Source organism: Enhydra lutris, unplaced genomic scaffold (assembly GCF_002288905.1).
Source record: "Enhydra lutris kenyoni isolate GAN:26980312 unplaced genomic scaffold, ASM228890v2 scaffoldscaffold124, whole genome shotgun sequence".
Classification (NCBI taxonomy): Eukaryota; Metazoa; Chordata; class Mammalia; order Carnivora; family Mustelidae; genus Enhydra; species Enhydra lutris.
The window spans coordinates 574,973-647,061 of NW_019154208.1; the positions used below are offsets into that span (position 1 = coordinate 574,973).

At 39.0% G+C, this 72,089-nt stretch overlaps 1 protein-coding gene and 1 pseudogene across 2 annotated transcripts; both read left to right on the forward strand.

Moving 5' to 3' along the window:
* Window positions 1-2,085: 2,085 nt before the first annotated feature.
* Window positions 2,086-4,646, forward strand: LOC111139915 (annotated as a pseudogene).
* A 5,007-nt stretch (window positions 4,647-9,653) lies between these two features.
* On the forward strand, window positions 9,654-36,425 carry LOC111139922 (zinc finger protein 280B-like). 2 transcript variants are annotated; one of them, XM_022492333.1, is made up of 3 exons: window positions 9,654-9,896; window positions 10,553-10,613; window positions 34,613-36,425. In XM_022492333.1, the coding sequence occupies exon 3, from the start codon at window positions 34,688-34,690 to the stop codon at window positions 36,356-36,358; it is 1,671 nt and encodes a 556-aa protein (XP_022348041.1). In that variant the 5' UTR covers window positions 9,654-9,896; window positions 10,553-10,613; window positions 34,613-34,687; the 3' UTR covers window positions 36,359-36,425. The 2 variants fall into 2 exon arrangements, with proteins under 2 accessions (XP_022348041.1, XP_022348040.1); XM_022492332.1 differs by having other exon boundaries at window positions 9,654-9,742.
* Window positions 36,426-72,089: the final 35,664 nt, after the last annotated feature.

Genomic DNA, 72,089 nt, shown 5'->3' on the forward strand with positions numbered 1-72,089 from the left:
AGAGAAATTTCTCAATATAGCAGAAACAAGGACGCTCCAGCTTTTGCCTCCCTTGTGGCCCAGAGTGGGAAAATATGGAGGCCCACCAAATCATCTGGAACACTCCTGGGAGTGGTGAACTAATATATTTGGTATCTTTCATTTTGTTTCTCTTAAACCTTGGTGGACAAACATTTTCTGTAAAATGGTAAATATTTTAGCCATCAGGAGACATGCAGCCTCTGTTGTAGGGCTGCACTCTGGCATAGTAATGCAAAGCAGCCACCAATAGAAGCCTTAAATCAGTGATCACTGATGTGTCCCATTAAAACTTTATTTGTGGACATTGAAATTTGAATGTAATAATTTTCACATGTCAGAAATATTCCTTTGGTTTTCTCAACACAAATTAAAAAAATGTAATAGGTACATAATAAGTGTATTAGGTATATGATATACATGACATGATATATCATTTATACATATATAAAAATATATATACACACTAAGTAACAAAACAAAACAAAAAAACACTTAATATAAAAACCTTTTTGCTCCCTAGCTGTGCAAAAACAGAAAGCGGGCCAATCCCTGTCTTAAACCAGTTGCAAAAATGCAGCTAGCATCCTCCTAGTGAATTGCAAAATAAATTTAATGGGCCATAATCAGCTTATGGGAAAAAAGTTAGAATTTTTCATTCATTCTAAGATCCCATCACCTATAAGACATAACATTATTTCTCCTATCTATCACCATACAATACAAAGAATATATGCTGTCAAACAAACTATTAAATGTTACTGATGAGATGCGGTCTTATTTCACAAATGGGAAAATATAAACACTAACTGTTCCTTAGCATCAGTGAAATTTGAAACCTGCCAAGGAAGGTTGTATATCCATTGTAGGGAGGGTATTCTTTCACAGAACTTTTGTTTCAACCACACATACCCACGCCTACATACTGGCTAAAATGTTTCTCTCCCATGATACTGTTAAATCATTTGGATTTGTATTTCACTAAAGGCTTGGAGAGCCTGGACTTAGTGAGTTTGGGTCTGTTGTACACATAAGTGATCATATTGATAACAGCTGCTAATTATTTGTGTAGCAAAGATTTAACAATGACAGTATGCCAGGCATTGCTCTAGGAACTTAGGATACACAAGTCCCTTTTCCTCCCTCAGTTTACAGTCTAGTGGGTGGAGATAGAAAACAAAAGCAAGATGCATTTATATAGAGTTGACCCTTGACCAGCATGGAAGGGGTTAGAAGCACCAACTCCCTGCGCAGTAGAAAAATCTGTGTAAACTTTTGACTCCTCCAAAATCTTCTAGCTTACCATTGATAGATGTCTTGCTGATAGTATAAACAGTCAACTCACACATATTTTGTATTTGCATGTATTGTATATTATATGCTCCTAATATAGTAAGCCAGAAAAAAGAAAATGTTATTAAGAAAATCATAAAGAGGGCGACCAGTTTGAGTCAGTAGAGCATGCAACTCTTGAATTCAGGGTTGTGAGTTCCAGCCCTATATTGGGTGTATAGATTACTTAAATATAAAATCTCTAAAAAAGTCACAAGAGAAAATACATTTATAGCATTGTGCTGTATTTATTGAAAAAATTTGCACTTAAGTAGACCTGTGCAGTTCAAATCCCTGTTGTTCAGGGTCAACTGTATTGGGTGTTAGACAGGTGATAAATAATATGTTAAGAAATAGTGTTGGGGGTGAGTAGGGCATGTGAGTTGGGAGAGGTGGTGATTTTTTATATCATGGTCAGGGAAGCCTTGCTAAGAACCTGTGGACTTGAAGCAGCCCAGGAGACAGGATGGGGATATCTGAGCATTCAAGGCAGGGGGAACCACAAAATTCCTAAGGAAATACAGGGTGTGGTGCCTTCAAGACTAATGGAGTAGCTGCAGTGGAGGGAGGGAGAGGCAGGAAAAACAAGGACTGGCGGGTATGGGCCAAAGGCCTAGGGCTCTTTTTGACATTTCATGTTCATTGGACTTTCTTCTGAGTGAGTAGGAAAGTCATTGGAGTTCTATAAGCAGAAGCAGCTCTTTTACATATTTTAACAGGAGTACTGGGGACACTATGGGGAGATATGGCAAAAGAGGTTTGAGGCTGGAAACATCTGCAATGATCCAGGGACAGAACACGGTACCTTCAAACAGGATCCAGTAAGAGAATAAGATGCCTGTAGTCGTGATCCAGGGAGAGAACCGTGGTGTCTTGGATCAGGGAGAGGGCAGTAGGGGTAGAAGAGAGTGGTTGGGTCCTGGATATCTTTGGAAAACAGAGCAGGCAGTGTTTGCTAATTAATTGGCTGTGGGGTATGGGGGAAAGATTGGCAAAGGATGTCTCCAAAATTTGTTAACTGAGTGATTAGGAGTGTTTACTCAGAAAAGGAACACTGCAGGGGGAACAAGATTTTTTTTTTTAATTTTTAAATTTATTTTTTTTAGGGGACTGAAAAGATCTAAATTTTGGTAAGATTGGCAAGAGAACTTAGATATCCAGAGGGTACACCTGGGAGTAGGACAAGGCTAGTGCAATGCCTAGGGTGCTAAAATGTAGGAGGCGGGTGCTCTGAGATGCTGACCTTGGGTCTCTTTAACTCTTGCCATTAAATATTGTGCCCTAATCCCTCACTTGCCTCAACCTAGTCATAGCCCTGCAAGAGGGCATGTTGAGCTTGCAATTGATAGAGACCTGGGGAGCTGGAGAGAGAACTCTAGGACTATCTTGTCACCTAACTAGTTGGAGGCTGTTCCTCAGGTGTAAAATAAGGATACTAATAGTTATCTCAGCATTTCAGGGAAATATTAATAAAGCAATGATTTTGGTTTTTGAAATAATTACTCTTGGTTATATTGACTGTATTTTTTTTTTTTTTAAACGAGAGAGAGAGAGCATGAGAAGAGAGAGATCAGCTGGAGAAGCAGACTCCCTGCCGAGCCGGGAGCCCGATGTGGGACTCCATCCTGGGACTCCAGGATCATGACCTGAGCCGAAGGCAGTTGCTTAACCAACTGAGCCACCCAGGTGCCCCAGACAGTATTTTATAAAAAGAAAGCACTAGAAGTTGAAGGGACCTCTTCAAGCAAAAATCAGTTGTAAAATGGCAGGTCTTTCCTTGTCATGTGAGAAAAAACAAGTGCCAGGACCACCAGTAAAGAACATAGAATCCAACACAGGGACAGGGAAAATGAAGATGCTGAGCTAATATTAGTAGGAGTGGAACATGTAAACGAAGATGCAGAAATTCTCTTTATCATAGCAATTTCAAATTCAAAATCAGTCATTTCAAACATTTTGAACAGATGACCCTGGAATGATATTCCAAAAGAAAGAAAGTCTACCGGAGTCAAGATACTGCTTGTGCATTGCAGCCTGCAGACCTCATGACCCATTGGTACTCATAGTGGCCACCCCAATCTGAATGGAGAGTAATAGATAGTCTTATTATTTTTGAGCCCTCATCTAAACCTGATTATAAAATGAGCTCACCACAAGTCATGCCTCACAGTCCTTCAGATTTGCTCTCTCCCTATCTCACTGTCTACTTGGAGCTGTACTTTCTGTAGGAGGCAAGAGTGGAAGCCCTCAGTTTGAAGGAACTTCCTGCTTCCAGTTTAAACAGTGGAAATTCTAAAAGACCTAAACTCAGTGATGGAATCCCAGAAGGACATTCCTCAGCTGTGACCATTTCTCTCCTACAGTGAGTATGAGCACAGCCTCAAAAGGTGTCCTATTCTCATTAAGTAATGCTCAGAATGAGCATTATTTTCTTGGGCTTATGTAAATGATAGGACACATTTCAATCTCATGGATCTTTCACAAAAAATTATTTGAAAAGGCTGGAAAAACCAGACTTTTTGAGTCTAGCAAGTCAAAACCAGACTGTTGATCTTAAGAAAGAAAATCCGATCATGTTACTTCATGACTTTTACTATGGGCAGCAAAAGGAGACCAGCAGCCAAAACAGAAGACTCACACAACTTTTAAATGCCTCAGCTGTTTGAAAGTTCTAAAGAATGTCAAGTTTATGAGCCATGTGTGGAGCCATTTGGAACCTGAGAAACATAAGGGTGACAGCTGGGAAATCTACACCACCTGCCAGCACTGCCACCCATGATTTCCTACTCCCTTCAAGCTGCAATGTCACATTGAAAGTGTAACACACTATCCAGGAGCCTTCCACTGTCTGTAATGTTTACAAATTGTCATTCAAAACAGACCAGGCTTTCTTACATCACATGAAGGACAATAGTAAGCCTGGCAAAATGCCCTATGTGTGCCAGGTTTGCAATTATAGATTGTCAGCCTTTGCTGATATGGAAACACGTTCTAGAACATGCCATGAAAACACTAAGAATTTGCTTTGTCCTTTCGATCTCAACATTGTCAGAGCCCTCATACTTTACATGAATTATTGTCAGAGCACTAGAAAAAGAGTCTTTCAGTGTTCCAAATGCCGGGTATGGTGTTTGACCTCAAAGGAGAAAACATAGCATCAAACCAAGAATCATTGAGCTTTTAAAAAGCCAAAGCAATTGGAAGCATTGTCTCCTGAAACAGAGGTTATGATTCAAACTTCAGTTCAACTAAGTTCAAGTGCAGCCTCCATTGTTTTGAGCAACACTTACCTCTAGCTGTCACCTGTAAAATCTGAAAAGAGGATTGCCATGAACTCTAGGTATTCCAGATGTTACCACAGCTAGCATTATAGCTCAACTTCTGTTTTGCCCACCTCCAGGGATGCTGAAAGGCAGAATTGAGGCTAGGGCATCTGTACATCATGGCTGTGGATGATAATAGTCAGTGAGAGTCAGGTTTTATGGTGACAATTCTTCAGGTCCCTACTGTCAAGAGGCAACTTAGAAAGCTTCCTTATGTTGCTTCCCAGCCAAACTCTCCCTGTAAAGTAACCACTATTCTGACCTCTACTTCCAAAGATTCATTTTTTTTTCTGTTTTTAAGCTATAAGTAAATGGGATCACACAACAGATTTTTGTCTTTGTCTTTCTTTAAATAAGTGGAATGCATGCATTCTTGCTGTATGCAGGCATAGGACGTTCTTTTTCATTGCTGGGTAGAATCCCATTGAATGCATATGGTAGAGCTGTGTATGTCCATTTTACTCCTGATGGACTTTGAGGATCATCTTTTGTTCTTCAGAATAAAGCTGCCATGAGTTGGTGCATGTCTTTTGGTAGACATATGTAGTCATTTCTCTAGAATATATATATACTAATGAGAAGTTCCAGAACTACATTGATTTAGCTAAGGTGCTAAACACCTTTTCAGAGTGATTGAAATAATTTGAAATTATTTTAAATAACTATTATAAATTATAATAATTAAAAAAATTATTATAAATTAAAATAATTTTCATTTCCACCAACAATATTGAGAATTTCAGTGCTGTAGATACAGTACTTGGTATTGTCAATTGTTTCCATTAGTCCCTTTTTCTTGAAGTTGTAGTGTTATGATATTGTTGTTTTCATCTACATTTCCCTGATGAGTAATGATCTGGAGAATTTTTTTTTTTTTTTGGTCATATGATCATTGGCCACTTGAATAACACCCTCTTTTATTAAGTGCCTATTCAAGTCTTGTCTTATTTATTTATTTATTTACTTCTTATTTTAGAGTGAGAAAAAGAGAGCAGGAATGGGAGGGGCAGAGAGAGAGAGAGAATCTCAAGCAGATTCTGCATCGAACATGAAGCCAGACTCCAGGCTCAATCCCAGGACCCAAAGATCATGACCTGAGCTGAAACGAAGAGTCAGATGCCCAACTGACTATATCACCTGGTGTCCATCTTTTTTTTTTTTTTTAATTAGACTATCAATTGAGAAGTGCCTGAGGGAACTCCTGGGGCACTGGAAATGTCCCACATCTTGATCTGGATGGTGGTTTCATGGGTGTATATATGTGCATTAGGGTTGGTGCTTCATGGTGCATCATATTTAAGAAATTATTGTCTACCAAGGATGTAAACATATTCCTCGTAAATTTTCTTCTAGAAGTTTAACTGTTTGCCTTTTGCATTTAGGGATTAGCATTTGAATCAGCAGACTGAATGAGCAAGATAAACCCTCAGGAACATGGGTGAGCCTTATCCAATACAATCCATTGACAGCCCTAAGAGAACAAAAGCTATGGAAAAGAAAATTTTCCCTCTCCTTTCTTGAGATGGGACATCCATCTCTCCTGCCTTTGGACATCAGAGCTCCTGGTTCTTGAGCCTGCAGACTAAGACTGAATTATGCCACTAGCATTCCTGGGGGACATCTTAGTCTCCAAAATTGCATAAGCCCTGTATCTCTGTTTTTTTATCCTATTGATTCTTTCTGGAGAACACTGACTAATACAAATACCTGGGAATTTAAGCTCTACAGCATTGTTGTTCAAAGTTGTCGTGGGTATTCAGGTGCTTTGTTGAATTGTAGTGGTTATAATGGTCATCTTTGTCTTGTTCTTAGACTCACATACAATAGTTCATCATTAATCATGGTGTTAGCTGTAAGGTTGTTTGTAACTATCCAATGACTTTGGGGGAATTGAGCTAGAAATCAGTAACAGAAAGATAATTCAGAAAAAAACCCAAAGTCTAGAAATTAAGCAATATAATTAAGAACAGGACTGGAACTAGGGTGTAGGAAACCAGGAGCCTAAAGGGTAAAGGTCCATTCTTGCACTTTCACAAACCTCTTGCCTACTGCTCTTATGCTCATTATAAGATGGACCTATAGTAGTTAGAAGGAATTCATATTTAAAGTTCATGTATTTGATTAGAAGAAGGGTTGGGGTGGGCAAAATGGGTGAAGGGGATCCAGAGGTTCAAACTTCCAGTTATAAAATACGTCATTGGGAGGTAATGTACACCATGGTAACTATAGTTGATAATACCATATTGCATATTTGAAAGTTGCTAAGAGAATAAATCTTAAACGTTCTCATCACAAGAAAAAATAATTTGTAACTATGTTTGGTGATATATGGATGTTCACCAGACTTATTGTGATCATTTCACAATATATACAAATATTCAAATATTGAATAATTTATGTATTACACCTGAAACTAATCTAAGGACTATGTTAGTTGTTCCTCAATGAAGAAGAGGAGGGAAGAGAAGGAGAAGAAAGGTCAACAAAATAATGATCTAAATCAGTGGTGTCGAGGCTGCCTGTGTGGCTCAGTTGGTTAAATGTCTGCCTTCGGCTCAGGTCACGACCCTGGGGTCCTGAGATCAAGTGTTACACTGGACTCCCTGCTCAGCAGGGAGTCTGCTTCTCCTTTCCCTCTGCTGCTCTCTCCCTCTGTCAAATAAATAAATAAAATCTTGAAAAAATAAAATAAATCAGTACTGTCAATAGAAATTTTTGTAGTGATGAAAACGTTCTATATCTGCTCTGTCCAATATGCTACATGTGACTGCTGAGTCATTGAAAAGTAGGTAATATGACTGATGTATTGGATTTTTAATTTATTTAATTTTGATTAATTTAACACTAAATTTAAAGGTAGGGTAAACAAATCTTCCTTATACATGAAGTCCAAATAATTTCCATAGTCCTAATAATTTGTGTATTCCATAGACACTCTCCCCTCAATGAGACTACATGTCCTTTCCTGAGGGTGGGCTAGATTTAGGGACTTGCCTCCAAAGAGCAGAATATGGAAAGGAGAAAAAATTAACTTTACAGTGGAGAAATTAGTGGTTAAGTCATAGTGATAGCATGTATTCCTGATGGGAAGTGATAAGAACATATCACCTCTGTGTTATAATTCTAAAAACCTATATCCCCAGTGTAACTGTAAGGAAAACATTGAACCCATATTGAGACATTCTCCAAAATATCTGACCCCAAGGACTCCTTAAAATTGTCAAGGTCATGATAAACAAGTAAACTGTATGATAAACAAGTAACAAACTGTCACAGACCTGAGTAGGCTAAGGAGACACTATGACTAGTGCAGTGCAGTATCCTGTATGGGAATCTGGAACAGAAAAAAGACTTTAGTAGAAAATCTAGTGAGATTTGAATAAAGCCTAAAGCATAGTTCATAGTGACTTAATGAAGGATATTGAAGTAATTTTGAGATCTTAAGGGAGGGTCATTTCCCAAATACACATTTTAGACGTAGAAAATACTTTCTATCTACATCCTCTTCACTTTGTCTATGGTATACTTAACTGAACAGAAATCCTCAAATGCAAAGGAGCAATAATATTTAGACTGTGTGATCTGACCATAATGCAACAAGATGAGAAATTCATAAACGAATTGCTTTTTAAAATCCCACAGATTTGGAAAATAAATACCATATTACTATGTAACCCTTGTGTTAAAAAGAGAATTACTAGGGAAATTAAGACATACTTGAAATTGAATGATAATGAGCATACTATGAAACAAAATCTGTAGGATACAGTTAAATTGATACTTAAGTAAACGAAGATAAATTTATAGCATCATATACGAGAGAAATAACTGGAAGTTTACAAATAAACCACCTAGACATTCATCTCAAAGCTTTGTAAAGCAGTTAACTTTATATGGCGACAGATAGGACAGATAGTAACTACATGTATCATGGTGATTACTGCTTAAGGTATAGAATGTCATATTGCTACACTGTACACCTGAAACTAATATAACATTGTATGTCAACTACACTACAATTAAGAAAAAAAAAAAACACTTTATAAAATATTGTAAAGAGGAACAACAGAACCTATAGAGTTAATAAGAAAGTAAAGAGTAGAAAATATAAATAGGCTAGAGATGAAAATCACATTACAGATTAAAAAGCCCAAAAGCTGTCTTTTTTTTCCCTTTTCAAAACACTGCTAAAGTAGGCAGACTTCCGGCAGAAATGGCAATTAAAAAAAAAAATCTGTTAAAAAAAATTTGTAGAGGGCCAGATAATAAATATTTTAGGCTTTTGAATATGATTTATGACAATTAATCAATGGTTGTTTTAGAGGAAAGCAGCCATAGACAATACCTAAAGGAATGGGTATGTCTGTGTTCAATAAATATTTATGAACACTGAAATTAACTTTTATATAATTTTCACGTTACAAAATAATAGTCTCTTTGTGGTTTTCTCCAGGCATTAACAAATGTAAAGTTCATTCTTAAGTCGCTTCAAGCTATAAAAACAAATGGGTGCCAGGCTATTTTTGTATGGCTTGACCAGATGTAACGTCAAGAGTATGGGCGTCAAGACCAAGTTGCATGGTCATGTTCCCTTAAACATAGGGCCGGCAGCTAGTGCTTTTATGAAAAAGGGACACACCTGAGGATTATGAAAGTTAAACTCCAGGTGGACAAATTTATCCCCTGATGGATTGGGAGCCTGTCTTTATCCTTGAACCCTGGTCTGCTCTGCAACCTTGACCTCCCAAGACTCTTCCAGGAACTGAGGGTCATCGCTGCCCCTCTCACCTCTCTCAGCCTGATCCCGGACCCATGGATAGCCACCAGGGGCGCCAGAGCGCGCGCAGACGCCGGACCCGCCTCGCCGCCAATCAGATTACAGCGCCCCGAGCCGCGCCGGCCTTGGGCCCGCACCTGGCAGCCAATCACAGATCGCAGCGGGCGCGCGTGGAGAGGCGGCGGCGTCGGCGGCGCCTGGGGCCTGAGGAGGCGTCGTCCCCTCGGGCTTTGCCTGGGGAGCGCCTTGGGGCGGTGCAGCTCAGGACCTAGTGCGGACCGCGGGGAGGACGGTAAGGACGGGGGGCGTGGTGCGGCGGGGCCGTAGTGTTCCCAGAGGAGAGATGGGAGGGGTTCCGCGGCCCTAGTCCCGCGGGCCACACGGCTCCCGGTCTGGTTCTGCCCGAGCGGCCTGTGCCTGTTGCTGCGGCCTCCGAAGTGTGTCGGGTAAGCGGTTCTTGGCGGGTCCTGAGGCTCCCTTCACGCACACTCCCTTCCCCGGTCTCAGCAGGCGCCTTTCGGGCAGCATCTCCTCCCCCACCCTAGGCTGGCCGTCCCCATCCCCCAAGCCTGGGCCCAGCCTGGGCCTTCTGGAGGAGGGGCCTGCCCAGGCTCTTAATACCTTCCCCTCCCCCGGCCCACTGGGGTCTCTTGTGGAACTTAAGGCATTTAAACGTCCCCAGCCAGCCTCCTCCTCCCTGTTCGGGACGTCTGTTGGCCCAGAGCCTTTAAGGCGATTTAAGCATTTGTAAATTCATTTATTGCTCCCTCTCCCCTACCTCAGGGCCTTGTTAATTTTTCTCGTTTGCAGTATCTCTGCCTGGGCTCTATTTCAGACTCTTACACCCTAATGAAGTCCTCCTGACAGCCAGGCCCCGGGGTGGTTTCCAGGCTTTGGAACTGGGCAGTTGGCAGGCATAGTGTTTTCTTTACTGAGGAAGGGTAGATGGGAGGAACAGGTGTGGGGGAGGGGACTCCAGTTCTCTTCTGGTTAAGTGAGAAGCTTGATGAACATGCAGATGGCAATAACAGGTAGGCAGTGGGATATAAAACATTCCTGTAACGTGTAAGTAACCCTAATCCTCCTCTATGGTTGCCTCAAGGATGTGACCTTCTCCTGCCTGGAAAATCTTAAGTTCTTAGAAGTTTCACTGCACACCTGAGGTAAGATGAGAGGTCTTTATAAGGACCAAGACTGTATCATTTTTCTTTAGTTTTTTCTTATTTTCTTCCGTGTTAAAATACTAGTATTTAGACAGTGTTTCCTGAAGTGTGTATGACCTGAATATGTCTGATAAATTCAAGCCAATCACTGATTTAGGTAATTCTGGACCTCTCTATATTGCTTCCTTGAAAACAGGGAGGGTGGCATTCTTTCACCTGCTCTCTAAAGAACATGAGAGGATCATACATTTTAAGCTATGTAAAACTGACTTCTTTTACAATGGCAGTAGGAGGCTAAAATGGGCAGATACACATACCTAAGATTTAAGCTCATGTATTAAAGTATTAAAGTGGTTCATTCAGGGTAAATGTGTGTTGGTTAAAAATGCTCACACAGGGTTAGTTGTTCATTTCTACAACCTTTTAAGGGCTTTATTTCATGAAGTAATTGAATGTGATTGGGTAGGGGAAGCCGTATGAATTCATTTCATGCCAGGAGGCAAAACAATAGGTAAGTTATATGCCCAATAACTTGTGTATATAGCATGGTAAGACCCATTATATAGTTAGTTATCTATTGCTGTGTAACACATTGTCTCAAACGTAATGACCTAAGAAATATTTATTTCACTGTCATACTCTAGCTGGCTGATTCTGGCTCAGGGTAGCTTATGAGTTTATAATGAAGCTTTTGACAGGATTGGCAGTTACTGAAGACTTGGGTTTTATTGGATGAACAGTGTCTGAGCTTGCTCACTTGACTGTTAGCACAGTCCTCAGTTCTTCACTCTGTGGCCCTCTCCATGGGGCTGCTCCTGTCACGGTAGCTGGCTTCCCTCAGAGCGAGTGATTAAAGAGAGAGCTTGGTCCCAGGATGAAGTGCAGAGTCTTTTTCAGAAGTTACATACCATTACTTCTGCATTTGCTTCATCAGATAGGCTAACCCTGTGATATTGTGGGAGAGGACTACACAAGAGTGTGAATACCAGGAGGCAAGATTCATTTGGGGCCATGTTGGAGGCTAGCAACCACACCCATTAATCCACCATTCCAACTCTTCTCCATATTTTTCTGTTATTATGAGTGAATTATTTGGCTCTAGGCTAAGGGCAAAGCCTCCCCTGGTACATTAAATCCAAATAGCTTTTGTTTATTCAGGAATGTTGTTCCAGCAAGTCTCCTTTTCATCCTGGATTAAGTTTTCAGTTTCTCTGGATCATTCTAATCAGCAAACAGACTGATTGTAATGTTACCTTTCGTTAAAAAGCCATCTTTTAATTGCACATCCCCCTTCTGCTTATTTTATTTCATGTCGTCTTCTCATTAGAGGAAAATTTCTTCAGAGTTGTCCATGTTTGCTTCCTCAAGTTCTTCCATTCTCCTTTAAATCCACTCTTGTCAAGAACTCCAGTGAATTTCACAGTACTTAATGAAATGGTCAATTGTTATTTATTTTTTTTTTAAGATTTTATTTATTTATTTGAGTTAGAGTGAGAGAGATCACAGGAGAGAGAGAAGGAGAATCCCCTTTGAGCAGGGAGCCCGTTGCAGGACTCGATCCCAGGACCTCAAGATAATGACCTAAGCCGAAGGCAGATGCTTAACCGACTGAGCCACCCAGGCATCCTGAATTGTTAGTTATTAATTTATGTGATCTATTGCAGTATTTATCAGAGTCATTAATTTCCTCTTCCCTGAAAATAATTTTTCATTTGGATTACAACGTGCTTTTTCTCTGTTCTTTTACTACTCTCCTACCCCCGACCCCAGCTGGTTCTAAGTAACTCTTCCTTCTTTCTATCCTTTTCTGGTTTCTTCTCATGTTTCTGAACTCTGACCAATGCAGTGCCCCAGGACTTGGATATCAAACCTCTTTCCCTAGATGCCCTCAGGCAGTCTTGTGTTTTAAATAACATTACATGCCAAAGACTCCAAAATTTGTGTACTTAACTCAGGTCTTTCCCTGAGTTCTGGTTTCATGTTTACTTGCTCAGCATCACCCGTTCTATGTGTCATCCTCTTCCTCACATCCCAATTCCTATCTATTAACAAATCTTGTGGACCTTCAAGGTTTTAATATAGAATTTGACCCCCGGGGCGCCTGGGTGGCTCAGTGGGTTAAAGCCTCTGCCTTTAGCTCAGGTCATGGTCTCAGGGTCCTGGGATTGAGCCCCACATCAGGCTCTCTGCTCAGCGGGAAGCCTGCTTACTCCTCTCTCCCTGCCTGCCTCTTTGACTACTTGTAATCTCTGTCTACCAAATAAATAAATACAATCTTAAAAAAAAAAAGACTTTGACCCCTTCTCAGCATCCCAGTCTTGTATTAGTATAATCTTTTATTATAAAATCATTATTAATGAAATTATTATGATTAAGTTATTAATAATCTTAGTAATTATAAGAATCTAAACTTGCCTTCCTGCTTCCAGTTATTATTCTAAAGTTTTCTTTCTTCTCATAGTAGCCAGAGTGGTCCTTTTGACATGAAAGATCATGTAACCCCTCACTCAAAATTCCCAGTGAACTATCATACCCAGAGTAAAACCAAAGAACTTAGAATGGACTACATTAATGTACTACAGCAAACTCATTCTTTGATTCTTCTCCAGTTTCTCTCCCTGTCCACTGGTTTGCATACATTAACCTCTTGACCAGTCCTTAACTTTGGTAAGTCTCAGAGCTTTGTATTTGTTCTTCCTTCAGCTGGAGAATTCTTCCCCAGATCTCCATAACCATGCCATACAAATATCAGCCTGCCTCCATACTACCTGGCCATTGCCTCCTTTATTTTCTCTATAGCATTTATGACCATTTGAAATTATATATATATATATATATATATACACACACACACACACACACATATAATAATATAAAATATTTTATATGACTTATATTACATTAGTACATATTTGAAATATGTGCTGTGTGATACTATAATATTGCATGCAGTAACATTATGGTGTATATTTTTTTAATGTATTTTTCAGTTACCTCTATTGCAGTGTCAGCTCCCTGAAGAAGGGGTCTTTGTTTCAATCACTACTGTATCTCTGGTACCTAGATCAGTACTTGGCATATGGTAGACTCACCAAATACTTCCTAATACTCAAATTCCTTATAAACGCCATCTTGATACTTCTCCCTCCCCTTTCCTTTTTTAGGGGTTAGGGTTAGGAGACTGTCAGAACTATACAGTTCCTTACCATTATGCTCCTGTGTCATTTATTTGTTTCTCAGTCTTTTTTGGACAGGGATATGTTCTAATTTTACTAATTTAATATGTTTTATAGTTGTAGTTCATCCAAAATAGTGAACATCAGAACATTACCAACATTATATGTCTGACTACCCATAGAACTTCTTATGGTGATCTTTCCATAGAGTAACAATTTTTTCCTAATTTCTTAAAAGAAAGAAAGATAGAGTGAAAGAAAGAAAAGAAAGAAAGAAAGAGAAGGAGAGAGATTCCCCTCTTTTCCTTTTTTTGCACTCAGGAGTTTTAACACAGCATTATTATGTTAGGGTCAATTTGATATGAAAACAAAAAAAAAAGTTACTTTCAGCTTTTGATTTCATAACACTTAAAAAAATTGGGTACCACTGAAATAATAAAATAAAATTTTAAAAAATTGGTAGAAGTTATTTTAAGCTGTCCTTTGTAAGTTCCTTATACTTGTCAACCACAAGAATTCTTAGGTGCATTCCTTATTCATTCCTTTAAATGTATAAATTGGTCATTTGAATAACACTGAATAGTAGAAATCTGAGAGTTCAGCTTAAGCATTAATATTGTATATTTTTGAAAACAAAATATGGTTGCTTTGTGGAAGTCTTAGTAGGATTTTTTTCTTTGGGAGCTTTCCAATAGCAGGGAGATATTTGTTACCTAGAGATTCATGACATGGAACATCTAGCATGCATAGCCTATGCTCTCACCACTTTCACAACTTCAAGATTCCTTACAAGTATGTTGACTCATTTACCACCAAAATCATTTTTTTAATGGCAGAAGAAGAGAGAGAAAATAAGCACACTCCCTGCTGAGTGGAGACCAACATGGGGCTTGATCTCACAACCCTGAGATCTTAACCTGAGTTGAAATCAAGGTTCAGATGCTTAACTGACTGAGCCACCCGGATACCCTGAAATCAAGGTATTATTAAGAGTGAAAAGTGATACTGTTAAAAAATACACAGGGGCAGCAGGTCAAACTGGATTGTCCTGGTCAAATCAGGATTTTTAGCAGTCCTAATAAAAATTAAGTTGATGTTTCAACCTAGTATCAGAGTAGTGTCCGTCCACTCTACAAGAAGATACCCATCCATCCCTAGGAACATATGTCTCCCACTACAAATTTGTAAATTGACTACATGATACTAGTTTAACTCTCTTTGTGGGCTAGATTAGTTTGCATTGTTACTGTAATTCTAATTACCTAACTCTTGTTACATGAATAGAGTCTGTTTAGGGGCTTTGAAGATTTAGTTATCAGTTGTTAGGATGTTGGGGGCGGGGGAGGTCACACCAGCCTATCACTAGGCATTTTTTTCTTTAATTGAGATATAATTCACATACTATACAGTTCACTCTGTAGAATGCAGAATTGAATGATTTTTAGTATACTTCACAAAATTGTACAGTCTTTACCACTATCTAATTCTGGAACATTTCATCAACCCTAAAACCTTGTATTAGCTTCCTGTGGCTACTATAACAAATTACCACAGTCTTGGTGGATTAAAACAACAAAAATTTATTCCCTCTCAATTCTGGAGGGCAAAAGTTAGAAATCATCACCTGACCTAAATCAGGGTGTTGGTAGGGCCACCCTATCCCAGAGACTCTAAGGGAGAAACCATTGTTTGCCTCTTTTTTTTTTTTTTAAGATTTTATTTATTTATTTGACAGACAGAGATCACAGGCAGGCAGAGAGAGGAAGGGAAGCAGGCTCCCTGCTGAGCAGAGAGCCTGATGTGGGGCTCGATCCCAGGACCCTGGGATCATGACCTGAGCCGAAGGCAGAGGCTTTAACCCGCTGAGCCACCCAGGCGCCCCCCATTTTTTGCCTCTTCCGGCGCGCATTCTTTGGCTGAGTCCATGTTATTCCAGTCTTGTTACAATGCTTTCTCCTACTGTGTGCGTGAAATCTGCCTTTCATACTGAGGATACTTATGATGGTATTTTGGGCACATTTGTATAATCCAGGATAATCTTCCCATCTCAAGATTCTTAATCACATCTGCAAAGACCCCTTTCCCAAAAAAAGATAGCGTAGATACATTTCAGGGATCAGGATCTAATATTTTGAGGTCATTATTCAACTGACTACATTTCCTCATTCTTTCCCCCACTCCAGCCCATGGCAACCACTAATTTATTTCTGTCTCTGTGCATTTGCCCAGTGTAGACATTTTATATGGGAGGAATCATACAATATGTGGCCTTTTTGTGTCTAGCTTTATTCGCTTAGCATCTTTTCAAGGTTCATCCATGTCATACATGTATAGCAGTACTGTTATTTGTTTTCATAGCTGAATACATTCCATTTTATGGCTATACTACAGTTAATCCATTTATCAGTTAATGGACCTTTGGATAGTTTGCACTTTGTTGCAATTATGAATAGTGCTGCTATGAACATTGTTGAGCAAATTTTTGTATGGATTTATGTTTTCAACTCTTCGAGATATATACCTAGGATAGAAATTGCTGGATCATATACTGCTGTATTTAATTTTTGAGATGCTGCCAAACTGTTTGCCTAAGTGGCTGACCATTTTACAGCAGTTGCACTAACAATATATGAGGATTCTAATTTCTGCATATTCTCTGTAACACTTTTTACTGTTTCTGTTTTTGATTATAGTCAAGCCAGTAAATGTGAAGTGGTATCTCATTCTGATTTTGATTTACATTTTCCTAATAATTAATTGTGTTGAGCAGCATTTCTTGTGCTTATTGTATTGCATTATTTGTATATCTTCTTTGAAGAGTTGTCTATTCAAATTTTTTGCTCATTTTTTATTGTAAAAAGCAGATAACATAAATTTTACCATCTTAATCATTTAAGTGCTAAATATATTAACATTGTTTTAAAACAGATCTCTAGAACTTCTCATTCTGTAAAATTGAAACTCCATCTCATTAAACAATAAAGTCCCTTTTCCCTCTCTCCCTAGACCGGGGTATCCACCATTCTACTTTTTGTTTCTTTACTGTTGCTTTGACTACTTTAGATACTTCAGATAAGTGGAATTAATATAATATTTGTTTTTTTTGTGACTGGCTTTTTTAAATTTAGCTAACGTGTCCTCAGAGATTCATCAGTGTTGTAGTGTGTGGCAGGACTTCCTTCTTATAGCTGGATATTATCCCGTTGTATGTATATACACATTTTTAAAAATTCTTTCATTAGTTAGTGAACATTTGGACTGCATCTACCTTTTAGTTATCAGAACAGTACTGCTGTGAACATGGGTGTACAAATATTTCTTCATAATCCTGTTTTCATTTCTTTTGGATATATATCCAGAAGTAGGATTGCTGGATCATATAATAGTTTGATTTATAATATTTTAGGGAACCTCTGTTGCTTTGCTCTGGTGCTTTGCACCATTTTACATTCCAACCACAGCACATAAGAATTTTAGTTTCTTCACATCCTTACCAGCAGTTGTTATTTTCTGGTGTAATTATTTGTTTTTATATATTTTGATAGTAGCATCCTTAGGGGTGTGAGTGATACATCACTGTAGTTTTGATTCACAGTTTTCTCATTACTATCATGTTGAACATCTTTTCTTATACTTGGACATTTGTATATCATTTTTATTTTTTATTCATTTATTTATTTTTAAAGATTTTATTTATTTATTTGACAGAGAGATCACAAGTAGGCAGAGAGTCAGGCAGAGAGAGAGGGGGAAGCAGGCTCTCTGCTCAGCAGGTATGCTGAGGCAGATGTGGGGCTCCATCCCAGGACCCTTCATATCTTGACCTGAGATGAAGGCAGTGGCTTAATCCACTGAGCCACCCAGGTGCCCCTGTATATCATTTTTAGAGAAATTTCTGTTTAATTTCTTTGCCCATTTTTTAAAAATTTTTATTTAAGTAATCTCTCCACCCAATGTGGGGCTCGAACTCACATCTGTGAGATAGTCACATGCTCTTCAGTCTGAGCCAGTCAGGCACCCCCTTTGCTCAGTTTTAAATAGAGTTGTCTTTTTATTCTTCTGATATAAGAGGTCTTTATGTATTGTGGATACAAGTCCCTTATTACATATATGATTTAAAAGTATTTTCTCCCATTACGTGGCTTGTCCGTTTACTTTCCTGATGGTATCCTTTGAAGGACAAAAGTTTTTAATTTGATGAAATCCTGTTTTAATTAAATGTTATTAAATTCTATTAATTAACATATAGTGTATTAATTTCAGTGGTAGAGTTCAGTGATTCATCAGTCTTCTATAACACCCAGTGCTCATTACATCCCGTGCCCTCCTTAATGTCCATCACCCAGTTATTCCATCCCCCTACTCCCCTCCCTTCCAGCATCCCTTCGTTTCCTGTGATTAAGAGTCTCTTATGGGGGCGCCTGGGTGGCTCAGTGGGTTAAAGCCTCTCCCTTCGGCTCAGGTCATGATCCCAGGGTCCTGGGATCGAGTCCCATATCGGACTCTCTGTTCAGCGGGGAGCCTGCTTCCTCCTCTCTCTCTGCCTGCTTCTCTGCCTGCTTGTGATCTCTGTCAAATAAATAAATAAAAATCTTTAAAAAAAATTATAAAAAAAAAAGAGTCTTTTATGGTTTGTCTTCCTCTTTGATTTAGTTTTGTTTTATTTCCCCGCCCCCATGCTCTTCTGTTGTTTCTTAAATTCCACATATGAGTGAAATCATATGATAATTGTCATTGATTAGCATTTTGATTAACATAAATACCCTCTAGTTCTATCCAGGTCATTGCAAATGGCAAGATTTCATTTTTGATGGCTTAGTAATATTCCACACCACATCTTCTTTATCCATTCATCTGTTGATGATATCTGGGCTCTTTCCATAGTTTTGCTATTGTGGAGATTGCTGCTATAAATATTGGGGTGCAGATGCCCCTTTAGATCACCAGATTTGGATCTTTGAGATAAATCCCTAGTAATGCAATTGCTGAGTCTTAGGGTAGCTCTATTTTCAACCTTTTGAGGAAACTCCATACTTTTTTCTAGAGTTGCTGTACCAGCCTGCATTCAACTAACAGTGTAAGGGGGTTCCCTTTGCTGAAATCCTGTTCATTTTTCTTTTGTCATTATTCCTTTTGGTATGTTGTCTCAAAAACCTTTATTTCTGTTTTTTTAAAAAGAAGACTTACAGTTAGCTCTTACATTTAGTTCTACAATCTATTTTGAGGTTTTTTTTTTTTTTTTTTTTTTTTTTAAATATGCTGTGAGCAGGGGTCCAACCTCAGTTTTTTGATGTGGATGTTCAGTTGTTCCAACATTTGTTGAAAAGACATACCTGCTTCCCACTTAATTATTTTGCTATTCTTGCTGAAAACCAATCGGCCATTAATGTATGGGTTTATTTTTGGACTCTGAATTGTATTCTATTGATCTGTGGTTCTGTCTTTATGAAAGTACCACACTCTTGATTACTGTAGCTTTGCAGTAAGCTTTGAAATCAGTGTGACATTTTCATTTCTTCTTTTTCAAGATTGTTTTGGCTCTTCTGAGTCTTTTGCATTTCCCTATGAATTTTAATTTGTGAAAAAGCCAGATGGGATTTTGATAAATTAGTATCAGGAATCTTGTCATCTTAGTAATATTAAATCTTTTCCATAAACATGGGATGTATATATTTACTTAGGTCTTTTTTAATTGCTTCAGCAATGTATTCAGTATAATTCAGTGTTTTCAGTATGAAAGTCTTGCATTTTTTTCTGGAAATTTATTCCTAAGTATTTCATCCTTTTTAATGCTAGTGTACATAGAATTGCTTATTTCATTTTCAGAGTGTTTATTGCTAGTGTATAGAAATGTAATTGATTTTTTTTTTAAGATTTTATTTATTTATTTGACAGACAGAGATCACAAGTAGGCAGAGAGGCAGGCAGAGAGAGAGGAGGAAACAGGCTCCCCACCTAGCAGAGGGCCCGATGCGGGTCTCTATCCCAGGACTCTGGGATCATGTCCTGAGCTGAAGGCAGAGGCTTTAACCCACTGAGCCACCCAGGCACCCCTAATTGATGTTTTATATTGATCTTATATTGTTTATTATAATAAACAATTATTATATGTAAACAAATATAATTCCTCAGGATTTTCTCTATACAAAATCATGTCCTCTCCAATATAGTTTTACTTCTTTTTTTCCCATTCTGAATGCTATTTTACTTTTTTTTTTTTTTTTAACTTGCATGATTACCCAGTTAAACCACCTTCAGGATAATGTTGAATCAGAAGGGTAGAAGTGGACATCCTTGTCTTATTCCTGATCTTAGAGGAGAAGCTTTCAGTCTTTTTGCCATGAATTGTAATGCTAGCTATGGGTCTTTTACAGATATCCCTTGTCAGAGAAAGTTTCCTTCTTCCAATTATTGAGTGTGGTTTTTATCCCCCCACCCCAAGATGGTGCTCAGTTTTGTCCACTACTTTTTTGTGGACAGATGTGGGTATTTTGGTCCTTCATTCTATTGAAATGGTATAATGTTGATTGATTTTCATATAATGAACCAACTTTACATTTCTTACATAAATCTCACTTGGTCATAGTGTATAGCCCTTCTTACAGGTTTTTAAGATTTTTTTTTAAGATTTTTATTTTTTTATTATTTATTTGTTGGAGAGATCACCAGTAGGCAGAGAGGCAGGCAGGGAGAGAGGGAAGCAGGCTCCCTGCCAAGCAGAGAGCCCGATGTGGGGCTCGATCCCAGATGCCTGAGATCATGACCTGAGCTGAAGGCAGAGGCTCAACCCACTGAGCCACCCAGGCGCCCCTCTTATAGGTTTTTAAATTGTGTTTCCTAGTATTTTGTTAAGGATTTTTGCCCTTATTCATAAAAGATAGTGGTTTCTGGTTTTTTTGTGTGTTTTTGTTAGTTTTGTGTGTGATACGTTTGTTTAATTTTGATATAAATAGTACTGGTCTCATAGAATGAGCTGGAAAGTTGTCTCTCCTCATCTGATTTTTAGAGAGTTACTGAAAGTTTAGTGCTAATTCTTCTTGAATTGTTTTGATAAAATTTACAAGGATAATCTGATCTTGGATTTCTCTTTTGGGAATTATTTTTTAATTTTTTAGTTTTTATTAACATATAATGTATTAATTTCCCCAGGGGTACAAGTCTGTGAATCTTCAGGCTTACACATTTCATAGCACTCACCATATCACATACCCTCCCCAATGTCCATAACCCAGCCACCCTCTGCATACCCTCCCTGCCCCCAGCAACCCTCAGTTTGTTTTGTGATATAAAGAGTCTCTTATGTTTTTTCTCCCTCCCAATCCAATCTTGTTTCATTTTTTTCCTTCCCGACCCCTCAAGCCCCCCACCCTGTCTCTCAGTTTCCTCATATCAGGGAGATCATATGATAATTGTCTTTCTCTGATTGACATATTTCACTCAGCATAATACCCTCGAGTTTCATCCACGTCATTGCAAATGGCAAGATTTCATTTCTTTTGATGGCTGCATAGTATTCCATTGTATATGTATGTATGTGTGTGTGTGTGTGTGTGTGTGTGTGTGTACACTTCTTTATCCATCATCCGTTGATGGACATCTAGGTTCTTTCTATAGTTTGGCTATTGTGGACATTGCTGCTATGAACATTCAGGTGCATGTGCCCCTTCGGATCAGTACATTTGTATCGTTAGGGTATATACCCAGTAGTGCAATTACTGGGTTGTATGGAGCTCTATTTTCAACTTTTTAAGGAACCTCCATGCTGTTTTCCAGAGTGGCGGCGGTTCAACCTGCATCCCACCAGGAACGTAGGAGGGTTCTCCTTTCTATGCATCCTCACCGACATCTGTCATTTCCTGACTTGTTAACTTTAGCCATTCTGACTGGTGTGAGGTGGTATCTCATTGTGGTTTTGATTTGTATTTTCCTGATGCCGAATTATGTGGAGTACTTTTTCATGTGTCTGTTGGCCATCTGGATGACTTCTTTGAAGAAATATCTGTTCATGTCCTTTGCCCATTTCTTGATTGGATTATTTGTTCTTTTGGTGTTGAGTTTGGTAAGTTCTTTATAGATTCTGGATACTAGCCCTTTATCTGATATGTCATTTGCAAATATCTTCCATTCTGTCAGTTGTCTTTTGGTTTTGTTGACTGTTTCCTTTGCTGTGCAAAAGCTTTTGATCTTGATGAAGTCCCAATAGTTCATTTTTGCCCTTGCTTCCTTTGCCTTTGGCAATGTTTCTAGGAAGAAGTTGCTGTGGCTGAGGTCAAAGAGGTTGCTTCCTGTGGTCTTCTCAAGGACTTGAATGGATTCCTGTCTCACACTGAGGTCTTTCATCCATTTTGAGTCTATTTTTGTGTGTGGTCTAAGGAAATGGTCCAGTTTCATTCTTCTGCATATGGCTGTCCAATTTGTTGACACCATTTGTTGAAGAGACTGTCTTTTTTCCATTGGACATTCCTTCCTGTTTGCCGAAGATTAGTTGACCATAGAGTTGAGGGTCTATTTTTGGGCTCTCTATTCTGTTCCATTGATCTATGTGTCTGTTTTTGTGCCAGTACCATACTGTTTTAATGATTACAGCTTTTTAATAGAAGTTGAAGTCTGGAATTGTGATGCCACCAACTTTGGCTTTCTTTTTCAACATTCTGTTGGCTATTTGGAGTCTTTTCTGGTTCCATATAAATTTAGGGTTATTTGGTCCATTTCTTTGAAAAAAAAGGATGGTATTTTGATAGGAATTGCATGAAATGTGTAGATTGCTTTAGATAACATAGACATTTCATAATATTTGTTCTTCCAGTCCTTGAGCATGGGACATTTTTCCATTTCTTTGTGTCTTCCTCAATTTCTTTTGTGAGTAATTCACAGTTTCTTTCTTTTTTTTTTTTTTTAAGATTTTATTTATTTATTTCAGAGACAGAGACCACAAGTAGGCAGAGAGGCAGGCAGAGAGAGGAGCAAGCGAAGTAGGCTCTCTGCTGAGCAGAGAGCCCTATGTGGGGCTCAATCCCAGGACCCTGGGATCACGACCTGAGCTGAAGGCAGAGGCTTTAACCCGCTGAACCACCCAGGTGCCCCATTCATAGTTTTCTGAGTACAGATTTTTTGCCTCTTTGGTTAGATTTATTCCTAGGTATCTTACGGTTTTGGATGCAATTGTAAATGGGATTGACTCCTTAATTTCTCTTTCTTCTGTCTTGTTGTTGGTGTATAGACATGCAACTTATTTCTCTGCATTGATTTTACATCCTGACACTTTACTGAATTCCTGTATGAGTTTTAGCAGTTTTGGAGTGGAGTCTTTTGGATTTTCCACATAAAGTATCATTATCTGCAAAGAGTGAGAGTTTGACTTCTTCTTTGCTGATTTAGATGCCTTGTATTTCTTTTTGTTGTCTGATTGTTGAGTCTAGGAATTCTAGTACTATGTTGAATAGAAGTAGTGATATTGAATAGCCTTGACATGTTCCTGACCTTGGGGAAAAAGCTCTCAGTTTTTCCCGAGTGTGAATGATATTTGCTGTGGGTTTTTAATAGATGGCTTTTATGATTTTGAGGTATGTACCCTCTATCCCGACACTTTGAAGAGTTTTTTTTTTTTTTTTTTTTAGATTTTATTTATTTATTTGATAGAGATTACAGGTAGTCAGAGAGGCAGGCAGGGAGAGAGGAGGAAGTAGGCTCCCCACTGAGCAGAGAGCCCGATGTAGGGCTTGATCCCAGGACCCTGAGACCATGACCTGAGCCGAAGGCAGAGGCTCTAACCCACTGAGCCACCCAGGCTCCCCCCTATACTTTGAAGAGTTTTGATCAAGAAAGGATGCTGTACTTTGTCAAATGCTTTTTCAGCATCTATTGAGATTACCAGATAGTTCTTGTTCTTTCATTTATTAATGTACTTTGTCACATTGATTGATTTGCAGATGTTGAACCAAACTTGCAGCCGAGGAATAAATCCCAGTTAGTCATGGTGAATAATGTACTTTTTATGTACTCTTGGATCCTAATGGCTAGTATTTTGGTGGGAATTTTTGCATCTGTGTTCATCAAGGATATTGGTCTGTAATTCTCCTTTTTGATGGCATCTTTGTCTGTTTTTGGGATCAAGGTAATGCTGGCCTCATAAGATGAGTTTGGAAGTTTTCCTTCCATTTCTATTTTTTGGAACAGTTTCAAGAGAATAGGTATTAATTCTTCTTTAAATGTTTGGTAGAATTCCCCTGGGAAGCCGTTTGGCCCTGGTTTCTTGTTTGTTGGGAGATTTTTTATGACTGTTCAATCTCCTTACTGGTTATGGGTCTGTTCAGGTTTTCTATTTCTTCCTGGTTCAGTTTTGGTAGTTCATACATCTCTAGGACATTTCTTCCAGATTGTCAAATTTGCTGGCATATAGTTGCTCATAATATGTTCTTATAATTGTTTGTATTTCTTTGGTGTTGGTTGTGATCTCTCCTCTTTCATTCATGATTTTATTGATTGGGGTCCTTTCTCTTTTCTTTTTGATAAGTCTGGCCAGGGGTTTATCAGTCTTATTAATTCTTTCAAAGAATCGGCTCCTAGTTTTGTTGATTTGTTCTACTGTTCTTTTGGTTTCTATTTCATTGGTTTCTTCTCTGATCTTTATGATTTCTCTTCTTCTGCTGGGTTTAGGCTTTCTTTGCTGTTCTTTCTCCAGCTCCTTTAGGTGTTTGGTTAGGTTGTGTTTTTGAGACCTTTCTTGTTTCTTGAGAAAGGCTTGTATCCCTGTATACTTTCCTTTCAGGACTGCCTTTGCTGTGTCCCACAGTTATTCAACAGTTGTGTTTTCATTTTCACTTGTTTCCATGAATTTTTTCAATTCTTCTTTAATTTCCTGGTTGACCCATTCATTCTTTAGTAGGATGCTCTTTAGCCTCCATGTATTTGGGTTCTTTCCAAGTTTCCTCTTGTGATTGAGTTCTAGCTTCAGAACATTTGGTCTGAAATATGCAGGGAATGACCCCTCTCTTTTGGTACCAGTTGAGACCTGATTTGTGACCCAGGATGTGATATATTCTGGAGAATGTTCCATGTGCATTAGAGAAGAACGTATATTCTGTTGCTTTGGGATGGAATGTCCTGAATATATCTGTGGTGTCCATCTGGTCCAATGTGTCATTTAAGGCCTTTATTTTCTTAGTGATCTTTTGCTTGGATCATGTGACCATTTCAGTGAGGGGGGTTGTTAAAGTCCCCTACTATTATTGTATTATTGTTGATGTGTTTCTTTGATTTTATTATTAATTGGTTTATATAGTTGGCTGCTCCCATGTTAGGGGCATAGATATAGAAAATTGTTAGATCTTCCTGTTGAATAGACCCTTTGAGTATGGTATAGAGTCCTTCCTCATCTCTTATTATAGTCTTTGGCTTAAAATCTAAACTATCTGATGTAAGGATTGCCACCCCAGCTTTCTTTTGATGTCCATTAGCATGGTAAATTGTTTTCCACCCCCTCACTTTAAATCTGGAGGTGTCTTTGGGTTTGAAATGAGTTTCTTACAGAACGCATATTGATGGGTCTTGTTTTTGTTTTTGTTTTTGTTTTAAATCCATTCTCATACCCTGTGTTTTTTGATTGGGGCACTTAGCCCATTTACATTCATGGTAACTACTGAAAAATATGAATTTAGTGCCATTGTATTGCCTGTAAGGTGACTGTTAACTGTATGTTGTCTCTGTACCTTCCTTGTCTACTACTATTAGGCTCTCTCTTTTCTTAGAGGACCCTTCTCAATATTTCCTGTAGGGCTGGTTTGGTGTTTGCAAATTCTTTTAATTTTTGTTTGTCCTGGAAGCTTTTTATCTCTTCTTCTATTTTCAATGGTAGCCTAGCTGGATATAGTATTCTTCTTTTTTGAAAGATTTTATTTATTTATTTGACAGACAGAGATCACAAGTAGGCAGAGAGGCAGGCAGAGAGAGAGGAGGAAGCAGACTTCCCGCCAAGCAGAGAGCCCGATGTGGAGCTCGATCCCAGGACCGTGGGATCATGACCTGAGCCAAAGGCAGAGGCTTTAACCCATTGAGCCACCCACTCACCCTATGGATATAGTATTCTTGGCTGCATGTTTTTCTTATTTAGTGCTCTGAATATATCATGCCAGTTCTTTCTGGCCTAACAGGTCTCTGTGGATAAGTCTGCTGCCAATCTAATATTCCTACCATTGTATGTTACTTCTTGTCCCTAGCTGCTTTCAGGATTTTCTCTTTGTCCCTAAGACTTGTAGGTTTTACTAATATATGACAGCGTGTCGACATATTTTTATTGATTTTGAGGGGGGTTCTCTGTGCCTGAACCCCTGAATTTTCATGCTCATTCCCTTTGTCATATTAGGGAAATTCCCTACTGTAATTCGATCCAATATACCTTCTGCCTCTCTCTTTCTTTTTCTGGAATCCCAACTGTTCTAGTATTGTTTCCTCTTATGGTTTCACTTATCTCTCGAATTCTCCCCTTGTGGTCCAGTAGTTGTTTGTCTTTCTTTTGCTCAGTTTCTTTATTCTCTGTCATTTGGTGTTCTACATCACTAATTCTCTCTTCTGCTTCATTTATCCTAGCAGTAAGAGCTTCCGTTTTTTATTGCACCTCATTAATAGCTTTTTAAAATTTCAATTTGGTTAGATTTTAGTTCTTTTATTTCTTTAGAAAGGGATTGTATTTCTTCAGAAAGGGTTTCTCTAATCTCTTTCCTGCCTTTTTCGAACCTAGCTAGCACCTTGAAAATCGTCATTCTGAACTCTAGTTCTGACATATTACCAATGTCCTTATTGATTAGGTCCTTAGCCGTTGGTACTGCATCTTGTTCTTTTTTTTGTGGTGAGTTTCTCCACCTTGTCATTTTATCCAGATAAGAATATATGAGTGATAGAATAATACACTAAAAGGGTGGCAAAGACCCTAGAAAAATGTATGCTAACCAAATCAGAAGAGACCCAAAACTGGGGGGAGAAGAAAGGGGGAAAAAGAAAAAAAAATACATATATATATATATATATGATCTCAGACTGGTAAAAAGAACAGAGCCACCCACTTGGGTCTATTCTGGTCTCTTAGAAGAAACTACCTCCCAAAATTTTAAAGAAAGAAAAACATATATATATACACAAAAATAATAAACACGATGAAGGGATAGAATATGACTGTGAAGATGAAAATTAAAAAAAAAATTATAAAAAAGGAATGATAAGTTGGTTGGAAAAGGGAAAAAAAAAAAAAGAATGTGCTCAGGCTGGAGACTAGAATAAAGCCATGCGCTAGATTTAGGATTTATTTTGATCTGTTGGAAGAAATTGTATCCCAAATTTTTAATGAAAATAAAAAAACCTATATGTATATAAAAAATAAGGTTAAATATAATGGAGGGATAAAATATGACTATAACAATGAAGGCTAAGTGGGGGTGGAGCCCTCGCAGGGACAGTGTGGTCTCAGGTATGTATAATTGACATAAAACGTTAGTTTCAGGTATATAGTATGATTTGGTGTTTGTTTAAATTGTGAAATGCCCACAATAAGTATAGTCAACATCTGTCACCATACATAATTTTTTTTTTGTCTTGAGATAAGAACTTTTAAGATCTACTCTCCTAGCAACTTTCAAATATACACTGCAGTATTATTAACAAGAGTCATCATGTTGTGCATTACGTCTCCATGACATTTATTTTATAACTGGAAGTTTGTACCTTTTAATCCCCTTTATCCATTTTACCCTTCTACCTTGCCTCTGGCAATCACCAGTCTGTTCTCTTTATCTATGAGCTTATTGTTATTTATGATTTCACATATCAGTGAGATCATATAATATTTGTCTTTCTGTGTTTGACTTATTTCACTTAACATAATGCCCTCAGGTCCATCATGTCGCAGATGGAATGATTTCATATTTTTTATGGCTGAATGATATTCCATTATTTGTATATTCCAGATTTTCTTTACCCATCAATCAGTGGACACTTAGGTTATTTTGATATCTTGGCTATTGTAAATAATGCAGCAGTGAACATGGAGGCGCCTTTATTCCCTTTATGGTTGAATAATATTCCACTGTTTGTATATACCACAGTTTGTTTACTTATCCATTGATGGATATTTGTATTATTTTTACCATTAAGTTCTTGTGAATCATGTTACTCTAAACATGTATGTACATTACATGTAGTTGTCTGAGTACCTGTTTTCAGTTCTATCGGGCAATACTTATAAGTGGACTCCTGGGTCATAATGATAATTCAGTGTTTAAGTTTTTGAGGAACTGCCATAGTGTTTTCCAAAGAAATCCTCTGATTTTCCTCTGATTTTTAATCCCCTGATTAAGCCTTTGGTTAATTTCTGGGATGAAAAAGCTCGATTTTGACTATTTCTGCTGTTGTTCTCTTTGGTTTTATGAAGGAGGGAATATTTGTAGTTTCTTATTTTACCATTCCCTATGACCTTACTTTGTTGGCATTTAAAAAATTAACATTGTCCTTTTTTCCTTTTTTTTTTTTCCCAGTCATCTTTTTTGTGGTTGTCTGCAGCCCCTGTTTAAATCATTCACCATTCACCTGATACTTCCACCTTTCTAAATCCTCAGTCTTAGAGAAAGAACTTGCTTCTGAACTAACAGGCCACTTTTAGGTTGAACTGTCATCCTGCTCATCTCTACTTTGTGAATTCTTCTACGATCCTGCTCTTGGGAGCAAAGGACAAGAGAAAATGGTTGAAAGTGACTGACAATAGTCCTCCTGAGTCCTAGGATTATAGGGTTCTCATATTTGCTGTAATAGTACACTTTTGTGGCTCCCTGACTTAAAGAAAATTGTGTGTTCCCCAGGTTTGAACGTTTCCTGCTTCTTACCTCAGCCCGCTTTCCTTTGTTAAATTTATTTCTAACTCCTAGATAATCATTTTCCTTTCACAAATATTTAAGACTTGTGTGCTATGACTACTCTAGGAATTTGGGAGAAATCAATGAACAAAACAGACAAAAACAAACAAAACAAGCTAAAAAATGAAACAGAACTTCTCCAGTGGAAAGAACTGAAAGTCCAGTGGAGAAAGAAAGGTCTATAACATTATATGTGTATACACACACACACACACACACACACACACACACAATATATAATACATATATAATATAATTGTGTAATAATAATGTAAATATAATACATTTTTCGGTGATACAGAAGGTGATGTTATGAAATTAGGAAGAATCTAATAGAGCAGGGTCATAGGATCGAATGTTGGGTGGGTAGGAATGTTGTAATTTTAGATTGGATGATCAGGGCAAGTCTTATGGTAAAGGTAAGTTCAGATATGGCATTAAAGGAGATAGAAGTAAAAAAAAAATAAATTAAAAAAAAAAAAAGGAGATAGGTGTTAGCCATGGAGACATCTGGGAGAAAAGAATTTCATGCAGAGCCTAAAGGGAACAACAGGGAAGACACTGTGGCTGGATTGCAGGGAATGAGTGTTAGAATAATGGAAAAAGAAGTCAGAGAGGTAGAAAAAGTGAAAATGGTAATGAGGTTCTATAAATTGCTTTTCCTTAGTCCAGTCTACAGAAATAATCCTGTCTTTTGAAAGAACAACCTCGGTTTAATAGTTTTTCCCATTTCAGACTCCCAGGCTAGATTAGACCCCATTTTTATATTCTTCTACCATCTTGAGCTTATTTATGAGCAAATATTTATTAAAAATTTATGAAAACATTTTGTTTTTCTTAGTTATCCTAAGGTGAATATAAATGTTTAATGTAGTTTTAAGGATCCTGTGAAGCTCTCATTTCTCCCAAGGATGTGTTTAATGGGCATTAAATCCTAAGGTAGCAAATGTGTGGGGTTAATGGCAGAGAAGGGAAGGAGAGTAGTGGGAAAGAGACTTGAGTGCTATGGATGGGGAAGGAGTGAAGGGATAGGGATAAGAATTTGCAGGAGTGGTATAGGGGGTGAAAAGAGTCAGAGGCAAGGGAAGATTGTGAGGATAGATATCAAAGGAGTCCGGTTAGCCTGCTTTCAGGAAGCTACTCAAGAAAGACTGATGCCTGAAAAGAAGCTGGTGTGTAGCTATAAAAAAGCCCCATGAAGGGGTTAGGAGGATAGGAGAAGAATAAATGAAACAAGATGGGATCGGGAGGGAGACAAACCATAAGTAACTCTTAATCTCACAAAACAAACTGAGGGTTGCTGGGGGAAGGGGGGTTGAGAGCGGGGGATGGGGTTATGGACACTGGGGAGGGTATGTGCTATGGTGAGTGCTGTGAAGTGTGTAAACCTGGCGATTCACAGACCTGTACCCCTGGGGATAAAAATACATTATATGTTTATTAAAAAAAAAAAAAAGCCCTATGAAGAAGGCTGTTGTTTAAATGCATAGGAATAACCTGGGAGATGAATTATCATCCCCTGCCATCTTAGCTATCTTTGGCATGAAATCTCATTAACTCCTCCACAGCCCTTGGCAGTTTCATTGATAGGGGATATGAAGTGGTATTGAGGATTAACTCCTTAGATCTACTAAGTCTTTGACATGTCCAACCTCATGACCCCAGGTATCTTAAGATTCTGGTAAATTGTAGAAAATGAAGGTACCAAAGAGAAGTGATAAGAAAATTCCCATGATCCGGAGCACCTGGGTGGCTCAGAGGGTTAAGCTTCTGCCTTTGGGATCCAGCCCCACATCGGCCTCCTTGCTCAGCAGCGAGTCTGCTTCTCCCCTACCTGCCACTTCTCCTGCTTGTGCCTTTTACCCACCAAGATCAGGTGGGTAAAAAATCCTACAGTGTTCCTGGATCCCAGTTTATTTTTATTTTTTTTTAACAACAGAATTTGTTCCCATAGTTTTGGAGGCTGGAAAATTCAAGATCAAGGTGCTAGCTGATTTGCATTGCTTCCTTCAGACCTGTAGACTGCCACATTCTCACTGTGTCTTCACATAGTAGGTGGGAGACAGAGAAGAAGCAAGCTCTCTGATATCTCTTTTTGGTACTAATCCCATCATGAGGGTTCCACTCTCATGAATTTATCTAAATCTAACTAGATGGGAACCCAAAGTTTCCCAAAGTTTCATCTCCAGATACTATCATACTGGGAGTTAGGGCTTCAACATGTGTATTTTGAAGGGACACAATTTGGTCCATAGCATAACTTAAAATGTATTCTTTAAAATTGGGGGAGTCATTTAACATGTAGGAATAGTGGAATGATATAATTACAGAGGTGTTTTAAGATTCATCTAGTGAAAAAAAAAGATTCATCTAGTGGTGGTATGCAGTTGGTGATAATTTGAAGGACAGAGATGAGATAATTTGAAGCCTAGTACAGATGTACAAACATGAAGTAACAGGTGGACTCAAACTTAGAAATTGGAGAGAGGAGCTTTAATAGGAATGGAAATGTAAGGTAGTTAGAATGACTAATACTCTAAAAAGTTATTTAGAATCACTAATAAGTTTCTGTGAATAATTTGATAGAGGTTGGGGGAGGTTTGAACAGTTTTTATAAAATACGAGGAGATTAAAATTGAGTCCAGTATGACTCCGATCCTTTGAGACTAAGAACTTAATAGCACCATCACCAGAAATTTAGACTTTCATTAAGTCAGAATAGTGGGAAAAATACAGAAATAGAATTCAGGAATCATGAATTTTAGTGCAAACTCTGTCTCCAGACCTTACATGTAACTTTAGGTGAATCATAAATTTTTCTAGGCTTTAAAAGTCTATCCTCAGATAATTCTGATAGTCATATTAATTGTCAAATTAGATCTTATTCTATTTTTTATTTAAATTTTTTACTTTTTAACTCCCACATTTTAAATTTTATTCTGATTTTTATGATATCAGGGAGAATATTTATAATTTCTTTTTTAAAAAAATATTTTGTTTATTTATTTAACAGAGATCACAAGTAGGCAGAGAAGCGGGCAGAGAGAAAAAGGGGGGACCAGGCTCCCTGCTGAGCAGGGAGCCCAATGTGTGGCTCAATCCTGGACCCTGAGATCATGACCTGAGCCTAAGGCAGAGGCTTAACCCACTGAGCTATCCAGGTGCCCCAGAATATTAATAATGTCAATTTAGAATTATTTCTTGAGAGGGGTATTAGAGCATCATATAGAATTACCTAGAAGACAGTTACTAGAAATGTGGAAGTTGATACTCAGGAGATTAGATTAGGATAGAAGTTCTCCCATAGAACATTTTTTGATAGCACATGTAGGGGATTTCTACTAGCATCTCCTAAGTAGAGGTCAGGGATACTGCTACAAATCCTAAATGCACCCAGCACCACCCCCCTACAACAAAGAATTATCTGGTCCAGACATGTCTGTGGTGCTTATGTTGGGAAACAGTGGACTAGGTGACATCATCCTGGAGTTAGATGATGAAGTTGTATATAGACAGACCGAACCAATTTCTGTGACTCTTAAAGACCAGTGTTTTCAGATATGCCTTGTATGTTTTCTTGCATTACATATCTCCTAATTATGTACTTGATCTTAGTTTTAAGAAGGTTGTAAATCACTCTTCATGGCACACTAGACTGTAAACTTCATGCATTCACCACTTTCTACTTAGTGCTTGGTAGTATCATACCATTGTTGGCCAAGCAAATTATAGTTGTGAAACAAGTGATGAAAATAAGAAATAACTTTCCTTTTTTTTTTTTTTTTTTTTAAGATTTTGTTTATTTGACAGAGATCACAAGCAGTGAGAAAGGCAGACAGAGAGAGGAAGGGAAGCAGGCTCCCTACTGAGCAGAGAGCCCGATATGGGGCTGGATCCCAGGACTCTGAGACCATGACCTGAGCTGAAGGCAGAGGCTTTAACCCACTAAGCTACCCAGGGGCCCCAACTTTTCTTATTTTCAAAAAATTTCTTTTTTTACTTACTTTGAAGTTGGTATACATCTCAGGATTAAATATCTATATGTTCCCAAATTATATGCTGATATGCTAATTAAACTAATTTGCAGTACATGGCACGTATTTGATGCCACTTTAATTTTTATAGATGGGGTTTGAAGGGTCTATATGGGGTTACAATGAATTCTGATGTTAGGTTTTCAGAAACTGGTGAATTATGATCCATAATTTAAAGTACCTACATCTTGCTAGCCTAAAACAAATGTTTTTCAAACCTTTAGTAGTGAGCCATTGATGAGTCATAATTGATTAGAATAAGTATCCATGTAGTGAAGCAATTGTTATTTATATGTTTATATAGTGAGATTCCATATTATATGTTGTTGTTGTTTTTACTATGGTTGTGATAAAAATGTTTTAAAAAGCTAGAAGCTTTTAGTCCTTCATAGGCCTACAGAATATCTGATATGGACAAGGTTCTAAGTAAATCATAGAAAATACAGAATTAAAGGAGTACAGTCTATTCTACAAATACATATTCTTATTAATAAAAGTTACTGTTAATTCATACTATTAACAGATTCTTTATTTGTTGAGCTCCCATATTGTGCCAGGCACTCTTTGTGCTGGGGATATAGCAGTCAACAAAAGATAATCTCTGTCCTTTGAAGTTTACATTTTACTGGATAGACAGTAGAAAATAATCAAGTAGATAAAGTTTATAATGTGTTAGGTGGTGATAAGGACTTGAAGGTTGAGGGGAAGGGAAGAGAGATTGGCAATGTGAATTAGCAGTTGTTTGGAGTATTTGAGAACCTCTTTGAGAATACTTGCAACAGAAGTCTGAAGATGGTGAGGATTCACCTCTGCAGGTATCTGGATGGTGAGCATTCATATTAGAAGGACAGCAAATACAGGGCTCTAAGCGAGTAAAGTGATTAATGTGTTCAAGGAATTGTAAGACAGTTTGGTTAGAATGAAGTGGATAGGGGGGAGGAGCAGGACATGCTGCAAGGCAGTATGTAGGCTTGGAAGCATGGTCTAACAGGCACTGAAGATATTAGAAGCACTTGGCCTTTCACTGAGTGAATGAGAAAGCCATTGGGGGGTTTTGAGCTGAGCAGTGATATGTGATTTGACAGAATTACTTTGCCTGCCATGTGGAAATGAGACGGAGGTGGGCTGAGGGAGGCAGTTCTGTTGGATTTAAGTGGGAAAGTCAGGATTAGAAGGAGAAATTTAGGAGACAGTGGACTATAATGAAGGCCTTGAGTTGGTGTGAGCTTATCAAGAGAGTTTGTTCTCAATTTGCTAGGCATGTGCTAAGCACTTGACATTGAAGTATGCTGTTTTTTGACAGTTGTTAGGTACTCTTATTCTGTTCTTTGAATTTGACTCTTCTTTTCTATATTAATATTTATGAAATTATGAATCAATTGAGATATGTACATTTACTATAAAATTTTCTTTAATTCAGCTGCAAAATAAGGTACTGTTGAATTCTTGGTGGTTTTTGAAAAAGAGCTGTTACCTTAAGTCTAAGAAGTAAGAGGTTTCGCCTTTAGGATAAAACACATTTAAAGTTTTGAACTTGCCAAAGAAGATACAGCTGGTTTGTGGCTGACTTAGAATTCCAGCTTAATCTTCTCTGACCCCAAAGCCCATGTGTCTAAACACTGAACAATGGTGCCTTTGTAAAATAATATATCCTTTACATATGATTTCACCTAGTGATTAGTCAATAGTTTTTTCCTCTTTTTTTAATAGAAGAAATAGTAATCAGCTTAAGGCAAAGGCATGATTCTAGAGTTGTACAGACTTATAATAGTAGGCTTTAAGCTGTCATTTATCCTCTGTGAATTCTAGTAGTCTTAAAAAAGTTTTGGAGAGAATTAAATAAGATAATGCATTTTTCTGTACTTACTGATGTGTAGTGTGTTTGTACTTAGGTGGCAGTTTATATAAAGAAAGCACTGGGACTGTGGCCACACCTTCAAGAATAAAAAAAAAAAAAAAAAAGAAAAATGGAACAGCCATGTATGTTATGTGAGGAAGAGCAAGAGCCAGACCCACAGCAGAACACAGAAGAAACCAAAAAAGTAGATGATGAAGATGCTGAGCTCATCTTTGTTGGGGTGGAACATGTAAATGATGATGCTGAGCTGATCTTTGTTGGGGTGACTTCAAATTCAAAACCAGTTGTTTCAAACATTTTGAACAGAGTCACCCCAGGTTCATGTTCAAGGAGAAAAAAGTATGGTCACCTCAGAAAAGGTCCTACTCACAAATTACCGCCTATAAGTCATGTGACCTCTGTATCAGAAGCAGTCACTGCCTTGCCAGTTTCTGAATCTGAATCAAGATCAACAGATAGTCCCATTATTATTGAGCCTTTGTCTAAACCTGATTTTAAAAATAATTCACAAATTGTGCCTAATAGCTGTTTGGAGTTATGTTCTCCTTTGATTACATTCACAAATTCATTACAGCATCCAGTAGGAGAAGCACTTTCTGTAGGAGATATGAATAAAAGTCCTTGCATATCAAAGCAACTTTCCACTGCTGAAGTAAATGATATAAATCCCAAAAGGCCTAAACTCAGCGACGGAATCATAGAGGGACATGCTTCAGCTTTGTCCCCTTCAGGTAACTTTCATACAGTGACTTCACAGCAAAGCACAGACTCAAACAGTGTTCATACCTCATTAAGCCATGTTCAGAATGGACATGACTTAGAATGGAGCCATGGAGCCATGGTTCAGAATGGAGCACCTTTTGCAACACCTTTTCCAAAGGACTGTGTCCATTTTAAGACTATAAATCCTGTAAAGGAAAATAGACCAGCAAAAACAGACTTGAGTCTAGCAAGTCAAAACCAGGTTGTTGATCCCAAGAAAGGAAGTCTGGTCATATTACTTCGTGACTTTTATTATGGGCAACATAAAGGAGATGGTCAGCCAGAACAGAAGACTCACACAACCTTTAAATGCCTCAGCTGCTTGAAAATTCTAAAAAATGTCAAGTTTATGAATCACATGAAGCACCATCTGGAACTTGAGAAGCAGAGGGGTGACAGCTGGGAAAGCCACACCACCTGCCAGCACTGCCACCGACAGTTTCCCACTCCCTTCGAGCTGCAATGTCACCTTGAAAGTGTACACACTACCCAGGAGCCTTCGGCTGTCTGTAAAATTTGTGAATTGTCATTCAAAACAGATCAGGTTCTCTTACAGCACATGAAGGACAATCATAAGCCTGGCGAAATGCCCTATGTGTGCCAGGTTTGCAATTACAGATCATCAGCCTTTGCTGATGTGGAAACACATTTCAGAAAATGCCATGAAAACACTAAGAATTTACTCTGTCCATTCTGTCTCAAAATTTTCAAAACTGCAACACCGTACATGTGTCATTATAGGGGACACTGGGAGAAGAGTGTTCACCAGTGTTCCAAATGCCGGCTACAGTTTTTAACTTTCAAGGAGAAAATGGAGCACAAGACCCAGTGTCATCAAATGTTTAAAAAGCCTAAGCAACTAGAAGGATTGCCCCCTGAAACAAAGGTTGTTATTCAGGTGTCACTGGGACCTCTTCAACCAGGATCTGTGGAAGTAGCATCTGTTACTGTGAGCACATCTGATTCTGAACCATCAGCCCCCAAGTTTAAAAGTAGAATTTCAAAAAAACCTCGTTAATTCTAGTTTTAGTAAACCTAAAGCAGGTATTTCAATCAAAGTAAAAAAAAAAAAAAAAAAAAAAAAAGCCATAAAATTAAAAAAAAATACAAACCATACATTACTTAGTAACATCAAAAATAGTGAAACCAATGAGTCATTGATGAGTTTCTTTTTAAATTCATGAAATACAGTATTGTCTGATCTGAATTTTGAGATGTTATTTAAAAATTTGTTACCTGGTTTTCATGTACTGTATCTGGCTTAACACATAGAAGATGTTTTGTGTATGTGTGTGTGTGAGAGAAGAAAGTGGATACCTATTTATTATTTTGATATTTCATGTTACTTGTAAGTTTGAAAATCTCTAATTTCTGTATATAGAACCTATAGAGTTTTTTCTTAAGTACTTAATTTTATCTTCAACTTTTTCCATGCCTTGAAGATTTCAATATTAACTCTAGTCAGACTTGAATGACTTTGTTACATCATGGTCCCATTTGCTGCTGAGCTCCCAGAAGTGTCTGTCTTGAGCTGATCTAAAGTAATCTGACTCTGAGACCTTGAGTGTGGAGAAGTTGAGGAACAAGGTGTGGCATGAATGGGAACCAGAAACTGAACTGAGAGGTTAGTCACTGGAGAGCAGTGGCTTCCAGTGGCTTCTTATTCTGGTTGAGGGCATGTGCTCACACATGCACGCACACACACACACGTTCACTCTAGTCTTGGAGCCAAGGAAGTAGGAATACTGTCTCAGAGTGTCTTTTTTTTACCACAAGAACATCCAAGGAAGCAAAACTATTAAAATGCTTCGCATTTTGGCAAGGAACTTGGCAAGGAATCTCTGCAGACATGAAACAATCACTGTATCAGCTGGCTTCAGATGGAAAAGCAGGGGTAATGAATAGAATGGGGTCTGGTGCCAGTGAACCTCCTGTTTAGTGATCCAAAAGGGAATTCAGTTTGTCCCCTTCCCTCTCCCTTCTGGCTGTCTTTATACCTCTTAGTCAGAACAGTAAAGCAAGTAAAATTTCTCAAGGGAAAGAAGCCCTGACATCCATAGTTTGAACTGCACTGGACCCATAATTTGAACTGAAAAGGGCCAAACAAATGGTATCTGACTAGTTCAAGGACTAGGCTAAATTTAGTTTTCTTACTATTAAGCTGGAATGGCGGTTGTCCAAGAATCGTAGGTACAGTGGGTAAAAGCAGCCCATGGTGACTGAGTAAAATTAAGCCCATTATAGGGCTTTTCCTTATATTTTTCCCATGTACATGTATCTTAGCCCAGTTGAACATGTGAAATCTGCAATTTTGTTTCTTGCCTTAGACATGAATGTATTACAGTTAACAGCTATTTTATGTTGTGTGTATAATTTCCCTTATCAACCTAGTTGAATTTAAAGTCGTCCTTGACACAATCTGGTGTATAAGAAATGTCCAGTTATTTCATTAGGTATTAGGTCTTCGAGTTATTGCTCTTCAACTAATCTATCCAGCTGTCTAATCCTTGACTATACTGTGGGGGAGAACATTTTCCCCTTGCTACTTCCAAGGACTTTCACATAACTAGAGTGCTCTCTGAGGATTGGTTCCTGAACATCACCCTTGGCTGTTTCTGTGGGTTCCCAGGACTGAGTCTCCCGGGTAGCTAGTGCCATCCTTTCTTTCTCCACCTTGACTCATGTACTGAGAAGCCTCTGTACATGACTTAAGGAACCCAGGATGTTGTCCATATACCTGAGCAAGGAGAAATTCCATTTTTTTCCCCTTGCTTTCTCCTCTTTTTTAATGGTACATTGTCTCTCCCCATTTCTTTCTTCCTCCTCAATCTTGTTAAATTATCTAAGCTTTCTTTCACAGAAAGCTGGGAAGTGATAGTCGTCAGAAGCTTAGATCCCTTCTAGAATTGGGAAGGAGGACAGATAACAAACAAGTAGTTGTGAGTTTATTGTCTATGTTTTAAAGTATTTCCGGAGTGTAGATTCTCTTGTATTTATTTGCTCAATGCTTGATTGGATTGATTTGCACTTTGAACATTTTACTAGGCCTTTTTATTAGTTTGCTTGGGCCAAGGCACTTTGTTAATATTTTTGCCTGAACCTATTTCTTTAGGTGGACAGAGAGAGTGTGTATGTGTGAGTGAATGAGAGAGAGAGAGAGAGAGAGAGAGAGTGTGTGTGTGTGTGTGTGTGTGTGTATGCTCATTGTTTTAGTCTCAGGTGGAAACTTGTGTATAAATAGATATGCAGACTTTTGCATACTTATTTCCCTATTCTGTTCCTATAACAGAAATTCTGTCTTAAAAACAGTGAAAATATGAAATATTTTAGTTCTGTCTTTTTGTGGTTGCTTGGTATTATCAACACTGTTAACTCTTGTTTGCTATTTACCTAAAGTATGACCCTAAGGAGTACAAATTGTTATTTATTGCCAACTACGTTTTGGTGTTATGGCCCCTGTCTACCTCCTCTTGCTTTTCCATTCTCTGCCATGCTACTCAACCATTTTTCCCACTGGTGCACTATTTTTGACACACTGGCCTTGCTTTTTTTAAGCAAATCACATTTTTTCCTGTTCCAAAGACTTTGCAACTGCTCTTCTCTTAGAATGCTTTTCTCCTAGGCCTGCATGGCTTGCTACCTCGCTTAATTGTTTGATACTTCCTTTGGTTTATTGAGCTTCACCAATGTTCTTAAAAGATACTGACAATGAAATCTCCCTCCACCTTCTTACTCCTCCTTTTAAAGGCACTTTAAGCCTCCCCACTCCCTTTTCCCTCTCCAATCTGGTTAAATTTCCTGGGTTTTCACAAAAAGCTAGGAAGAGATAATCACCAAAAGCTTTGCTTCTCTTAGAATTGAGCTAGCTTGAGTCAATTTCTGTGCCTGTAATCAAAAGAAACTGAATACAGTGAGTTCAGTTCTTTCAGGAGCTTTCTCTGTTTTTCTATTGATACCTCTCTATTTTTTTAAGGCGATGTCACTTTGTTCTGTTACAAATATATTGAATATCTGTCAAGATTACTATTTTGTTATTACCCCTTGTGAATTTCCATGTCTATTTTGCTTGCTTGTTCTTTCAGATGAAATTTATTATTTTGTTAATGTTGCCAAAAATTGTAAGTAAAATAGCAATTGTAGTAATAAAATTTTTTGAAAAAAAAAAAAGTTTCATTTTATTATCTTTTCACCAGTAAAGTTTAAGTTAATTTTTGTTTGGTACCATTATGCACACTCTTTGCCTTCTTGCCAGTTGTATTTATTTTTAATCATATTGCATTGGCCAGAACTTCAAAACAGTGAGATGTAAATGAAGTTTTCTGTTCTTGGTTTTAGTGAGAAATGCTTTACCATTAAAGGTAATGCTCATATTGCTTAATGAATTTCTGCCTTTATAATTTTTAAAGAAAATTGCTTAGTTTTATTGGATAATTTATAACTTCTATTGAGACAGTCATTTACATTTTCTTTACTATCCTAAAGTTATGCTGAGCCTGATTCACAACCTTTCTATTAGAAACCTTAGTGTGTGTGTGTGTGTCTCTCTCTCTCTCTTTTAAACATTTTATTTATTTGAGAGAGTGAGCAAGGGAGAGAACCCAAGCGTTGAGGGGGGAGAGGCAGAGGGACTGGCAGATTTACCTCTGAGCAGGGAGCTAGGCACAGGGCTTGATTCCAGGACCCTGAGATCATGACCTGACCCGAAGGCATATGGTTAACCAACTTAGCCATCCAGATGTCCTGAAACCTTCCTCTCCTGAAGTAATATTTCCACTTGTGGTTGAATATTATCTTCTTCTCAGAATCTCATTCCTTTTCGCATTTCTAATTTTTAAATGTATTTACTTTTCCCTTCATTAAATTTGCCACAGTTTTATCAGTATTTTTTATTTCCTTTTTCTAAGGAGCAACCCTTGATTTATTATCCCAACTAATTTTGTTTTCTCTATTTTTGTCTTGATTCATTATACACCTCTACTTTCTTTAGCATTGTTCTTTTTATTTTTTGTAAAGAACTTTTTAAAAGCTTTATTTTTTTTTCTTTAATAAAGGATTTAAACTTTTCTACCTTTGTTTACAGCTTTGAATCCCAAATATTTTGATGGCATATTTTCATTTTTATTGAAGTCTTCATTCTACATACTTTTTTGAGTAAGTCGATTCCAAAGGTTTGCAGGCTGAATGTTTTAGACTGAATTTACAGTTTACTGTGAATGGAATTTTCCGTGGAGCTTTGAGGGTATGCACTGGGGGTAAACACTAAATGCCTTTATATACACACATTCTTTTCAAATTACTACATGGGTTATTAAAAAATATTTGATAAAAATATGAACTGTTTTAATTCTAGAAATCTGTTCCCTCACAATGAATATCGTATAAAAGGTAGAAGTATGAAAATACTCATTTGAAAGAAATTTCTAATAACAAAACATGGAAATGTTAAAAATTATTCATGACATCTAGGTTGTAGAATAAAGAATTTGATCAAATATCAAGGGTGGTCAGATAACAATAGTGGGGAGTTTTCCCCAAATTAACCTAGCAAGATTCTTGCTAAAACTGGCCTAAAGGCAGAGCCGAAGGTGGGAATATATTATCTATTGCTTTATAACAAATTACCACAAATTATCACAAAACTAACAGCTTAAAAAAATTATCATCTCCCACTGTTTCTGAGAATTGGGAATCCAGGAGCATCTTAGTTGGGTTATTGTGGCTCAGAGTTCCAGGAGGTACAGTCACCTAAAGGCCTGACTGAGCCTGGAGGAGTTGCTTCCAAGATGGGTTACTCACATGGCTATTGACAGGAAATTCCAGTTCCTTGCTCACTGTTGGGAGAAAGCCTCAGTTCCTCCATATGAGCCTCTCTACTTGGTTACCTAACTGTTCTCAGGACATGCCTAGCTGGCTTCTAGAACAATATTCTAAGGGAGTGAGCAAGGAAGTGCACTGTACACCATCTTTTATGACCTAGTCTCAGGCATTTTAGTCTGTTCTTTCTACAATATTCTATTCATTAGATGTAAGCCCCAAGTCCAGCCCACATACCAAGGTGAAGGTAATTAGCCTCCACCTTTTAAGGGAAAAAACAATATGGGCATAACTTTAAACTACCAGATTTCATACCTGGGTCACATTATTTATTACATACCTCCTAGTGTGCAAAATACATTCACCTCCTGAATCTTACCTTCTAAATCAGGTCTAAATGTGGATCAGGTTCTAGGGTGGTATTCCTTACAGGAAGTATCTCAAGTACAGTTGCTCTAGATCTTAAGAACTGTGAACAAAAGAGATGAGTTATCTGCCCACCTACATTCCCACCCAGTACAAAGGTCGGGCAAGCATAGGACAACCTTTATACACATGGCTGTTCAAAAAGGGGAAAGGGAGATGGCAGTCATTTGTCAGTAGCAATTCTGAAATCCCACTAGGTACATGTTGGCATTCATTGATTAGCACTCAAGGTCTGGGAATTCTCTTGGCTTCGATCTCAGGACTCTTGATTCTGCCCTATGACATACTTCCTTTTTTTATGAAAGAGTACATGATTATAGCTGAATTGTTTGCTTAGCCTGTTTCCTGCTCATAGCAGGTAGAAGACCAAAGTTCTCTTTTCGTTTTGTACTCTCTGGCCCTTTCAGTGCAAGCTAGAGACATTTCTTCAAGTATATTCTCTTAAAAACTATTTGTGTCTCCTGTTAATCTTACTGGTGTTCATGCCAAAAAAGTCTACTCCAGAGCCGCAACCATACAACTTAAGATGTTTTTGTGCTGAGACAGTTGAGGGACAACACCCTTAAGCTTAGTAGAAACCCTATTGTGTGATTGAGGTTATCATCAGAGGACCTTGGCCTGACTGTGTGGTGCTCTGGTGTATCACCGTTCATCTTTCTGAGCCTTAAAGAATTTTACTGTCATATTCCCATCTTTACACCTCATTTCTTCAGTGCCCTGGGTATGCTCTTTGCTTGGTAGCCATTAATTTGAGCATCTTTTGCCATCTGAAGAGACTGGAAATTTTTCAAAACCCGCAAATTCTGGCTCTTGTTTTATTTAACATTCCCACCCTTAACTTTTTTATCCCCCCTTCATATTGCACTATAAGCACCAATAAGAAGAAGCTAGGTGGTGCTTTCAGCTCTCTGGCTGGAAATCTCCTTAGCTAGATGACTTGATTACTTAGGTATATTTTCTACTTTTCATATAACTGAAGGTGTTAGTGTTACCAAACTTTCTGCCACTACATAACCCCTTTCTCAATTTTCTAATAGCATGTTCCTCATTTTTAAGTCATACCAGAGTGCTCTCGAAATTCAATTTTGTTTGTTTGGTTTTTACTCAGTCTTGCACTAACATTCTCCTCAGAGTCCTCCCAGGTTTTGCCCACTGCCCAGTTCCAAAGCCATATTTTAGGTATTTATTATAGCAGCATTCCCCTTCCAGGTGCCAAAATCTGTATTAGTTATCTATGACTGTGTAAAATATCAGGGCAAACTTACCAGTTTAACACAACTTTCAAGAGTCAAAAATTTGGAACTGCTTAGCTGATTAGTTCTGGCTCATCTTCTTTTCTGAAGTTGCAGTTAAGGTGTTGGCTGGAGCTCCAGCATCTGAAGGCTTAACTGGGGCTGGAGGATCAGTGATATGGTCTGAATGTTTTTGTTCCCCGACGTTCATATTGAAATCCTAAGCCCCCAAAGTGTTGGTATTAGTAGATGGGGCCTTTGGGAAGTGATTAGGTCATGAGGGTGCAGCCCTCTTGAATGGGATTAATGTTTTTATAAAAGATCTCGCAGACTCCCTAGCCCTTTCCACCATGCAAAGATACAAGAAGCCTCACCTCACCTGACCATGGTGATACCCTGCTCTTGGACTTCTAGCCTCCAGAACTATGAGCAGCAAATTTCTCTTGTTTATAAGCTACCCATCTGTATATTTTGTTACAGTAGCTTGGATGGACTAAGCAATCAACCTCTAAACTTACATGGCTATTGGCAGGAGGCCTCAGTTCCTTGTCATATGTTCCTTGTGTGATATCAGCTGGCTTCTAGCAGAGTGAGTGCAAGGAAGAGCAAGGAGAGCAAGGAGGAAGCTGCAACCTACCTGGGAGATGAATAACATTACTTCTGTTGTATACTATTGGTTACACAGACCAATCTTGATATAATATGGAAGTTGACCACATGTAGGCAGGAATACCAGGGGGTAGGGAATCCTTCGGGGCAATCTTGGGGCTACTTCAGGGACAAGGGAATGCTAGACTTTTTTGTGATATTCCACAGGAAATGCAGATAAAACTGTTAATGGTCACAGTGTTACCTTCCCACTCTCCAGTTTGCTGTTTTGGCTGACACTGGCAGCCTGAGATGAGATTTTTTGAGGGTAAGTACATTAGTTTAAAAACTTTGAATATGTAATTAATTCACATTCTTCAAATATCAAAAAGTTTAACAATTCTCAGATTCCTTTTTAGCCTTCTAGATAATTTATTTTTTCTACTTTTTTTAAGATAGTGGATTTATATGATACAGTTTTCCTCACCTTGCTTTTTTGTTTTTGAAAATGTAACAATTTCACAATGTCTTATGGCATATAAGTTGACAAAATGGTTACCTAAAATCATGAAAAGACTAATTAAAAACTTTTTTTCTGGAGTGTTTCTTTTTAAAGATTTTATTTATTTATTAGAGAGAAAGTGTGTGAGTGGGGGAGGAATAGAGGGAGAGGGACAAGCAGACTCCACACTGAGTGCAGAGCCTGATGCAAGGCTCAGAATGGGGCTAGATGCGGGGCTTAATTTCAGGACCCTGAGATCATAACCTCAGCCAAAATGAAGAGGTGGGTGTTCAGCCCACTGAACCACTCCGGTGTTTCTAAAGATTACTAAAAGCAATCTCTAATGCACTAACATGAGATTATTGTAAAGAAAAAAAAATGTGGCTATTTCATAAAGAAGAAATATAGCTACTTAATAAAAAAATGCAAAATACTCAATAGATTCCTTTTACTAGCCCCTCAACTGTGTCCTCAGCTCAAAAAGCAACTCCCTTGCCAGAAGACTAATTTACCTGATGAAACAACCTTTTATTGGGCCACTGAGACCAGAACCCTTTCAATTTGGAGCTCTGAGTTTCTTTCAGACTGTGCTTAAACTTCTGAGGGAATGCACAGTGCCACACGAGAGCTTCATGAGGGCTTCTTCAAGAGAATGTAAACGGTGAGGTGATGGGAGATAGGGAGAATGAAAGGTCATCTGTTCATTCATTCAACTAACAAATATTTTTAAAATTCTTTTAATTTTTTCCCCTACAATTGTAGCTTGCCTTTCACTTTCTTCTTAGTATCTTTGGATGATCAGAGCTTTTACTTTTTTTTTTTTTTTAAAGTAAGTTTTATGCCCAGCATGGGACTCCAACTCATGACCCTGAGATTAAGAGTCACATCTACTGATGGAGCCAGTCAGGTGCCCCAGAAGCTTTACTTTTTATGAAGTCCAATTTATCATTTTTTTTCTTGTATTCTTGGTATCTTTGTGCCTTGTCGATGGCAAGCTTATAAAAATATTCTCTCTCTCTCTCTTCTACCTCAGTCTTTATTGTTTTGGCTTTCACATTTGGTTCCATAATCCATATTGAATTAATTTTGTATTTGGTGTGAGTTAGGGAGTCAGAATTCCTTTTTTTTTTTTTCCTATTCTGACACAAATATCCAGTTGTTCTAGTATATTTATTAAAAGCCCTTTTTTCCTTTGATTTTCATTGGTAGCTTTGTTGAAAAATCAAGTAGTCACACTTGTAACTTGTAACACTTGTAAATATGTTGTTTTTTTTTATTTCTCCAACTTTATTGAGGTGTAATTGACAAATAAAATTGTATATATTTATTTTTTTTATTTTTTTAAAGATTTTATGTATTTATTTGACAGAGAGAGAGATCACAAGTAGGCAGAGAGGCAGACAGAGAGAGAGGGGGAAGCAGGCTCTCCGCCAAGTAGAGAGCCCAATGTGGGGCTCAATCCCAGGACCCTGAGATCATGACCTGAGCCGAAGGCAGAGGCTTAACCCACTGAGCCACCCAGGCGCCCCTAAAATTGTATATATTTAAAGTGTACAATGTGATGATTTGGTATATGTATACGTTGTGAAAAGATGTCCATGATTAAGTACTTTAATGATTCTATCATCTCACATAGTTAACTTTTTGTGTGTATGTAGTGAGAATACTTAAGATACATTGTCTTAGCTAATTTAAAGTATACAATATAATATAAAGTGTTGGTTTATTTTTGAAACACCCATACCACATGGTCTTGATTATTATAGTTTTATAGAAAGTTTCAAGATTACTAGAACTATTCTAGGTCCTTTAGATTTTTGTGTAACTTTAAAATCATTTAATAATTTCTGCCAACCCATTGGAATTTTGAAATCGGTTTGAATGTCTTTCAATTTGGAGATATTTAATATCTTAAAAATATTGAGACAATTTTCCCTTCTTTCTTTCCAAATTTACGTCTTCCTCACTTTTCTTTTTTTGAACCAGAATAAAATCTCTGATTTAATTCAGGATTGACTCGATGAAGAACATTAGGGGAGATTTGTCCCTTCCACAAAAATATTTCACAGATTTTTGTTGGTAATATTTTAACACCTTTTTAAGAAGAAAGTTTCCAGTAACATATATTTTACTTTTTACTTAATAATATGTCATTAAAATATAACACACAAATTGGCACTTTCTGGGAGAGGATGCATATAATTCTGCATGAACAGTAGGCATGTGTTAGATCATCAGGCTTTGGCATGTACAAGCTCTGAAAATGAGTAAGATTTTCCATGTATCAATTAAAACTTCATGAATCACAAAGTTCAGGGAAACGTTAAAGATCTTGAAAGCATGCTTGTCATGTTGTTCTTTGACATAGGGGCTATCCCAGGGATTTTTCATGAGGTTAACGCATTTCAGTGGTACATTCAAGTACTGTGAAAGCATAATTTTCATATTACTGAAAACACAGTTATCATATAAACAGTAAGCGCATGCCTAATTTAACTATCCCATTAATGAGCAACCAGAATGGCAAAGCTCATTCAACAAGGACAGAGTAACATTTATGTATGTATTTGTGTATGTATGTATTTATTTAATTTATTTTCAGAGTAACATTTATATAGTCAGTGGGGAAAATGTTGAAATAAGATAGCTAAAGTAGATCTGCTAAATTAAATACAAAGCTGGTTAGAAATCCTAAAACTATAACCCTTGGTATTATCTTTTCTACTTTTTCTTTTTCTTTTTTTTTAAATTAATTTATTTATTTGGCAGAAAGTGAGAGAGAGAGAGCAAGTGAGCATAAGCAGGAGGAGCAGCAGGAAAAGGGAGAGGGAGAAGCAGGCTCCCCGTCAAGCAGGTAGCCCAATGCAGGACTCAACAGGAGCTGAAGGCAGATGCTCAACCGACTGAGCCATCTAGGTGCCCTCTATATTTTTCCAATCTGTTTTCTATATGCTAATGTAAATGTACCAGTTATAAAATATCTGGATCCTTACCCATTCTTAGAAAAATAAAATTAAACAAGTTTTTAAGGTCGGATGGAACCATTTAAAAAAATCTCTAGTGTGATATTCCAGAGTCATACAATTACCTTTTTGTTGGATTTCCAAGTTTTGGATTATATTTTCTTGCAAAACACTAATTAAAAAAATCTTCCTATAAAAAGTTATTTTAAAATAATCTTATGGTCACAAGAAGTTGCAAAAATAGTACATGGAGTCCCAAGTACCCTTCATTCAGCTTCCCACATTGGTGATATCTTATATACATGAAACAATTTCAAATACAGAACTTGATATTGGTATAGTACTGTTAACTAGACTACAGCCCTTGTCTAGTTTTCACCATATTTTACATGCATTCTTTTGTGTGTGTGTGGGATGTGTGTGTAGTTAGTTCTACATAATTTTATCTTTAGTTTACATTTGTGTAACCATTACCACAGTCAAAATACAGAATTATTCCAGCATGACAAAGGAATCACCTCATGCTACCCCTTTATATTTGCATACCTCTCCCATCTTTGTTCCCTGGCAACCTTAATGCAGTCTGTCCATCTCTGTAGTTTTGTCATTTTTTTTTTATCATGGAAGAAATACATGTTAATTGCTGGCAGTGATGGAAATACATAAAGATTAGAGGAATTAAATAAACACTTGGAACCACTCAGGCCCTGACTATTGTCGTTTTTGATGAAGCCTTTTTAAGATTTGGATGTGAAGATATTTTGAGGGTGACACAAAAGAAAAGATTTTTTCCTAGGCCAAGGATTCACACACCTAGTCCTGAACTCTTTCTTCACCCTTGTAGGCAGAGTTTTCTGCTGAAGACATTGATGGATATCTCTTTGGGGGGAACCTTCCATTCAAGAATACATTCATGCCTGAGTTCACTCACTGGATGAAAACTCATCAGCTCCTATATTGGAGACATTCTTCTAGGTACCAGGAAGAATATATCAGAAAGCAGAATGGCAACAGATCCTGTCATGAAGGAGTTTACAGTCTTGCAGCACAACCACTTCTGGACCATCTCTAATATTAGAGGTTATGATTGTTTGGATTTTCCTGGGGTCCATCAAGATGATTCCAGTCATGGAGGTGCTGATGTGATAGGGTCTTTGGAATCTAAAGGATTTAAATATTCATTCATTCATTCATTCAACTTCATAAAATTTTTATTACAAACAGAAAATGATTTGGGAACAAATTCCACCCTCTTGGGTTTATAGTCTATTTGAGAAAAGACTGGGAAAATATATAGCTCAGAAATATGTTATCACAACACTTGAATAAGTGGGGTAAATCTGTCTGGAGAAGTCAAGGGACACTTTCCAGAGGAGGTAAAATTCTGAATGAAATTTGACCTTTGAGAAAGACCAGCATGGAGACAGACATAATGGGAATGCTAGGCAGAGGGGTGGGGTTGGTCAGATGATGCATTCTGGATGGGAGATCATTCTACATAAAGTATTAGGGAAAAGAAAGAAATGTGTTATCCAAATAATTGGAAGTAACTTGACTGATGCGGCTGAGATTTTGGGTCACAAATGCTAAAAAGGGCTGAGAATATTTCAGTTAGGCTTTTGGACTTGATGTCTTAGATTGTGTATGTGACTTTTGAAGGGAGAAGTGTGCAGAGCATACTTGTAGTTTAGGAAAACACTGAAGGAGAAGATGTTTTCAAGAAGGAAGATGTCAGTACTTTTAGTGGATAGTAAGGGGGCAAGTTAGATGAAAAGTAAAATGTACCTGTGAAGTTGTCACTTAGAAGCTACTTCCTGACATCATTAACCAGAGCACTTGAGGAGGTAACAGCCAGGGAAGTCCTTCTGCAGATATCTGAAAAATGAATGGTGTGTGTGTGTGTGTGTGTGTGTGTGTGTGCGTGTGCGCGCGCGCATGCACGCACACGCGTGCATACTTTCAGAGTAGCAAGCCACAACCCCCACTCCTCTATTGAAAGAGCTCAGAAGGAGGAGCAAGCACAAATCTGTGGAAATAGTTTTTGTATTTGTTTAAAAGGGAAGAGGGGGGCCCCTGGGTGGCTCAGTGGGTTGGGCTGCTGCCTTCGGCTCAGGTCATGATCCCAGGGTATCGGGCTCTGCATCTGGCTCTCTGCTCAGCAGGTAGCCTGCTTCCCCTCACCCTCTGTCTGCCTCTCTGCCTACTTGTGATCTCTATCTGTCAAATAAATAAAATCTTTAAAAAAAAATAAAAGGGAAGAGGGACTGGGAATCCGGGCATAGAGATCTTGTTTACGTCTAGACAGCATCATCTTGGGGCATAGGACTTAAAGAGAGAGGACTTAGAGAGCAAGAGTTGGCAAAATAGCTTTTAAGTTTGGCTTCTTTCTCTTCCCCCTTTATGTTCTAGTTGGATTGCTGCTTTTACTTCACCACTGAGAGACAAATAACAAAACAAAAAACCCAGCTCAGGCCAAGCTGGATTTGCAGCCTAAAAATGGGGCAGCAGATATCAGCAGCACAGCAGGCAGTGTTTGAGTATTTCTTCCATTACTCATCCTTCTCTAGGCCCTAAATTTGTAAGGAAAAAAGATGAGCAGGTTGTAATAAACAATGTTAGCAGGAGAGAAAGGGGTATAGGGAATGGTAGAATCTAACAGGTAGATGGGACAAAACCAGTGGAAGATAGTGGATGGACTCTACTGCACTATAAGCCCTGGGCTCGGTTCCTGATTAGATCTCTCTCCCTTACTTAATTTGATAGAAGTGGCACTTCAGTGCCTTCTCCTTACACCTTTCTAACCTAAATAGCTGATATCCTTGTAGAATGGTCACAAAAAAAGACACGTAGAAACATATACACTATGAAAAGAGGCATCAACTCAACATTTTAACAACATGAATTAGAATTTTTTCAATTTTTTTAAATTTAAATTTTAAGTAGGCTCCATGCCCCACATGGGGCTTGAACTCAAGGCCCAGGGATCAAGAGTTGCATGCTCTACTGACTGAACCAGCTAGGTTCCCCTAGAACATCAAGATTTAAAACAAGTGTAATGTTATCAAATATAAAATAAGGAAAAATAATGGAAACAAAGGATTGAAATAATTTGTTGCACCAAAAGACTTACAATGGTTCTCCATGCCCTGCATAGTTTTCTCCCTAACCTCCTAAAAATTTTGCCAAATATCATCTTAGTGTGGCCTATTGATCAGATTATTTAAAATTATATCCTCATGTCATTCTTTATTCCCATTTTCTGTTTTATTTTTATCCATAGCTCTTATCACTTTCTAACATGCTACACAATTTATCTTTCTGCTCTCTCTGAAACATATTCTCCATAAGGTTATTGATCTGTGTCCTTAGTGGCTAGAATGTAGCCCAACTCATAGTGGGTATTCATAAATACTTGTTGAACAGATCAGTAAGTAAAGAAGTGTAAAAGACGTAAGAATAAAGCATAAAAAGTTAATTTATGAATTTATTATCTAATAAAGCAAGGGTAAAAGGTAAAAAGGAAGGAAGGAAGAAAGAAAGGGGGAGAGAGAGGAAGGGAAGAAGGAAGGGAGGGAAGAAAGGACGAATAAAAGAATATATATCAACCTGGACCTAAAATAAGAAATGATATCTGTGATGTGAAGATGATGTGAGTTGGGCGCTGGGAGTGGAACCAAAAAGAATTGAGAGGTTGCTAAAGTGCTTAGTGTTTAGTTGTAGGTGAGCTATCAGTAGGAGCCATGGATAGCTGAAGGCTTGGCTGGAGCACTAGGATCTTCTTTCTTTCGTGGCTATTGGCAGGTGTTGGTAGCTTCCCATGTGGGCTTCTCCATGAGGTTGTGTTGGGCACGGTATTTTACTTCCCACAAGACAAGTGATCCAAGAGAAAGCAAGAGAGAGCAACAAAGACAAGGCACTAGCTTTTTGTAACCTAGTATCAGTGTTCACATCCTATTACTTTTGCGTTCTACTTGTTAGAATCCAGTTTTATACAGATAGATTAAGGATGGGCTCTGTATATTGGCCCCCATGCTTTTTTTTTTTTTTTCCCCTTCAGGTGCAGACTATGGCCATTACCCAGCCTGCACCAAAATAAATATTTTACACATCCAATTGCTTTAAATATAAACCAAATGAGCATGTATCTCACCATTTAGAGCCTGTCTGCTCTGCATGCCCCATGAAACTGCACTTGACATCTGCTAGCCTTGATGAGAAAAATCCTTGCCCTCTTAAAGACCCCAAACTGCTTTGTAGCTGTCTGACCCAGAGGCTGTGCTGCTGAAAGGCCTCTCTGAGACTTGTAAGCCCTTCTCTGATTCTCTTCCTACCTGGGAATTCTTTTCCTTCTTTTTTTGGGTGTTGGCCCAGTGTCACTCTTTCTGGAAGGTTTACAGCTGTGAGGGACCTCTCTGCTCACCTGACCTTTCTAAGTGCTGCCCAAACAAAGCTTTTGTGTGTTATTGTCCTCTTGTCACAGCACTTATTGCCCTTTTCTTCCATCAATGTTAGATCCTCAAACTCACTAACCATGTTTCTTTGATGTTGAATAATTCGAGATTGTATTTGGAACTTTATGAATGATGGATTGCATTGATGTCAGATCCATTTTGGTCCTCTAAGTAATTTTGATGTTTTTTAGAGAATATATATATATATACACATATATATGTATATATATATATATTTTTTTTTCTGTCCAGTATAGAGAGAGCACAAGGAGGGGGAACATCAGACAGAGGGAGAAGCAGACTCCCTCTTGAGCAAGAAGCCTGATGCAGGACTTGATCCCAGGACACCAGCATCATGACCTGAGCCAAAGGCAGATGCTTAACCGACTGGGCCACCCAGGAGGTGCCCCAGTAATTTTGATTTTTTATAACAGGCAAAAGTTTGGTTGGGTTCACACTGGAGAGCCTATCTCTTGGATGGTAGGTAACTCAAATGTCAGTCAATCCTTTTGTCCTTATTTAGGCTTCTTGGGAACTGCCTAACCACATGCCTCATACAGAGATGAGCTAGAGAGTTAGGCAAAAATTATACACAAATGTCAGTTTCCCCCTCTGTGGCTCTCTTTATAGAACTCCCCGCATCTTTTTCAGTGGCTGTGTTTTCCCTGAAGTCTATTGATTGATTGCTTTTTTAAGACAGATAGACCTTGGGTTTACTTTAAGAGTTTTAGCCATGTCAATCCATAGTAACTCCAGCCTAAAAGCCATAAAAATTGGGAACTCTGTTTTACTATACCTGTTAAAAAATATAAATTTCTATCCAGGACTTCCTGCATTTTCTTCACTGTCAAGTGTTCCGATAGTTGCTTTGTTGTTTTTTTTTTTTTAATTTTTAAAGATTTATTTATTTGAGAGAGGAGGGGGAAGGGCAGAGAGAAAGGGAATCTTAAGCAGACTCCACGCCAAGTGCTGAGCCTGATGCTGGGCTCAATCTCATGACACTGAGATCATGACTAAGCCAAAACCTAGAGCTGGATGCATAACTGAATGTGCCACCCAGGTGCCCCCAGACAGTTGTTTTAAAATTTATTTTTCCAGAAAGCATAGTTGGTATCTGCTAAGGTTCTGTACAGTTGGAGCTTATATAGATATACCAAAAGCAGAGCTAATCTGTCTTTTAAAAGAAGACATCCAGTAGTCCTACAGAGCAGTTAAATTGTACTTCATTTGCTTGGACTTTGTCAAATGTCCACCAAGAGCTAGGGAGAGTGGGACAAGCAGTCAAAGGTTTGTGGGACAAAGAAGGTGTTACTGAGTTCTTCTTACACATAGCTTCTTGAGTGTGCAAGTACATCCCAAAAGCATTCTGTGTGCTCTGTAGAATACTCTGTCTGGGACCCTCTCAGAGCTTTCACTCAATAGTGAGTAACCAGCTCTTTCTCGCCATATGAAAAGTGACTTTTCAAATAAATGTCAGTGAATAGGAATGAAGGAAAGTGATGAATCCCTTTGTCAGCTGCACAAGGTATCAGCCCTATGAGGATAGGGACCCTGTCTATCTTGTCTGTGCTGTATCTGGAACTATGGGCCTGAGCCTGGCATGTAGTACATGTTCAGTAAATGTGAATGTTCAGATGGGAGAGTGACAGAAGGTGAATGAGCCAGGTCAGTGGACCAAGAGAGTGTTACAGAGCCTGAGGCCCTCCCAGTGTTAGCTCCTGATGTCCATTCTCCAACTACCAGGGCAATGATTAAAATGAAGAACAAAAGGATCCAAGCCACAGTGGAGATGCCCCAGAAATCTGTCTCTTGTCATACAATAGGGCAAACAGCCTCCAGTCTCTCTTATTCCCTCCCCATCCCCTGCAGAGGAAGAGGATTCTGTAAATATATTCTGCTACCCCTGGTTGTGCCTCCTCACATGGGGCATGGAGGTCAGACATTCATCTTGAGGTGGAGCTGGTTGGAGATGGGGAGGGTATGGTCAGTGACTCCTTAGTGACTCTGGGAGGACACAGCCACTGGGTCCCTAAGAACAAAACAGAGGCAGGGTCACAGGTGTCTGGTTTCCCAGCTGAGAGTTCAACCATCAGACAGACCCTCCCAGGTTGTTCATATCGAAGTTTCTCTTCTTACTTGATTCCTCATAGGTCAGCATGTTGAGTATTTGGGAGGATAAATTAACATGTTTGTGTGGTTCACTGAATTCACTAGAAAATGAGGGGGGTCCTGGGGGAACTAGAAGGAGAAAATACTGGCTGAGGTGAACAAAAGAGAATAAGCACACTTAGGGGTCTAAGTGCGGGAATAGAGATGTTCAAGGAGGAAAGAATGTTAAGTGTCCACTTCCAAGTAGCAAAGATCCGGACAAATGGCAGTGGCTTTCCTGATACAAAGGCCTTGGTGATTAACTGCAGAGGAAGATATGAGAAGGTTGGTGGGAAAGGGAGAGGGAGCCATGAACTTAGAAGAGCAGTCTGTATCAGAGATAGGGAATAGTCTGCACTTCAAAATGGGACTGGAGGAGAAGCCAATAGGGAGATTGGGCAGGATCTCCAGGGAATACAGGGTTTTGTTTGTTTGTTTGTTTTTTATTTTTTTGCTTTTGTTTTTTGTTCTTAAAGAAAGAGGAGCCTCTGTTATCCTGGCAGGATCCATGCATGGAGGGCTGGGGTAGGGGTGGGATAATGCTTCTATAATGTAAACTCATTTGTTCTTTATATCAGAGTTCTCTTAGGTTCTTGTCTGCCAATGATTCTCCTTATTTATACTATTCATGCAGATTTCCTATTATTAAAACATACACGTGGATTTATGGGGCAGGAAGCTTTTAGAAATGTGGATTCTCTGCCCTCACTCCAGGCCCATTGAACCAGAATCCACATTTTATAAAGTCCTCAGGTGACAAATACATTAAAGTTTGAGAAATACTGGTCTAATGCAGGCTTAAAGACAATGGTGTGGTTTTGGCTATGCACTGTCCCAAATGTGTCACACTATTCTGCTTCCAATAAACATATGCAGCAACTAACTTCCTGTTTTCCTATTTGGTGCACTGTATAGTCAGGAGTAATGACTTGAGGCTTCCCATTGACAATGGCAGGCATGTCCCTCTGATCTCACAAAATCTATAGAAATGACCAGGAATGTTTTATTAATAATAAGATTAATTATATAACATCACTCCTTTATTTGGCTAGTAAACATTTGGAATTACCTAAGTGCTATAATATTGCATTAGTGCTGAAATAAAAATAATATTAAACAGTCTTTCAAATATTTATATACATGTTTCAAAGATTTATTTATTTTAAAGGGCAGCAGGGCAAAGGGAGAAGGAGAGAGAGGGAATCTCTAGCAGACTCCCTGCTGAGTGAGGATCCCAACACAGGGCTCCATCCCAGGACTCCATCTGAGCTAAAATCAAGAGTCAGACCCATAGTCCACTGACTGAGCCACTCAGGTACCCCTTGTATATTTTTTAATAAGTGGGAAGCTACTACATTAATCTTATATGGCAGGACCTGTGTATAAAATACAGAAATATGAGTGTAAATTTTGATAACAATTGTGGAAACATTGAGAACAAAAATTAAAGAATGCATTCAAATTCAGAAGTATAGTTTAAAATGATTGATTGTAGTTACATTAATATTAGTAAAGTTTTAGCATAAAGGACCTTTTTGAAAATTTTCATAATTTTTAATACTTTTTATTTTATGCTACATTAAATGCAACCCAATTAAATAAATGTTACTTATTTTTATATTTATTTATAAATAAATACAGAGTGTTTTTTCTCTCTGCACTTAACCAGCAAAGTACATCATGGAGGGTGCTCCTTTTAGGAGGAAATGTGTTTGATCTCAACCCTTAGATATGATCCAGTTGTCACTATTCCTTTTGGGTTATGAAATAACTGGATTTTGCTTTTCCTGAATCAGTTCCTTCCAAATCATTCATGTATTTCTTCCACTTCGACTAAGGTAGTTAGAGGAGTCAATCCAGACCCTTCCCTTCACCTTCGATACATGGTCCACATTTAGGCTGCTTGAGAGTTGGTGTGTCCGATCATGCAATCTCTTTACCACAAGGACTAGAACACGTTTTTGTCTTGGTTTCTCATCTGAATCTACCACTGTGCCTAACACCATCATGTACCAGCCAGCAGTGGTACTCAGCCTCATCCTCAGGCTGGGCCCCTGTGAGGGTCAGGGCAGCTTTGCCCCTAAGGATGGAGCCTGAAAATCGGGCAGGGGTCCAGGAGTGTTTGCTGTTTGTGTTGAAAATCAATGTCCTAGGGGATTGGCCAGGCTTCTGCTGGAACCAGTATGGATAGTGAGCATTGGTGACTGTTCCAGTGCTCCAGGTGAGAGTGACTGTCCCTCCTGGGTACACAGTCAGTGAGGGCTCCTGAGTCACCACCGCCTCAGAACCAGTCCCTGAAATGAAAATAGACACATGTTAGGAATGAAGAATAAAGGCAGAGGGATCCCCCCCCTCAAAGGGTGGCCTCTGAAATCTCCATGAACCTGGGAATTGGGTGAGGAGAGGGAGGAGGAGGAGAAGAGTCCAGGTCATGGTTTAGATGTTGGAAGGACCCTTTGCCCCAGAGCTGAAGGTAGACTCTCTGATGGCTCTTTATCTCCTCCTGGGCTTCTGTGGGAAGGGGGTGTGTTTGAATGTTGCATTATGCAAATCTGAGCCCTCTATCTCCCGGTCCACTGCATAGTTCCTCAACTCTGACAGCAGCTACACTGTCAGGGATGGGTGGGAAGTCAGGGGACAGGCCAGGGGTGGCTGTGTGCTGTGGATTTACTCCTTGGGAGGAAACAGCTGCTCTGAAATTTTACACAGTGTCCATTAAATTGGAACCACTTGAGTTCCTGCCAGTCCTCTGAGAAGATCCACAGTGCCCCTGCTGGCCTCCTTGTGTTGAGGGTGTGAAGTCTCATTCATTTAACAAATAACTATTGATTTACCTTTTTGTCATTGCAACTGTATTTGGCAGGTCATTCTACATTCATTGCTTGTCTCTTCTTGGCTCATTTCTGTTTGTACTTCTTTCTCCAGTTGTTGAGATGCCATCCTAGTGTCAATTGTAGTGTTATATAGTCTCAATTTCCTATCTGAGTGTTTTGAGTGATTAAAGGAATTGTTTCATGACCAGGTGACTCTACTGAAGTTAGGATTTGAGCCTTACATTGAATTAACAGCTAGTTTAAGTCAGATTTCAATAATTGACTTTAGAGAACTTTAAGAAAGAATACCACCAAAGACTGAGGATTAAAGCTTTTATTGTGAATTGGGGAGATTAGTCAGCTAAATTTTCAAGCAAGTCTATGGGACTAAGCATACTGCCCCACCATCCCCACAATGGATAACTGGGTTGGGTGAGCTTTCTTGGTTTGCAGTGCTCCATTCATAGTATCCAACATTGGTACCAGGAGAAGTTATCAGTGCCTATGACTCCACTGGGAGAAGACAACTGGAAGCTTTTGCTTGGAATCCTCCTAGCCCCAGCCCATGTTGCCTCATCCTTTGGCTGATTTTCATCTTCATCTTTTTTTGTAATAAGCCATATCTATGGATGCAACAGGTTTCAGTGAGTTATCTGAGTCTACCTAGGGAATTTCAAGACTGAGGTGGTCTTGGAGACTGTGTCAATTTGTGTCAGAATCAAGGGTGTTTTGGGATACCTTGGATTTTTCAGGGTCCAGGCTCACATCAGTGACATCATTCTGAGTCATCTGTCATAAGGCAAGTCCAAATCTCTTAATTACCCTAATTAAAAAACACATTGTTGCTAAAAAAAAAAATGCTAACCACCATATGAGCTTTAGGTGAGTCATCTTTTTGCTGGTGGAGGGTCTTGCATCAGTGTTGATGGCTGGTGACTGACAAGGGTGGTGGGTGCTAAAGGTTGGGGTGTGTCAATTTCTTAAAATAAGACAATAAGGAAGTTTGCCCTGTCAGCTGACTTTATTTTTTTCCTTTGTAACTGATTTATTAACATCATGTCTTCAAGGTTCATCCAGCTGGCACCATGTGTCACCTTTTTAAGGCCAATCTTCCACTGTATTTTTTTTTATATTTAATACTTATATTCCATATCTAAACACGGAGCTTACATTGTTATTACTCATTCTTTTTTTTTTTTAATTTTTTATTTTTTCAGCGTAACAGTATTCATTATTTCTGCACCACACCCAGTGCTCCATGCAATCCGAGCCCTCTCCAATACCCACCACCTGGATCCCCCAACCTCCCACCCCCCTCCCCTTCAAAACCCTCAGATTGTTTTTCAGAGTCCATAGTCTCTCATGGTTCACCTCCCCTTCCAATTTCCCTCAACTCCCTTCTCCTCTCCATCTCCCCTTGTCCTCCATGCTATTTGTTATGTTCCACAAATAAGTGAAACCATATGATAATTGACTTTCTCTGCTTGACTTATTTCACTCAGCATAATCTCAATTGACTTTTTTTTAAATGAATGGTTTCTCTATAGCATGCAGTGCTGTTCATTAGCATTTTACCCTCAGTGGAACTTCTTTCATAGTTGGAGTCAATGCTCTCAAAGCCTTCTACTGCTTTATAAGTAAGTTTGTGTAATATTCTCAATCCTTTGTTGTCATCTCAACAAGCAATATAGCATCTTCATCAGGAGCAGTTTCCCTCTCAAGAAACCAATTTCTTTGCTCATTCATAAGAAGCAACACATCATCCATTCAAGTCTATCACAAGTTTGTAGCAATTCAGTCACATATTCATGCTCCACTTATAATTCTAGTTCTGTTGCTATTGCTACTATATTTGCAATTACTTCCTCCACTGAAGCCTTGAGCCCATCGAAGGTTGGAATCTACTTCTTCCAAACTCCTATTCATGTTGCTCTTTTGATATCTTCCCATGAATCATAAATGTTTTCAGTAGCATCTAGAATGGTGAATCCTTTCTGAAAGTTGTCCACTTACGTTGCCCAGATCCATCAGAGGAATTACTCTCTATGGCAGCTATAGACTTACAGAACATATTTCTTCAGTAACAAGACTTGAAAGTCAAAATTACTATGGATGTTGTGCTAGCAGTTATGAAACGACATTAATCTCATTATACACCTCCGTTGGAGCTCTTGGGTGACCAGGCTCATTGTCATTGAGCAGTAGTAATAATATTCTGAAAGGGATCTGTTCTTCTGCACAGTAGGTCTCAACAGTGGGTTTAAAATATTCAGTAAACCATATTGTAAACAGATGTGCTGCCACCCAGGCTTTTGTTGTTCCATTTATAGAGCACAGATAGAATAGATTTAGCATAACTCTTAAGTGCCATAGGATTTTTGGAATGGTTAATGAACATTGGTTCCGATTTAAAGCCATCAGCTGCATTATCCCTAAGGAGAGAGTCAGCCTGGTCTTTGAAGCTTTGAAGCCTGGCATTCACTTCACCTCTCTAACTATGGAAGTGCTGGATGGCATCTTCTTCCAACTGAAGAATGTTTCATCTACATTGAAAAATCATTGTTTAGTGTAGCCACCTTGATGACTTAGCTATATCTTCTGGATAAGTTGTTGTAGCTTCCACGTCAAAGCTTGATGCTTCACCTTGCACTTTTATATTATAGAAATGGGTTCTTTCCTTATGGCTTATGAACTGACCTCTGCTAAATTCAAACTTTTCATTCTACAGCTTCTTCACCTCTCTTAGCCTTCATAGATTTGAAGAGAGTTAGGGCCTTGCTCTGGATTAGGCTTTAGCTTAAGGGAATGTTGTGGATGTTTCAATCTTCTGTCCAGACCATTCTCACTTTCTCCAGTGATAAGGCTCTTTTGCTTTCTTATCATTTGCGTATCAATGAAATAGCACTGTTAATTTCCTTCATAACCGTTTTCCCCTCATAACTTCACTAACTGGCAAAAGAGACCTAGTTTTTTGCCTCTGTTGGCTTTCGGCAAGTCTTCCTCATGAAGTTTAATAATTTCTAGATTATGATTTAAAGTGAGAGGTGTGCAGTTTTTTTTTAAGATTTTATTTATTTATTTGACAGATAGAGATCACAAGTAGGCAGAGAGGCAGGCAGAGAGAGAGAGAAGAGGAGGCAGGCTCCCTGAGGAGCAGACAGCCTGATGTGGGGCTCGATCCCAGGACCCTGGGATCATGACCTGAGCCAAAGGCAGAGGTTTTAACCCAGTGAGCCACCCAGGCGCCCAGAGGTGTGCAGTTTTTAATTTCACTTGAGCACCATGGGGCCATTGTATGTTTATTAAGTGACATGATTTTAATCTTGTTCTGAATCAGGAAATGGGGAGGCCTGAGGCGAGGGAAAGAGATGGAGGAATGTCTAGTTGGTGGAGCAATCAACACATATTTTTTGATTAAGTTTTCCATCTTATATGGGCAGGGTTTGTGGTGCACCAGGACAGTTACAATAGCAGTATAAGTCATCACTGATCACAGATCACCAGAACAAATATAATAATAATGAACATGTTTGACAAATTCTGAGAATTAAACACAAAATGGGATACAGAGACATGAAGTTAGCAAAGTTTGGAAAAAATGGTGCCAATAAACTTGCTCAATGCAGGGTTGCAACAAAACTTCAGTTTATAAAAATGCAATATTTGTGAAGTGCAATAAAGCAAAGTGCAGAAAAATAAGATATGCCTCTACCACTATCCTCTATTAGCTGCAGATATGTTTCATAGGCATTCATGTCCCTCCCATAAATATGCTGAATATTTACTATCCACAGAATGGCACATGCCATTCTCTCTGTCTATTAGGACTCTCATCTCCATCTCCCTTCAGCTGGAGAGTAGATGGAGGGAGCCATTCTCTGGCCTAAATTTTCTGGGCTATCAGACTTTGTCATAGTAATTTCCTGACTCTGAGATGGTAAGCTTTTCCACAAAGATTATGGGGAACTCTTCCAGGGCAACCAGGTAGTAGGAGTAGAAGGACGCATGATTGCTCAGAGGCAGAAGGTGAGGCAGTTGCAACAAGGCAGACACTCCCATGATGGGCTCGAGAGTTGACAAGATCCCTCAGGGTCCTGAAGTGGGATGAGAGGGGTAGAACCTGGTAACTATTCATCATTCAGTCTCTGAATGCAAGTTACACCTAGGAGAGTTGGTGGGCTTGGATGAACCCATAAACCATAACCCATTAAAAAGGGTTAGTCTCATAACGTGATTGAGGGGAGACCTTTTGGCTAGTTACACTCAGCTGCTGGAGGAGGCATGGTTCGGTCCTAGAGAAGTGCATTATGGAGGGTACCACTACATCCATTACAGTCCACCTCATGCCCATGCTCAGATCTCCAAGCTTCCTACAATGAGTCTTGGGAGTAATTCCGCCTTGCCAAATATTTCACCTGATGTTTTTATTATTCTTTTTCTCATGACAGGTAGTTCTACTAATCCAGGGTCATATGCTCTGAAGGCTGAAGTGTTTGCCTCATACAGAGTATGTAGAACACTCACTTTTCTCTGATTTTTCAAACCTAGCCTCTTTCTTGGTCACCTGAAAATGGGTCACAGCAATTTCTCCAGTTGTAGAATATGTGCTTCCAGAACCAGAATAATCCTAGTGAAGTGTTGTGATTAATTTTTAAGGATGAAAGTTGTGACATATGATACTTTATTTTATATTTTAGAGGTATCCAAAAATGTTCTAGACTAGGGAATCCCTAGGGCACTGGTGTGATGGGCCCCTGATTCTTTATAGGGTGAGTTCCCCATCCTCAGGAACTTTCGTGTCTTACTAAAGACTTTGATGTACTTCCACCTCTTGCTCAACTTGTTCAAATAAATCAATGTCAGCAATATAATATATCATTGTTAGGATCTGTACAATACGCGGATGGTCCAGTTTTCTTGAGGATATGCTGTCTATGAAGAAGAGTAAAAACAGTTTTGGGGCAACACCTTAAATGTACTATTGTTTACTCTATGTGAGTGTGAACAGCATCTGATACTCTATATGCCAGCTGATAATTATGGAAAAGTGTGCATTCACCAGATTTATGGCTCTATGCGTTTAACTGAAATAATGGTAATTAATGTGCTCTAGAAAATATGCTACTCAAGCAGAACAGCTTCAACTGAGATACTACTTGTCTGAGTTTGTAATAGTCCATGTTCATCTGGCAGGATCCATGTGCTTTGGTTGTTGTTATTGGTAGTTTTTGTTTAGAAGCCAGATTGAAGAAATAAAGGCAGGCATGTTGGGGACTAATACCAATACATCATTAAGTGTAACCCTAATCTCTACTATTTTCCCACAATAATAATATTTTATAAATTACTATCTTGAAAAAATGGAATAAGACATACTTCCAGAGGCTTTCTGCTGGCCTTTTCAACTACCCATACTCTTACTTCTTGGCCTGCTTCACCAGAACAATAAGCAAGTATCTCCATACTGCTGACAGTTTCTGCTGACAGTTATGGGAATATGGCCCCTGAATGATTCTATGTCCCCTGTAGATCTGGTGTAAGCTGTATCTCTAGTAGATGGGATATTCAGATATCCCCACTGTACTGGAGGGCATGGTGATGCTCTTGGTTCCTGAGTAAGAATGTCACTTGAATCATGTGTTCCTCAATGCTCAAAATATCTCTATAGTTCCTCTTCTCCAAGGTATGGTCCTTTAATGACATAGAGGTCACTTTGGGACAGGAATGGGGGAATCACTGTCCTTTCTATTGGCCAAGTGGTAACTTCCTCACAGCGTCCCAACCCAAATTCAAGTCAAAGGCTTCAAGGGGGGCATGTGGGTCACTCAGTTGGTTAAGCATCTGCCTTTGGCTCAGGTCATGATCCTAGGGTCTTCTTCTCCCTCTCCTTCTGCCTGCCACTCCCCCTGCCTGTGCTCTCTTTCTCTGTATATCCTTAAAATAAATGAATAAAATCTTGGGGGAGCATAGGTGGCTCAGATGTTAAGTGTCTGCCTTCGACTCAGGTTTTGATTCCAGAGTCCTGGGATCGAGCCCCATGTCTGGCCCTTGCTCAGCATGAAGCTTGCTTCTCACTCTCCCACTCCCCCTGCTTGTGTTCCATCTTTTGCTGTGTCTCTATCAAATAAATAAATAAAATAACAAATAAAACATATTTATTATTTATATACTTTTAAAATTTTTATTTTATTTTTTCAGTGTTCCAAGATTCATTATTTAAGCACCATACCCAGTGCTCCATGCAATACATGCCCTTCTTAATACCCACCACCAGGCTCACCTAACTCCACACCCCCCTCCCCTCCAAAACTCTCAGTTTGTTTCTCAGAGTTCACAGTCTCTCATGGTTCATCTCTCCCTTTCTATTTCTTCCAATTCACTTTTCCTTTCTTTCTCCTAATGTCCTCCATGTTATTCCTTATTCACCACAAGTAAGTGAAACCATATGATAATTGACTCTCTCTGCTTGACTTATCTCACTCAGAATAATCTCCTCCTGTCCTATCCATGTTGATACAACAATTTGGTATTCATCCTTTCTGGTGGGGGCATAATATTCCATTGTATATATGTGCCATATCTTCTTTATCCATTTGTCTGTTGAAGGGCACAGTTTGATGACTGTGGCCATTGCTGCTATGAACATTAGGTTATATATGTCCATTCTTTTAACTACATCTGTATCTTTGAGGTAATACCCAATAGTGCAATTTCAGGGTCATAGGGTAGCTCTATTTTTCATTTCTTAAGGAATCTCCACACTGTTTTCCAAAGTGGCTGTGCCACCTTGCAATCCCAACAACAGTATAAGAGGGTACCCCTTTCTCCACATCCTCTCCAACACTTGTTGTTTACTGTCATGTTAATTTTGGCCATTCTAACTGGTGTAAGGTGGTATCTCAAGTGGTTTTGATTTGAATCTCCCTGATGGCTAGTGATGATGAACATTTTTTCATGTGTTTATTAGCCATTTGTATGTCTTCTTTGGAGAAGTATGTGTTCATGTCTTCTGCCCATTTTTTGACCTGATTATCTGTTTTTTGAGTGTTGAATTTGAGGAGTTCTTTACAGATCTTGGATATCAGCCCTTGGTCTTTAGTGTCATTTGCAAATATCTTTTCCAATTCTTGGTGTTGTCTTGATGATTTGTTGACTGTTTCCTTTGCTGTGCGGAAATTATTGATCTTGATGAAGTCCCAAAAGTTCATTTCCATTTTTGTTTCCTTTGACTTTGGAGACATGTCTTGAATGAAGTTGCTGTGGCTGATGTTGAAGAGGTTACTGCCTATGTTCTCCTCTAGGATTTTGATAGATACCTCTCTCACACTGAGGTCTTTTATCCATTTCAAGTCTATCTTTGTGTATGGTGTAAGAGAATGGTCAAGTTTCATTCTTCTACATATAGCTGTCCAATTTCCCTAGCACCATTTATTGAAGAAACTGTTTTTTTCCACTGGATATTTTTTCCTGCTTTGTCGAAGAGCATTTGACCATAGAGTTGCAGGTCCATATCTTGGCTCTCTACTGTGTTCCACTGGTCTATGTTTCTGTTTTTGTGCCAGTACCATACTGTCTTGGTGATCACAGCTTTGTAGTAAAGCTTAAAATCAGGCAACATGATGACCCCAGTTTTGTTTTTCTTTTTCAACATTTTCTGGCAATTCAGGGTCTCTTCTGGTTCCATACCAATTTCAGGATTGTTTGTTCCAGCACTTTGAAAATTGCCAGTGGAATTTTGATCAGGATTGCATTGGAAGCATAGATTGCTCTGGGCAGTATAGACGTTTTAACAATGTTTAATCTTCAGATCCATGAGCATGGAATGCTTTTCCTACTTTTTATGTCTTCTTCAATTTCCTGAATGAGTGTTCTGTAGTTCCTCGAGTACAGATCCTTTACCTCTTTGGTTAGGTTTACTCCCAGGTATCTTATGGTTCTTGGTGTTATAATAAAAAGAACTGATCCTCTAATTTCCCTTCCTATATTTTCATTGTTAGTGTATAAGAAAGCAACTGATTTCTGTGCATTGATTTTGTATCCTGTCACATTACTGAATTGCTGTATGAGTTCTAGTAGTTTGGAGTGGAGTCTTTGGGTTTTCCATATAAAATATCATGTCATCTGTGAAGAGAGAGAGTTTGACTTCTTCTTTGCCTGTATGAATACATTTTATTTCTTTCTGTTTTCTGATTGTTGTTGCTAGGACTTCTAGTACTATGTTGAACAACAGGGGCAAGAGTGGGCATTCTTGTTGTGTTCCTGATCTCAAAGAGAAGGCTATCAGCTTTTCCCCATTGAAAAGGATATTTGCTGTGGGTTTTTCATAGATTTTATGAAGTTGAGGAATGTTCCCTCTATCCATTTACTTTGAAAAGTTTTAATGAGGAGCAGATGCTGTATTTTGTCACATGCTATTTCTGCATCAAGTGAATGGACCGTGTGATTTTTCTCTCTTCTCTTATTGACTTGTTCTATCACTTTGATTGATTTGTGAATGTTGAGCCACCTTGTATCCTATGGATAAATCTCACCTGGTCATGGAGGATAATGTTTTTAATGTACTGTTGGATTCTATTAGCTAGGATCTTGTTGAGAATCTTGGCATCCATATTCATCAGGAATATTGGTCTGAAACTCTCCTTTTTGATGGGGTCTTTGTCTGGTTTGGGGGTCAACGTAATGCTGGCTTCGTAGAAAGAGTCTGGAAGTTTTCCTTCTGTTTCTATTTTTTGAAACAGCTTCAGGAGAATAGGTATTATTTCTTCTTTGGATGTTTGCTAGAATTCCCCAGGGAATCCGTCAGGTCCTGGGCTCTTGTGTTTGTTTTTTTTTTTTTTTTTTTTTTTTTGTCAGGGGGAGGTTTTTGATCACTGCTTCAATCTCATTACTAGATATTGGACTATTCAGGCTGTCAATTTTTTCCTGATTTGGTCTTGTAAGTTTATAGGTTTCCAGGAATGCATCCATTTCATCAAGGTTGCTTAAATTATCAGCATATTGATAATAATTTCTGAAGATTGGTTGAACCCCGATTTGTGACACAGTATGTGGTCTATTTTGGGAAAAGATCCATGTGCACTCAAGAAGAATAAGTATTCTGTTGTTTTAGGGTGGAATGTTCTGTATATATCTATGAGGTCTATCTGGTCCAATGTGTCATTCAATGCTCTTGTTTCTTTCTTGGTTTTCTGCTTGGATGATCTGTCTATTACTGAGAGTGGTGTGTTAAGATCCTCTACAATTAATGTATTCACATCTATATGACTCTTTATTTTGTTTAACAGTTAGCTCATGTAGTTGGCTGCTCCCATGTTGGGGGCATAAATATTTACAATTGTTAGATCTTCTTAGTCGATAGACCCTTTAAGAATGACATAGTGTCCTTCTTTATCTCTGACTACATTCTTTAACTTAAAATCTAATTTATCTGATATGAGAATCACTAACCAGATTTCTTTTGAGGCCTGTTGGCATGAAAGATGCTTCTCCATCCCTGCACTTTCAGTCTGTATGTGTCTTTAGGTTCCAAATATGTCTCTTGTAGACAGCATATGGGCGGGTCCTGTTCTTTTATCCAGTGCAACCCTGTGCCTTTTATGGGAGCATTTAGGTCATTCACGTTGAGAGTGATTATTGAAAGATATGTTTTTTTGAAGTCATGTTGCCTGTGAAGTCCTTGTTTCTATGGATTGTTTTTGTAAATTTCTTTTTCTATGAGTTCTTGAGTTCTTTCTTCTTTTATAGAACCCCCCCTTAATATTTCTTACAGTGCCAGCTTGGTAGTCACATACTCTTTTAAACCTTGGTGATCTTGGAAGTTCTTTATCTCTCCATCCATTTTGAATGTCAACCTTGCTGAATAAAGTATTCTTGGCTGCATGTTATTCTCATTTAGTGCCCTGAATATGTCTTGCCAACACTTTCTGGCCTGCAAGATTTCTGTGGACAGGTCTGAGGTTAGTCTGATTGTCCTTCCTCTGTACATAAGGAATCTCTTCTGGTTAAATGCCACTAGGACCTCTTGTCTAAAATTATGATTCATGAATTTCACAATCAAGTGTCTTTCTAGATTCGTTGATCTTGGTGGGTGTCCTTTCTGCCTCTAGGACACAAATACTTGTTCCATTCCCCAGATTGGGGAAATTTTCATCCAGAATTTGTTCAACCATATCTTCTAGTCTTCTCTCTTTCTCCACCCCCTCCAGGATCCCAATATTTCTGACATTGGAATGTTACATGGCATCATTTATATCCCTAATTCCGTTTTCATGGCTTCTAAGCTATTTGTTCCAGGCCTTTTCCTGATCCTTCTTCTCTATCAGTTTGTTCTCTATATCACTAATTCTATCTTCGGTTTCAGTTACCCCAGGTGTTAGAGTATTTAGATTAGATTGGATCTCATTGATAGCATTTTTAACTTCTGCCAGGTTGGCTCTCCCTTCTGCCTTTAGAGATTCTATATTGTCACTAATGCTTTTCTCCAACCTAGCCACTGCCTGGATAATTGTTACCCTGAATTCCCTTTCCAACATGCCATTTATGTCTATATCCAATAGTGTTGTAGGAGAGGTCACAGTCTCTGAATTTTTCCTCTTTGAGGGTGTTCTTCCTCCTTGTCAGTTTGGTGAGATGTGCTTGAGGGGATGTATAGCTGAATATATCAACCACAACCCTGGCAAGGTGCACACTGATGTCAGCGGGACTGTGAGCTGCCTCGGTATGTGTCTGTGAGGGCAGCTTTGCAGTGCATAGAGGTGGGGATGCTGGGGCATTGGACAGCGGGAGTCATGGTCTCAGCCAATTCCAGGCAGGTGTTTCCTGGCTCCCCAAGTCAACTGATTTGGTGGCACCCAGCAGCCTCTACTGTCCCTGCTGCAGGCCATCTCTGTGGGTCTCCCCCTCGCGGGGCGCTGTGTCCCGCATGGGCCAGCTCTGGTGACTTGTCCCTGGCTTCCATGTCTGTTGCCTTTGTCCTCCTGAGGTGCTTCTCCCTGAGGCTGGGTTTGTGCTGCCCAGGGACCCCTCCTCGTGGCTGGCCCTGAAGGCCTGCAAGTTACCATGCCAATAAATAAAAACCTTAAAAAGAAGATGGGGAGCCTGCATGGCTCAGTTGGTTAAGTGTTTGCCTTTGGCTCAAGTCATGGTCCTGGAGTCTCTGGATGGAGTTCTATGTCCAGCACCTTTCTCTGTAGGGAGTCTGCTTCTCCCTCTTCCCCTTACCTGGCTTATGTTCTCTTTCTCAAAAACAAAAAACAAAAAAAAACCCCACAAAGATGTCAAAGCATGAAAAATGGCTTGAATCAATAACCTGGGCAATGAAATGTATCATTTTACTGGGGTGGCTACACTTAGTCCCTTGTACATCCATTCTTTATCTTTTCATTGTATAAATTGATACTATCCTCAGTGACTACTATCTGCCCTGTGGCCTGGAATGCTGAACCCACATAGGCATGCCCACTGCATTCTCTGTGGTAGTCCTCTCTGGTCACTGCTATTTGCCATAATTTTTTCCACCCACTTCTAATTAAAATGTCTTCTGCCCTCTAATTTTAAGGGATTATGATTCCTGTTGTTTTTAGACAGAACAATTCAATAATGGATTTCTACTCTGAGCCCTGGCCAACCAAGAGCTACATGAGTGAGCAATGAGGTCAATGGGAACAGAAGAGTAAGGATGGGGTTGGTGCTATGAACGCACCAGTGAAAGGATCAACAACCTCAAAACTAAAAACCCATCAAGGAGTAGGGGAGTGGCAAGAATCATACCTGTCCAGGTATTAACTCTCATGATTCTAGAAAGACCTGAGAAAATATTTTGCAATGTAAGGCAACATTTCTATGGACCAAGAACAGGCAGGGCATGCAGGGACAGGACTTCACAGACATGTGCTGATTCCCAAAATATCTCAGAAGGTGAAAACTCTCTAAGCAGTGTGAAGTGAGTCAGCCAAGGGTAAGGACATGGGTCCATGGCAGACCAGCTGTGAGTTTTTTTCTCACTATTCCTGCTGTCACATGGTGGGTAGGCAAAACTCCTCCCACAACCATGGTTTGTTGAACAGTTGGAGTCATTATCATCTTCTTCCAGGATATTCTGGATGGTCACGTACCAGACTAGGTCAGAGCTGGACCTGAGAAGCATTGATTATGGAGGGAAAGTCCTAGAAGTGATACAGTGGAGAGAGTGGAGGGGAAGGCAAGAGGGCATATGTCTGAACAGGAGGCCTCTGTCCTTGGGATATGTGGACTGGGGGTTCTTCTCTAATCCAAAGGCATCAGTTCTTTCTGCCAGAGATTTCTCTTCAGTTCTTCTCTGCAGATCATTTCCCTCTTATGCCATTCTCTGTGATTTAGAAATGCAGAATTGCAGGCCCCTCTCCAGACTCAAAGGAATCTGAATTCAATTTTACAAGATTCTGGATGATTCATATGCACATTGAAGTGTGAGGCTAACTGATCTAACACATGTAGAAAGGCCACACTGGTTTTGGTGACTGACTGCTTTTCAGGTTTCAATCTATTCTGTTTTCCAATCAGCCTCTCCAGGACATAAACTCTTTCCTTTACCATTCTGTGCATTTGATGTCCACAGTAATGTACCGAGGGTTTCCCACTGAAGGTAGTAGGCATCTCCCTTTTCACTCACTAGATCCAGATGCATTTTAATACAAGCAAGATAATCTTCACAACTTCACAATTTCAGAGTCTTCTGCACTGGTAATCAATTGGAACCACCTAATGGCTGTCTATCTTTTGAATGCAATGTTTCAGCACTATTAAGCAGTAATTCTCTATTTCTAGACTTTTAAACTCAGGGAAAATTACTTGTAGTAACCTTCCATGACACTAGAAGTGCTTGAAACATGAGCAAAATATGAAATATCAACAAAACTCTTTGTGTAATTGTGTAACAATTAAAAAACCATTGGAAAGAAAGTGTTCAAATTCAGAAAGATACTGACCGTGTGATATTTTAGATTCTTAGGGCTGCCATAACAAAGTAGCACAAACTGGGTGGCTTCAAGAAAAAGTGACTATCTCACAGGTGTGGAGGCTAAAAGCCCCAGATTCATAGGGTGGGGCCATATTCCCTCTGGAACCTGTAGGGGAATCTTTCCTTGCCTCCCCCTGACTAACTAGCAGTTTGAGGGCAATTTTTGGCATTCCCTGGGTGAAGCTGCGAACTCTGCACACTCTGCCTCCAGCTTCCCATGGTGCCCTTTTTGTCTCCATGTGGCCATCCTGTTTCAAGCACACTAGTCATACTGGACTAGAAGGCCACCTTCTGCCAGTATAGACTCACCTTCACCAATTACCTCTATGACAAACCTATTTTTGGATCAGGGCATATTATTAAGTCCTCAGGGCTACAACTTCAACATATGTACTTTGGGAGGATGCAATTTATCCCAGAGTATTAGGGAGGAAGTATCGTTAAAAAATATTCAAAATTTTTAATATTTTAAAAAGTATAGAATATACTTGCATTGTGTTAAAGTGCAACCTAATACAATAAACTCTATGTTGCTTATTTTTTAAAATTTTGAGGGGTTTATTTATTTATTTAAGTTATATCTGGACCTAACATGAGACTTAAACTCAGACCTTGAAATCAAGTGCCCCACTCTTTTTTGACTGAGCTGGCCAGGTGCATCATGAACCTTTAGAAATATACTAAATGAGTGTTTCCTCTGTTCTTAGCTGACAAAGAATATTGGAGATGCTCCCTTTTTTCTGGAGGAAATGTGTTTTGCCTCAAATTTTAGTTCTGATCCATGCACATAAAGATCCTCGTCTAATATGAAAGCCCTGAAATCTGCTTTAATTTTCGACCCGTACCTCCCTAACCATTGATATATTTACTCCACTTTAGGACTCAAACATGAATGGGAAGCAATTCAGACACCTTGCATCTCTGTCTGATTAAGGATTGTCTACATTAGGGCTTCCCTAAGAGCTATCTTGTATCTGGTTATGGTATGCCAGCATCACATGATCTTATTTGTACCCATACACTGTGAAACAACAGTTTAAGTCTTCCTTCCTCATCTGGGTCTCTCACTGTGCCTCCCATCACCATATTGTAGGAAGCAGTGGTACTCAGCCTCATCCTCAGGCTGGGCCCCTGTGAGCGTCAGGACAGCTTTGCCCCCAAGGAGGGAGCCTGAGAATCGGGCAGGGGTCCAGGAAGGTTTATTGTGTGTATCATAAATCAATGTCCTAGGGGGTTGGCCAGGCTTCTGCTGGAACCAGTATGTGTACTGTCCATCGCTGACTGCGCCATAGCTGGAGGCACAGGTGAGAGTGACTGTCTCTCCCAGGAACACAGTCAGTGAGGGCTCCTGGGTCACTACAGCCTCAGAACTGATCCCTGAAATGAAAATAGACACATATTAGATTGAAGAATAAAGGCAGAGGGATTCTCCCCAAAAGCTGGCTGTCAAATCTCCATGAACCTGGGCAGTAGGTGAGGAGGAGGAGGAGGAGGAGGAGGAGGAGGAGTGGAATGCAGGTCATGGTGTGGACTTCCCAAAGGTCCCGTGGCCTTACAGCTGGTGCTGGTCCCTGGGATGTGCCTTTTATCTCCTCCTGAGCTCCAGGGGGAAAGGGTGTGTTTGGTGGTGCATTATGCAAATATGAGCCCACGATGCCATTTGGTTCTGGGTCCTAGGCCCAGCTTGTAGCTGAAATCCAAAGAGGAGGGCTGGGGAAGTGAAGCACTCTGAGTTTGTCCCCTGAGAGGGAGCAGCTGCTGGCAACTCTCTCCCAGACAGTGAGCAGGGGTGCAGGGCCCAGTCAGGTGGAACCATTTCAGTTGGTTTCAGGCCTTGCCAGCTCTGAGCAGGTGAACAGCTCCCCCTGGTGACATTCTCAGGAGACCACTCATGGGTGTGGAAATCAGGCAGAGTGAATGTAGCCCATTTGTGTTTTCAACAAAGGTATCATAAGTAGGTGTTACCCACTCTTGAGTCTCTCCACAGAGTTTTCTTTTTCAGTGTCATCTGTTGTATTTTTAACTTCTATACTTTCCATTTGGTGTGTTTTGATGACTTCTATTTCAATGGCACATTTCTGCCTTTTCCATGTATTCTAAGAGCTTTTGTAGAGTCTCCTGTAATGGATTTTCTGATTGTTGCTTGAAATTATCTGTTCCATAATGTCAGCATGTGAGGGACCTCAGTGTTTGTGATGGTTGAGTCTTCTTTCTCATTGAAGATTTGATTTTCCTGGTTCTTGACAAGACAATTTGTTCATTTTTCCTGGATCCTGGATATTTTTGGATATTTATCAAGTAATGTTGGGGTCCCTATTACCTTCCTTCAATCATCAGGTGATTCTCCCCCTTGAGGAGGATCAAGAGATCTGGGATTATATGTCAGCTTCCCAGTGGCCCCAGGAAAAGTGGAGTGTTCAATCTCATAGTCTTCCTGCTGATTCCCTGCTGGAGGAAGTGGGGCAAGAGTGTCCCCTCCAAGTGCCCATTGTGTGAGTGGGGGTTTGTGAGACCGGCTCTGAGCTGGACCCTGCTGACCCCAGAGAGGGATGCCCATCCTCATGCAGAGGATGAATTCTCAGCAACACACTGGGCTCTGTGTCCTCACTGACAACAGGAAGGGGAGGGGTCAAATGCAAAGCCAGCATTCCTGCCTTGTAGCCCCTTATTCATTGTGTTAATGCTAGGTGGGAGTCCAGGGTATGCTCTTACTGGCCCCACAGTCACCAGCAGGGGTATATGAATGCAGAACAGCTCTGCCTTAAATCACCAATCAGTGTTCCTGCTGGTGGATGGGCTTCTGTTGAGCTTTTGG

Coding starts and splice junctions, on each gene's coding strand:
- LOC111139922 (XM_022492333.1), top strand. CDS start 34,688: ATGGAACAGCCATGTATGTTATGTGAGGAAGAGCAAGAGCCAGACCCA.